The sequence below is a fragment of the Xenopus tropicalis genome, chromosome 6 (assembly GCF_000004195.4).
Source record: "Xenopus tropicalis strain Nigerian chromosome 6, UCB_Xtro_10.0, whole genome shotgun sequence".
Taxonomy (NCBI): Eukaryota; Metazoa; Chordata; class Amphibia; order Anura; family Pipidae; genus Xenopus; species Xenopus tropicalis.
Genome location: NC_030682.2, coordinates 38,802,597 through 38,874,685, shown reverse-complemented (window position 1 = coordinate 38,874,685; position 72,089 = coordinate 38,802,597). Strand labels below are relative to the sequence as shown.

Genomic DNA, 72,089 nt, shown 5'->3' with positions numbered 1-72,089 from the left:
TGTTGGATGGATTATGGAGCACCTAAAAAACAGCCACTAACCTACACATTCCCTAAAGCACTGTGCTGTTACAGCAAATGTAATAAATAAACTGGTATATTTCATCTGACTTGCCAATTGATGCTACCTAGCAATTGCTTAAAGATGCAGTTTGATCAGATGCTTATTTAACTGATTTCTTTTATTTCAGGCAAAAATTGAATGAGCATAAATTGCACTTCAAATCTGCACTTCATTTTGGAATGCAAAGACCTGAAGCTATCCCCTTGAACAAAGAGAATGGCTTGAATTTAGAGAATGGCTGGTTTAAAGCCAAATGCCTGTAGAAGCAAGTATCCGTCTCAGAGTTTAAAGAGTAGGTCTATTTTAAAAAGTCCAAGGCACATTAATTGACTTAAACAAAAGTCCTGCAAAGTATTATTTTGACATACCTGGAAAACAATGCGTTATAATTGTGTCTCAGTGTATCGGTCTTCGATGGTTCCTTGGGCTGAATACTTGGTGAGCAATCTTGTCTGCTAGTGCCTCTGATTGTCCACAACTGACAATTAACATGCCTACAGACAGTCACCATAGTGGCAGTCTATAGTGGCAGAAGTCACCAAGAAGTTCTATGACCATATACTGTAGAAGCAATAGGGGCAAGAGGTGCATTATTTATCATTATACACAAGTTTTAGTGAGTCTTGTGACAGAAATTACATTACTGAGCACCGATTATAACTGACGACATCACCAAGCACTGTTATAAGAAAATAATTTACAGGATATTTGGCTCTTATGAATTATAAAGATATATTACCCAGGATATTCATGGCTGCTGTGTATTATGGAACAGATAAAAGAGATATAAGTAATGTATTTTTAAGGATATATTTTCACATCTACAAGACAGACATGATAACTGAACTACTGCAGAATTCTATCATACTTTCATTGGGGATTTAAATGCCTTATTAACTATCAACTCTTTGTGATTGGGCTTCTTGTTCAGAGATTTTTGTTTATCTACAAAGAAGTGAAAGCAGTATATACTCAGATAAAACTTATACACAAGGAAGGAACATATGGAGTTTCAGTATAGCAGAGCAGGTAGGAAATGCAGGATAGTTCCTGGAGAAAATAATCACTGCATCCTACTGTGAACTGTAGTGAATCTGTAAGGAATAGCTAAATGCTTACTCTATAGTGTAGTTTGGCATGAACAACTTGTAGGTCTAAACTGATATTACTCTTACCTATGGAGTAAACCCTATGGACTATGAAAAGAGAAGAATCCACTAGATGACTTCCTAGAGAACTGATTATTTGGCAACTGATTGTAAAGGTGTCTAGGAAGATTTTTTATATCCATTATTTGTTAAGGTAGTGACTTTGATGGTTTCATTCAAATATGTCTAAAATCCTAAAAAATCCTAAAATGTCTGAAAAGCTTGTCAATGTTTCGGCTCAATGTTTGAGCCAAAACATTGCTTTAGTTGCCATTGTTTCTGGTTATAATCTTCCATTTCAGCTCCCTCAGATCTTCTATAATATTTTACTTCACAGCCAGGAGACAACCTTGCCTACCGCAATTGGGGGTGTTTTATCTTCTGTAGGTTATGTTATTGCATTTACAGGATATTATAATAAAACAGCCTAGGAATGTACCTGCACAATTCAGCAGAAAAATGTATTAAAGGAACAGTAACACCAAAAAATGAAAGTGTATAAAAGTAACTAAAATATAATGTGCTGCTGCCCTGCACTGGTAAAAGTTGTGTGTTTGCTTCAGAAAGTCTACTATAATTTATATAAATAAGCTGCTATGTAGCCATGGAGGCAGCCATTCAAAGGAGAAAAGGCACAGGCACATAGCAGATAACAGATAAAACACCATTGTATTCTACAAAACTTATCTGTTATCTGCTATAGAACCTGTGCCTTTTCTCCTTTTTTCCAGCTTGAATGGCTGCCCCCGTGGCTACACAGCAGCTTATTATATTAATTATAGTAGTGTTGCTGTAGCAAACACACCAGTTTTACCAGTGCAGGGCAACAGTGCATTATATTTTTATTACTTTAAAGCTCTTTCATTTTTTGGTGTTACTGTTCCTTTAATATACAGTGCATGCTCTGTTTGATAGGTTTAATATTGTCTCTTTGATTTTGAATTTGATAATATGGAATTCTTGGCAACTGCATAGATCAGGGGTATTAAACTTAAGGCCTGAACTGAACTCCAAGGGATGAAGGAGTGAAATTCGCTGTATAGTTTCATTTTCTAGATTACTAAACAAGCTTAATTGCATACACTGTTTTGTACAGTTATTTTTTATTGATTATGCCTAAAACCTTGGGAACAGTTTCACATTTATGTGGAACCAGATAAATGATTTAGCAATTGGGGAAACTTTAATGTATCACCAAGGTCAGCCATGCCTACAGTAATATATTTTGTCTAAGGGTTATCTCAAACCTTGATTGAGCATTACAAAACATATTTAAACCATATTTATGAGACTTGGATATCTGGTTGCGTTGCAAGAGGATGAACAATTCTACAAACATCTCAGGGTTACATGATAATATTCATCTCCAGTAAACTGTATATTTACTTGAGTAAGCTGTGTGAGAGTTATTTTCCCAGACATCGTAAATTGTACATTAATAGGACATAAAACTAAGGATACCGACATGCTCACAACCCTAAAAAAATTTAAACGGACACTATGGTATTTTAAAGTGAACTGTATAAGGTCATAGACCAATATCCCCTTTACATGGTGGTCATGTAGATATGCCTTACAGGTTCAAACAAGAGACACAATTAGAGAACTGATTATTTGGCTCCAGGTTGTGATGATGTTTAGGAAGGTTTATTTTGCATCCATTATTGATCAAGGTGCTGGCTTTGTCGATTTCATTCAAACGTACTGACAGATCAGTTTGGTCCACACAGATTTTACTTAGTTTTTGTTACTTATATGATGGCCATCATGGTGTGATGTGCATAGAATTGGCACCTAGTGTGAGAGCTACAGTATTTTACAGTAATAAACAGTTGTTGCTATGGGTGTATATAATATTAGTATGTACCTTTAGTATCAGAGCAGCTCAGCCATGTAACATCCACTCACAAGACTTAAGCTAGTCATACACAGAGTTTAGCCTTTTCCAATGAACTTTCGGATATCAATCATACGTTTAAAGCAACAATCTAAAACTAACATTCAGACTGAAATGGTAGGATAAAGCACTAAAAATACAAATTGGAGGATGTTCTGAATAGTGATGAGGGCATCTGTCCTGTTTCTCTTTGCCAACAAATTCACAGAACTTTTTTGACACGACCGCGCCTTTTCTTGATGCGACCATTACTTTTTTTAATGAGACCGCAACATTTTTTGACACAACTGAAACTTTTTTTGATGCAATCATGAATTTTCCACGGCAAAATTTTGCGCCCACTTCACAGAAAAAATTCACAGATGGCGAAATGCAGAATAATAATAATAATTGGCAGACACCAATTGTATGAAAGTGGTGTCCCAGAAATACATTGTAGGTCCCCCATGGATATCGTCAGACACGCAATACATGCACAGATTTTATCTTTATCCAACTGAAATATTCTAATCTGTCCGATGGACTAAACGACCGATCTCCATAATACGAAAATTATTGGGACGATAATTTGGAGCCCACACATAGCCCGAAAATCGGATAAAACTACGATTCATTCAATTATAACAGTGCATGTATGGCAGATTTAGGACAGCTTAGTTCTGTTTCAGCTCAACAAACTGAGCACAAACTGTTACACAAGACATAAGAAAGCCCCGCACATACCAGTTATGGAAGATGTTAAAGGGGTTGTTGTTACTGTTTGTATATTATATAATGTCTTATTCTTAGAAACGTTTCATACTTAATTTCACATTAGTTCTCATTTTTTTGTAGTATATGAATTATTTGCCTCTTTTGCCTCTTTCCAACCTTCAGCTATGGGTCACAGAAATGGCATCACTAAGCACCGATTATGATGATGACATCAGTAGGCGCTGTTTATAAGGGTATAATTTACAGGATGTTCATAGCTCTTGGGTATTATATAGTAATTACTTATTCAGTAATCCCTAACCAGTGGCTCGTGAGCACTTGATGTTGGTCCCAGTGGCCTCAAAGTTGGTGCTTATTTTTAAACTAAATTTAAATCTAGCTTGGAGGCAAGTTTTGGAAGCATAGAGACACAGTTTTACCCCAAGCAGAGCCTCTTGCAGGCTAGCAGTCCACATGGGACTACCAAATAGCCAATCGAAGTCCTTATTTGGTGAACCCAAAGAACTTTTTTAATGCTTGTGGGGCTCCCCAAAACTTTTTGCATCTGAATGTGACTCACAAGCACAAATGGTTGGGGATCCCTGGCTTATTTGGAACCGTTTCACAAATCCTTTGCAAGAACTCCCTGCCCTGTAATTAAACAGTTGCTAGAAACAGAAAGAACTCTTGTTATAATATTTTCTGGAAACTGCTACTTGTGTGCGTGTGTGTGGTTTATTTCTGCACAAAGGTGTTAAATTCTAAGTTCAGATGTATGCAGGATTTCACATACTGAGACAAACTTTAGGAAGTCCTTTAGAAATTCCTTGAGTAGTGAGAACATGGAACAATGGAAAAGTTCAGACTGTCAGTTAAACATGTATAGTTACATTTATTCAATTTAGATCACTGGAATTGTTTGGGCTTCTGGGAGTATTTATGCATTAAGTGCAAATTCACATTCTTCCAAAAGTGGTCTTTAGGATGGTCATCAACCTTTTATCTGCCTCTTTCCCCCTAAAGTGACGCAGTCCCACAGTTTTGGAACTACTTGTGTAGAAGACCTTATGTATCTGCAAATTTGGTTTTAGTGTTGAAGTAACCTTAGTACTAAGGGTACAAATCCATGTGATGAAACTTTTGCCAAACAATATTAATGGTAGAACACTTGCTTGGCCTTATCAACAAAAAAATTTGGAGCTAAAAATTGTTAGACCTGAAATGCAAAAAGTATGTGAGCCACAGTACTAACTTGTGAGTCTAACTAGCTGGGCATTTACCTATAAGTTGTTAGCCATGGCTAGTGGGTTACTGGGCCACTAAACAGATATAAAGAGTGCCAAACGTTTGGTATGATAGATGTTAGGAGACTGTCTTTATTTGTTAAATTAAATTAATGAAAAATGAAATTAAGTTATTATTCTAATACCCTAATTACTAATACAATAACTGGATTATTCAAAGACTGTTGCTTTCTTACCACGTATTTACTGGGTAAATTACAGTTCTCTGGTGCCAAGTGACTAAAAGGTGGGATGTAGAAAATACCTTTCTTTATTGCATCCATCATTTTTATTGTCATGTTTGAACAAATACCAGTTTACAGTGAAGTCATCCTCAAAAACTGTATTGTGAGCAATGTAATGCAATATACATAAATGGGTGTTTCCTTAGATTCCTATGTGACAGTGAGATTAAGTGCTTAAGGTGTGCCAGTAGACTTTGATCCTCTTTTAAAAAGTCTACATTGTGTTGTCAGCTAACTGTATATACAATTGTCCATTGGGTCCATCACCCTTTCCCTCTTGTTGTGTGCTTCCTTATACTGACCTGATTTACTCTATGCATAAAGTTTGGTGTTTCAAGAAATGCAAGATTAATTTGGAGAATAATAGACAAGGATGAAAGTGTTGAAGAAGTGCGTGGGACTTGCATGTAGAGACATATAACAAAGCCATGCTTTATAAGACTGACTCTCTATAAAGGAAAATATAGTACCATATAGCTGAAGTGAACAACCATGTCAGCCAAGATAAAGCAAACATATGTACTGAATGTCTTTCCCAAAGATGATTAAAGGAGAATGCAAGTCAAAATTTAAAAAGCATACTGCCCAATAGTCCTCCTATTGTTTAGTAAAAACGCCACACCTTTGGCTCACCTAATCAAATATTTACTCAGTCACACTTACTTCACATTTTCTAGAACAGGCAGCCATCTCTAAAAAGGTATTCTCCCTTCCTTTCCCTCCTGGCTTCATACTGCACATGTGTTTCATTCCCTCCCCCCCTCCCCTCTGCCAGATCCGCTTCTGATTGGCTGGTGGGCATGTGTAGCTCAGAACAGGAGACAGGATCAAGTTAGACACATGCTCAGAGAATAGGAAGGCTGCCGCTGGCAGCCTACAGGAAGGGGAGAGAGATTTCAGTGATGTCACTGTAGGCTTCACACTGCTGTAGGCTGCCAGCACCATATCTCAGAGAAGCAAGCAGGGATCTGGGAATTTAGATATGCAGTAAGTTCTTAAAAAGAATGCCTTTAGACTTACTTTTAATTTATATTAACCTTTCCTTGTCCTTTAATGTTTCTTTTCCAAAGCAACATCCTGATATGTAAACAGTAGCTTTAAAAACAATTTGATGCTTTTTATCCAGTGCTTTTTGTGTTCTGATTAAGTGCTTTGGTATAGCAGCATTTCTTACTGCTACTCACCAAGCTGCTAGTTGACTGATTTGTCACCAGCATTAATATTAGACTATACCCCCAAACAATGTAGGTCTCTGCAAAAATATATCACATACTGTATATATATGTAAAGCCCTGCTTCACAGCTTACAGTATATGTAAAGCCCTGCTTCTACTAAATAAATGATTTTCATAAAAATACGTTTTTGTAGAATGTGCCATTGGGTAATTTTATTGGGTAATAAAAAAATTGCTATTTTAAACACAAAGGGCCAACCCCTAGGATCATACAATTCATGGTGTACACAAACAAACCAGGCACATACATACATACATGTTAGGCCCCATCAGCCAATGAATGGACAATGTTCTGTCTTTTACTCCCACAGCTGCATTATTTCTGGTCATGTGATCTCTGAGGGAGCACACAGCCCATCACTAAATGGTGGCTTAAGGGAAAGGGCAATATTTACTGATATATATATATATATATATATATACACAAAGGATGGCACACCGCTAAATAACATACCTCGGGTGCTCGGTAAAGGGTTCCAATAGTATAAAAAAAGACCAGCAACTCCAGGATTTCTTGTGAAAAATCAAAACATATATTCAAAGTAGCATAAACAGCCTATATATATACTACCGTATTTTTCGGACCATAAGACGCACTTTTTTTCCCCCAGAAGTGGGGGGAAAAAGTCCCTGCGTCTTATGGTCCGAATATAGCCTACCGATATACTTTAAAAAAATGTTTTTACTTGCCCGTGTGGTCTCCGCAGGGCCCTCCTCTATTTGCCGGCGCTTAGCTATGGCGCTGTGCGCATGCACAATGACGCGCATGCCCATACGCATGCGCGTCATTGTGCATGCGCGTCATTGTGCATGCGCCAGAGCTAAGCGCCGGTAAATAGAGGAGGGCCCTGCGGAGACCACACGGGCAAGTAAAAACATTTTTTTAAAGTATATCGGTAGGCTATATGCTGGTACAGATGGGGGCAATATGTTGGGTGAAATATGTTGGGTGCTGCTGGTACAGGTGGGTGAAATATGTTGGGTTCTGCTGGTACAGGTGGGGGGCAATATGTTGGGTGCTGCTGGTACAGGTTGGGTTTTAATGCACATAAAATATTTTAGGACACTTTGTTTCAGAATCTTTTTTTCTTCATTTCCCTTCCCAAAAAATTGGTGCGTCTTATGGTCCGGTGCGTCTTATGGTCCGAAAAATACGGTATATATATATCAGAAAATATATATAAGTATATATCAGTATTATATATATTTCCAGTTTTGTAAGATTTTTAAATAGGACACTTAATATGATCTAAACTAGATGTTGGTTAAGTATTTATTCAGTATTCAGTATATACTGGGGGTATAGTTTTCTTTTTAACAAGCTTCTTGGCTTTGGTGTATCCTAATTTGTAGAGACAATTACACCAAGAGCAGCATCCACAGCATTTACAATACAGCCATTATTCTTGCAATTACTGCTTACAAAAGTAATTAATACTGTGCCAAATGTCCCTTCACTTCGGATTCCTTGCTATGTAAGCTAAATTCCTTTCACATGAAACGTGGGAATTTCAATATGCAGCATTTTCAGAAAAATCTGGCTTTTTATTCAGTGTTTATTTTTCTTTAGCATTCCATTGGCTGTTGCTGTTTGTAAATACAAACTTTAAGAGTTATATTAAAAAAAAAAGAAAAGTTAGTCTCTTGACCAGTGGCTGTATATGTGAGAACATTCCTTTATATCTGATATTATTTTAAATTAATAGTATTAGTTCTATAGGGATTTATTGTCCCATTGTGAGAAAAAGAGTTCATCTATTTTGTTTGGCAATGGGAAGGTCAGTTGAGAACTGAATGGTTTAGGTCATACCAGTGCTATTTTCACAAGGATAAAACATACTGCGCTCCTATCTGATCTTTTTGATGTGTTTGTTTATAAGGAAATTCTAATTACACTTGCTGGATACAGGGTGAAGTAAGCAAAATTTCTTGACCCCACTTGTACATATTGGGGGTAAATGTAGATATTATTTTAGAACTGGTATATATAGATATATCTATTTATATCTATATACTACACAAGAACCATGAATATCCTGTAAACTATATCCTCATAAAGCACTCAGTGATGTCATTTGTGGCATAAACTGACTGAAATGTGTGTATTATAATAAATAATGTTACCACGTCATAAAATAATGAGGATATTAGGAGTTGGTGAACCTCTTGGTGACTTACATTTTTACAATAGGGAGTAGTTTATTCCCAATATCTATAGTGTGTATATACATAATATATATAATATATAGACAGACAGACTCTCTTAACAAAAAAACAGTTTTAGGGAAGAATTTTTCACCTGCAACAGTCTTCCTGAGAGGTGAATATTGTTGCAAATCTGATCTACAATTTTGCAGGAAAAAATCTTGTCTTTTCATATGGAAAAAGAACACCTATTAACTTCAATGCATTTGGTGCAAAACAGTGCATTTGGCAATAGAAAAAAATTCAAAGAAAATATTCCAGTTGAAATGTGGAAAGAAACGCCTGTTGACTCCAATTCATTGGGCACAAAAAAAACGCAAACAGGAAAAACCTATTGACTCCTATAAAACATTTCCATTTTTGCTAATTTTTCTGTGGATTCACAAACTTTTTGTCACAGCAAATCAGACACTTGTGAGTAGTCAGCTTACCTGGGTGCATTTAAAAGTTTGTTTATAAGTAATCCTGAGTGCGGTTCTCTGAATTTTACATATTATATAAATATATATATGTATGTTGTATTTTTTGTATACACAAATATTTACTTATGTGTATACAACTCAAGAACTGTCTAGCTGCTAACCATTTACACTGATTTATTTTTACATGTCTAGTAAGAAAATGTTTAAGGGCACCAATTCCCCAGTGTGTCCGTTCAGTTGAAGAATGCATACAAGCTTGTTCTGCCTAATGCACACTGAACTGGGACTGTGGGAAAGTGGCCAAGGCAGAAAATACAAAAAAAAGAAGAGAACTCTAATCATTTATGTTTAAATTTCTTTTTATCTCCCTGGCATGTTTCCAGCATACAGCATAAGGACACTTCCAGATATATTGTTGGTTGTTTAACCATATTTTTTAGGGTATGTGAATATATTTAACTTGCTCTTCATCCCATGCTGAAACACAGCTTACTATCAATTGAAAGAACATGTGGCACTATTCACAAATATGGTAAGTTCAAATAGCTTCACAAAGTCCCAGACTCATAATGGTGCCATGTGCTGATTTTACACAGGCTGTAACCCATGGCAGAATAAGGGCCCTCTTTGTTCTGGAAGCTTGCGACAGTTTCTTATTCTGCTAGACATTAAAAGATTTACCTCAGGTGCCTCCTACTATTTAATTTAATTGCTCATTTACTGTAGTGTTAGATGTTTTCTTTTACTGACACAGAAACACCCTTTATTAGATGCAGGCTGTAGGAAACAATATACCTTTGCCCCTCCTCCCCATCAGGCTTTTTATGATCATATTGGGCAATGCCTAAGCTGAATATGCTGCTCATTTTTTGGAGATGGGGCCGACAGTTAGTAAGTTAACTAGCCACATCCTTAATGTATTTAGGTCATGGCCAGGTGGAATTCCAGACCTTAAAGTCAAGACTTAGGATAAAGCTTGATGCTAAGGAACAGGCCAAGGTCCAACAGCAGGTTTGTTGTCAGATTCAGGCCTAGGTAAGACAATTATTTATAAGAAGCAGGAACAAAGCGAAGGGTTAGAAACCAGTTTATCAGGATTTTGTTTTAGCAAATATTGCACACCTGGGAATCTAAAAGCTAAAGACCTACAATCAGGCATTGTACTTGGGCCTCTGGTGCTCTTTTATTTTGATTTTGGCTTCAAGCTGTAGCACAATGACATCATGCCAGAGATTTGGCTGACAAGTTTATTATATGGAATAATACTGGATAATGCGACAACTGGCTGGAGCTGTTTCTGTGACAAGAATTAGTATCTGACCCTCCCTGCCATAAAGAGTCTAAGTAGCCTTCAGAGTAGATACAATATATAATGTTGCTTACCAGAGAAGACACTCAGAGGTCAGATTGTCTAGCACAGAGGTAAGCAATGTCCTTGGTTATTGGACCCACTCAAGGCCTTAACTTTTAATCTGCACTAACATTCTACAAAACTTGTATTTCTTCTTCTGTATATAGAGAAGCCATCATGGACAAACAATGGAACGTCTCTTTCAACCTGGCTGGGAATATATCTGAAGCATTTTGAAGCATATGAAGCATTTTACAAAATGCGGGTATTGATTTCTGTGGAACTTTAACATCAAATAGAACATGTTTCTCTAGTTTGCTATTTTAGTTCTTAATGGATACTGTCAGTTGTAACCCACATACTGTGTTCTTCAGTTAATTAAACATAAGATTGTTTGAAATATGACAATTGGCCTCATCTATCAAAGCAGTGCAATGTTCAAAGTGCAACCGTTGGACACAAATCACAATTTTTTTTATCCAAAGCTCAACATTTTTGCTCATAAATCCAGAATCATTTCAAGGGTTAACGGCAACCCATGTGCTCTGCTTGTTGTAGCTTGTTGTGGATAGCATGACTTCTACCATCAATGATAAAATGTCTCTGACTCACTTGGCGGCTGGACTATGGACTGAAGCCACTAAGGAAATCCTGGAAATACAGGCAGGTTAAGGCTGCTGGTGATTCCAGGTTTCCCTTTTGTCCAAGCTCCCAATTGTGCATAGTTGATTGGAGTAGGCTGAGTAAGCACATTGTCTCTGGCCAGATGTTTCTAAAGAGCATGTATGGATGTATGTACCCTTGTGAGTTGAGGCTTGCCCAATTTTGAATCCATTAATGCTTTGCACTTGCATTTGTAAATAAGTCTTAATGATTCAGGTGATAACAAGCAGCATTTGGGAAGTACACTTTTTAAATGAGAAGATTTTATACTGTCAAAACCAGCTCTAGAAAGGCATAAAGCAACTATGTTTTCGAGCTAGCGATACTGAGAGCGCTTGCTATCATATTAGTATGGTTGCTTTTCCCTCAGGCAGTTCATCTGACACTCATGACTTTCCAGAAACTATTTAAATTAAAGTTTGGCTTTAGAAGAGATTCTTTTTTAATAAGAACAAGAAACAGCCGGCAATAAATCGTACAATAGGTTTTCCTGTTCACGTTTTATTTAAACCATGTTTCATTTAACTAAAGATAAATTGCATTTTCTTGCACTTAGTAGGCTTTTATGAACCAGTGGTATTCCCTATACTATAAAATATGCTACATTTTCATTTATAACATTTTAGAACTTGCTGTGCTTAATTTAAAGGGACAGAAAGGTCATATATACTACAGCTTATACACCCTGGGGTTTCAGTTACTCTGAGTGGCTTCTCTAGAATGAATGAGCTACTTTCATCTGGGGGATCCTGCCTATGTTCAAACGTGGGACAAGGAAAGTTTGATGTTGCCACCACCATACATCACAGTGGGGATGGTGTTCATGATGGTGAGCTTACACTTTTATTTAACGGTTTCTTTCTTTTTGCCACTCTCCTATAAAGTGTCTGCTGGTGACAGTTTTTGTATGCATAATCTTTCCAATCTCAGTCACTGAGGGTTTTAACTCTTCAGGGTTGTCAAAGGTGTCTTGGTTGTCTTCCTTACTAGTCTATTTTTCCATTGGTTAGTCCTTGGGTCAATGCCTCTATTCACTGGAAAGTGTACTGGCCCCGGATACTATCCCACTGATATCCATGCTGGCATCTTTCCCTGCCCAGAGATCATTTGTGCTATGCCGGACTGTGCACACATGCAGTACAGTAAATAAAGACCTTAAAGTCCCCCCTGGTCAGTGCATTTATCACAAGAGGAGAATTGGCTTAAGGTTTAATATTAGAGATCATAATTACTGTGGGTGCTTAAATAATGGCACCCCCAGTGAATAACACTGTAATTGTCCTTTTATGGAATCTGACATTACAAAATCTCCCATTTGTGTTTCTTCGCGTAAAAATACTGTAATGTCAAAAAGGGCAACCTCTTGTCATATGTTCTTTTCTTGGTATATTCATTAGCCATTATTTACATGTATTCAGCGCAATACCAAGATTATATCATTCACATAAGAAATTTTCAAAGATGTAGCAGCAGATATGGGCTTTGATTCTTAAAGGGATACTGTCATGATTTTGATGGTATATTTTTTATTTCTAAATTACATTGTTTACATAGCCAATAATTTGCTCTACCATTAAAATGTTATTCTTGAACCAACAAATGTATTTTTTTAGTTGTAATATAGGTGTGTAGGCGCCACCTCAGTGCATTTTACATTATGAGTCTGAGCTTTCAGAAGGAGCCAGTGCTACACATTAGAACTGCTTTCAGGTAACCTATTGTTTCTCCAACTCCCATGTAACTGGAGTCCCAAGTCGGACTTGGATTTCTTACTAGTGAGTGCTATTCTGATATCTACTGGGAGCTGCTATCTTGCTTCCTTCCCATTGTTCTACTGATCAGCTGCTGGGAGGGGGTGATATCACTCCAACTTGCAGCTCAGCAGCAAAGTGTGACTGGAGCACAAGTCACATGGTTGTGGCACCCTGGGAAATGAAGACTATGGCTAGCCCCATGTGAAATTTCAAAATTAAAAAACAGATTTCAATGCAGGATTCTGCAGGAGAAGCTCTATTAACTGATGCATTTTCAAAAACATGTTTTCGCATGACAGTATTCCTTTAAAGTTTGTGCGGAATTCAGTGGATTTATTTTTTTGCCTACTATATCCATTTAGGCTATAATTGCACAGTATTCATTTACAGCCCCATATAATATGTAGCTGAATATTCTGAAACATTGTGAATAAGTACAATAAATAAATCCAGCTTTGTAATCACTTCAATGCAGCTTTGGTATCACTTCAATGTTTTCTGGATAAATATTGAACAAAATTTTGCAGCAATGAGAAAAAATATGATGCAAACTGATTTGAAAAACAAAAAGGAGTTAGGAACTGGAAAACACTGGTCACATGGGATTGAACCAAAATAAAGTTTAGCAACAATTACTGTATGCCTGGGTGAAATTATTTGTTAAAATGATAAAGTGACCCACAAAGAAGTCTGAGTTGACCATTAATGAATCAACTAATGAGCCAAAAACTGTCAGTTAAAAAAACTAGTTTATCTCTTAACGTTACCAGGGTGCTATTTACCTTACCCCTGGTATTGTGCCTCCTGAGGCAAAGTTCTAAGATTTCCTCCTGGTTAAAATGCCCCTGATGCAAATTTGGTTTACAGTTTTCATTACATCCGACATAAGTGCTGTAAATAACTGGCGATATAAAATAGCTGTGGAAGAAGAAGAGCAGGAAACTGAAATGAGCAATAAAAGGTGAGAGGGGCACAGAAAATGGAAAAGGGTGGAAGAGGAAAAAGACAGGTAGGTAGGAGGAAAGGAACAACATTGGAACTGGCAAAGAGACAAAAAGATAAAAACAAAAGGGGCAGTAGGCAGTGGGCAGTGGGCAGGGCCCTCTCTACCTGGTGTAAAGGTTATTGGTTGTTTTTCCATATGTAAACTGCATGGCCAGTGTTTACACCCATTGTACAATGATGCACAATATGTTGGCGCTTTATAAATACATATTATTATAAATAATATTGATATCGGTATGGGATCCATTATGGGGAAACCTGTTATTCATAAAGCTGCGAATTACAAGAAGGCCATCTCCCATAGGATCAATTTTAAGCAAATAATACAGAACATTTAAACATATTCCCTTTTTCTCTGTAATATTAGAACAGTGCCTTGTACTTAAACCCACCTAAGATATAATTAACCTATATTGGAGGCAAAATAAACATACTGGGTTAATTTAATGTTTATACGATTGCTAAAACAGACATGAGGTACGGAGACCCAAATTACAGAAAGATCCCTTGTCCAGAAAACATAACCACAAACATTCTGGATAACAGGTCCCATACCTGCACAGTGCAGCTGGATGCCATTTGTGGGTGTAACATGACTGTATAATGCTGCAGCCCATTGCTCTAGGTCTTTTAGGGACTTAGCACCCCCCCCCACCCTGTGTTCCATGTTATTTTAACATATATAGTAAGTCACCCTGGCTTTCTTCCTTCCAGGGAAAAACCCTCATATCCATACATCCCAGTCATGATTTCATTATTTTGAAATTACCACAAAATCCACATTATGCTCTGTCATGCTGAAATAAGGTCATGAAGTTTAAGAAGTAAGCTCTGAGGCTTTGCATACTTCAAACATTAGCTACTGCCCTCAACATTCCGGTTTTACTCACACGCTTATTATGTTCTGCAGCCAGAATAACTTTTCTTGGAAATTCTCACCAACTCCTTCATGCAGTGGTTTATTGATCCAAATAATAATAAAAATCCAAATAATAATATTGTCATGAATGACAAATCCAAATATTTGCTAGTGTGTAGGATGTTGCCTGGCAATGGGATGCTGAGTCTTGTTGGTCAAAGACATTTGAAGGACTGCGGACTGGCCAACCCATTTCTATACATTGTTTAAATAAAGGGTCTGTGGGGTGTGAAGAGGTCACTTATTTCCATCTTAGCCTCATTTTCAGAATAGATATGAGAGACACCTTGGATCTTTACATGCATGATAAAAAAGAACCACTGTGGCCATGCCTCTTACAATGGGGTGGTTTTAGACTAGTCCCCATTATCTTCTCAGGTCACAACCAGTGATGTCCAGCCTGTTCTGTTACATTCTCAACCTGTTTTCTGATGATCCCCACAACACATTACACTGCCAAAATACGGACAACAAGGATATATAATAGAAGGTTTAGCTGGTGTATTTTCTAGCAGTGTCGTTATGCAGACATTCTGGTTTTCATTGCATAATTTAATTTGTTGAAGTACCAAACCGAACATATTGCTTCTCTATCATATATTAATTAATGCAATATACTGTATTTCCATATTACTTGTCTTAATTGATTCACTGTATTATGCCTTGTGTTACTGTACAGTAAAATGGCTTGTGCAGTAATGAGTGAATTATTACATTGTGCTGCAGCTTGGCAAGGGATATGGCCCAGGCAGCAAGGGCCCACCATGTGTTGTGGCAAATACAAAGTGAAGAAGGACTTTACCTGTCCCTTCCACTAACTAACTAATAACTAGTGTACCCCAACCCTCCATGGCCATATGAGGAAAAGAAATAACTGAAACAATAAAGACCACCCCCAATCTTGGGAGGGCAGGAGGGGAACCTTATTTCCTGATAGCTACCAGAAAATGTTGGCAAGTTATGCTGACCTAGCTGTAAGATAGCTGCCTACTCCACCCCCCCCCCCCAACCAAACTCCCCCCTTCAACTCAAATGCACCTATTGGGCTTCTGCATGGGTTGAGCCTGGGTCATGCCACCCCTCCACCAAGCCTTGCTGCTATCCATGGCTTCCTGTACTGAGGGATAAACCCTCTCTATACCAGAAGGAGGCAAGCAAAGCGTTGTATGACATATGTGTAACACATTTGGTAATAAATGGCAATAAGTTTGCCCAGGTGCAGTAACCCATAGCAACCAATAAAATGTTTGCTTTTATACAGGCGACCAGTAAATGCTACCTGCTGATTGGTTGCTATAGGTTATTGCAAACTGGCATTTGCACCACTGTTAGTTGCATTGTTTGTAGTTTTCTCAGTCCAATATACAGCTCCCAGAAAATGCTGGCATTAATAACAATATTTAACCAATTACAGAAACAGAACTTAAAGGGAAAGTATTCCCACCTTTTTAAAATTAGTTCATTCAGTTAGGCTTATGTAAAAATGTTGCAAACACACTTATCGGAACTTCCAGAAATGTAATTTTGTTACACAAACATGCCTGATTCAATGGATTGAAAGGAAATCATGAGTCTGCCTGTGCTTAATGCAATGACCAGATTCCCACTAATCTTAGACCAGTGGTTCCCAACCTTCCTAATGCCGCAACCCTTTAATACAGTTCCTCATGTTTTGGTGACCCCCAACCATAAAATTATTCCCAAGACCATCAGAAATATGTGTTTTCCTGATGGTCTTAGGCGACTCCTGTGAAAGGGTCGTTCGACACCCAAAGGGGTCCCGACCCACAGGTTGAGAACCGCTGTCTTAGACTCACAAGGGGTTATTTACTTATTCTTGGGGTGCGAGCACTAGTGACTGTTGCTGGGACAAGTGGGGGGATTCCTACGTGCCTCCTGCCCCTCTTGGATTGAGATGACAGAATGTTATATGAAAAGTGTAAAAAAAAAATGGGCAATTGTGGATTTCTTTGCACTTTGCACACAGCATTCTGCATTGTAAATGACCTCCCTAGTATTATGAATCCCCACCCACTGTCCAATTGTAAAGTGATGGATTCTGGGACTTGATGTACCTCAGTTTTTCATAGTGGGTGGAATCCATCACTTCTCAATGGGACAAGGTGAGGGAGGGATTGCATCATTGTGAGTCTATGGCAGGTTGGGTAAAAGGATCATACCAGTACCATGGTTTTCTTTTAATCTGTGCAGTTAGGTATTTCTGTGTAAAAAAGACACAGACAGACTATCATGGTTTCATTGTTGGTGTAAAAATATTTTACATTTATATTAATTTCTGGAAGTTCAGATAGTGTGCATAAGCCCAACTAAATCAGCTCAGGCCAAAAAGATGGGGGGGTGGAGAGAGAGTCTATTTCAGTTATAGCCTTTGGAGTGACTGCCACATGTATCTTTGATGGCATTGCTTGGCTGCTGTACAAATCTGCTATCTCCATAAAACGACCCATTATGAATAAAACATTGCTAATGTGGCACCTGCTTCAGTAGTTTTTTTCATCTCTTACATGGACAATTGTATCATACTTTATTTTAGGTATCTGGACTTTGTTACCCAGTGTTCACAATCTCAGTTCATTAAAAAAAAAAAAAAAAAAACCACATGAATGCAACAAAGCAGTTGCAATGCTGTAATGCTCCCCTCTAGTGGCTATCCAGGTATCTGACAGTGACTCGTGTACAGGAGGTTTTCGTAGAATTCTAAATCACATGTAGATTAAACATAAGTGAGACACATCACATAAAGGGCACATCAACCCCACTTTTTTGCATAATTCTAAGCAACTTTCCAATATGTGTATATTAAAAAATTTTAGTGCTTTGAAAGTTGTAAATGTAATTGCAATTGAAAGAAGCATCTGCTGAACTCCTGGTTGTTACTTTTAAACAATGTTGCAAAAGCCAATCTCCTCTGTCAGGTCTGTCTGTCTGCTGCCTTGTGTTACATAGGCCCAGATCCAATTCAGTGAGAAAAAGGTTTATCACATGAAAACTCATGGTCAAGATTCAATTTGAGATGCAATTCAATTCATAAAAACTTATCTGACTGTTTATCATGTACACACTCTATTAAAATCTATGGGAAAAACTAGAATTGATTTAGGAGAAATGTTTTTTCTCCTCGAATTGAATGAGTTTCTATGACATCAAAGAATTTTTGAGTATTTTTTTCCTTATTGATCAAAGTTTCTATCCAATATAAATAAAAAATGTAATGACGTTTTTGTTGTACAGGTATGGGATCCCTTATACGGAAACCCGTTATCCAGAAAGTTCCAAATAACGGGAAGGCCATCTCCCATAGACTCCATTATAAGCAAATAATTCTAATTTTTAAAAATGATTTCCTTTTGCTCTGTAATAATAAAACAGTCTCATGTAATTGATCCCAACTAAGATATAATTAATCTTTATTGGAAGCAAAACAATCCTATTGGGTTTATTTAATGTTTAAATCAGTGCTGTCCAACTTCTACGGTGCCGAGGGCCGGAATTTCTCTAGCATACATGGTGGAGGGCCGCTAATGGAAGCCAGTTTTGACCACTCCCCTTTTTGGAACCATTATTTAAACTTTAAATAATCTTTTAGTAGGCTTAAGGTGTTGAGATCCAAATTACAGAAAGATCCCTTATCCGGGAAACCCCAGGTACCGAGCATTCCGGATAATGAGTTCCATACCTGTACTAGAATAATGGGTGGAGAAGTATGTGAGAGCCATTGGTGTAAAATTGCTTTTCTAGCTGCTGGGGCTAGTCGTTCAGCTAAGGCTTTCTCTGGTTTTGTAGTACAGTGGGTTCTGAGGAAATTTGCTGAAAGTCTAAAGTTTTACCTAACAGATCTTTCCAGTAACTGGCAACTTCCCCCCAAAATTGTTGTACATTTGGACAGGACCAAAGGCAGTGTATGAGATCTGCTCTGGGGTTACCGCATGTTAAACATTTGTCTTAAAGAAACAGTTTGTGCCCCCCCCATGTGCCCCCCCCCCCAAAATGACACCACTTTCAAGCATAAAATGCACAATAAAAATTGTAATGTAACAAACTACTACAAACACTACATTGTGAAATCTGATCCTAATTTTTGCAAAATTTTATTCTGCTTATATTACATCACCCTCAGCATTTTACAGTGTGCATTAGAACATAATATATACAGTTTTTTGCTCTTATTTATGAGGATTTCTTTAGCATTTTTATTTCCATGAAAGGCATTAGTTCCATTTAATCATCTGCTAAATCGCTTACATTATACATAGAAGAATTACATATGTTCTAATTAAGACAAGTGTGAACGGGATTGCTTCTGGAACATTGATCATGTTATGAATAATATATCAAAAATATATTTCATTTGTTTACCACAAAAATAATGAAAGAATGAATGTATAAAATAAATGTACATTCCTCATCTGTCATCCATAATTACTTAAAATAGGAACATATGCTGCGTACATCCCATATCCTCTCAATTAAAATTGGCTTTGCTGCCAATTTTCTCCATGTATTTATTAGAAGGAAAAGCATCCAATGTGTAAGAAATATACAAGTCAGCAAAAAAAAACCTTTTCTGACCTCCTTTCACTTTGTTACATTCCAGTCTCATTATACCAGTTGGTAGCAGATCTTGCTTTTTATAGCATTGACTTTGATCGTTGTCATGGTTTAAATCTTACGTTTCTCATGACACCTTTAAAGTTGCTATTCTCTAGCTCCACCTCTACCTCATACCTTATATCCTCTCTCTGTTGGGAGTTCCTTAGGGCCCTCTACTGTTCTCATTCTATACTACTTCTCAAGGAAAATGTATTTAGTCTTTTGGATTTCAATGTCACCTTTATGCTGATGATCCAAACCTTCCTGTCTACTCCTGAACTTTCTAATTTTGTGCTTTCCTAACTTACAGGTTGCCTTTCTGATATCATCTCCTGGATGTCACAGCACCATCTGAAAGACCCTCTCTTAAATGGAATTCATTAGATTTCAGACATCTTCCCCTGTACCTTAGGTTCAACTAACAGTCAACATCATCTTTCAAGACTGTCTTTTACTGCCCGCACCCAAACTGTTGCCAAATCCTGTTGCTTCCATCTATGCAACATTGCACATGTATGACCTTACCTTAGCTTAGATACAACTAAAATGCTTTGTAACAACTTTTTAGGAAGGGACATTGAGAAGCAGTTGGAAGGTGCTTTCATGAACAGGAAAGTCCCAGCTGGTCCCAGACTTCACTAATGCCCTTTTGGGGCCCCCAGGTTTTCTGCTGGGGAAACCGACAGTAAACTTGAAAACTCCAGAGAATAGTCCAAAATGCACGGTACCGGCAAGGATGAGACAATGTTGTAGTCAGAAAACATGCTAAATGAGCAAGGCAGGCGGCAAGTATTGTAGTTACTCAACAGGCGGGAGTCACACATAAACTTAATGCTTCAGCAGGTTCTGGGAGCAGAAGCCAGATCAGGCAATATTAACACAGAAAAACAACTTCTAAAACTGTAAATTGGAACAAAATTTAAAGTTGGCTCCAGAAAATAACATCACGGTACTGCCATGTAGTGACACAACCCATTCTACTCTACAGCGCTGTGTACATAAGTAGTGCTTTATAAATAAAGATATACATACAGTACATACATACCGTGGGCAATCATGCAGAAAGACGACTTGGTCTCCTGGAACTCCCTACCACAAGCTATTATTCCTTCTTACCCTTCAAATGCTCCCTAAAATCAAATCAAATGCTCCCTTACCTGTTTAGAAAAGTGTATTTAATGCATCCCTGTTGATCATCTTATCATAAATCACTAATTGTTTGCATCTTCCTTATGTTTCAAATGTTCCCTATCAGATAATTCAGTCCCCCATATCACTACTTGTATTGATGTATTAAATATATAATTATGACTTGAGTTGAAGTTGACCCTAAACATTGAAAGCAAATGAATGTTTTCTGTAAAAGATTCATTATGTACAATGCAATTAGGGCATTTTTATTCTACATAACATTCCAACTAGAAAAAAATGTTGGCCACAATTGTCAATTTGTTTGCCGTTGTACATTTTATATCCTCATTTCTGTAGGATAGAGGCAGGTGATAATGTCTGACTGGAAGGATAAATGTGAATCATGACTTGTCTTGGAACACGCCATGTTCAAAATGTCTTCCCCCACAGCAACAAACACAAATACTTTCTCCAATGAATAGCCACATACTCAGATCTCAGAACAGGTTTAGAAATGTAATTTCAGCTAATTATATGCCTTTAAAACATATTTTTATACTTTGGATGATTGCGAAAGAGATGCATATTACGTTTCTGGCACCACTTCTAAGAGTACAGAGGAGAATATCTTTAGAAAAGTGTCCCAGGAGGTAGAACATCACTGTAAAAACAATTCTCCCCCAAAGAACCATTGTGCTAAATGTGTCCTTCATGTGGCAAGTACATTTAGTTCACTTGCCTTGTTCATGCTGTGCCCCTATTGAAGATTTCTGAATAAATCCGTGTGGGTTTTGTGTGAAGGGAAAGAAGTAACTTTGGAACTGAGGAGAAATTTGGTACATTGAGATTAGATTGCTCTACAGTAACAAAAGTGGCATTTACTGGCACCATTTAAGACAAAGAAACCAACTTTAGAACATTATGTAATCTCAACTACTTTTTCCTCCTTTTAACTGGAAAGGAAATATTCTGGGAAAAATCATACTTGGTGGTTTGTACATTGCTAGGGCCACATTGAATGGGCCACAAATGAAACTAGCAGGAATGTCAGGTTGCACAGGAGTGTGCCCAACATGCTTACAATAATGGAGCAATTATTTATATTATCTGATGAAATTGTGCTGCCAAAATAGGGTATTTCATTATTTCAGCAATTTTTAGATTTCATTGTCAATTTTAAACTGGCACCTAGAGCAGAAATAAATGGAAAAGTTATTTTCCCACTGATCTCTGACGGCACGTTTTCACTGATAGCAGGAAGCTAGAGCAATACAGACTTATGGGGGCAAATTTATCAAAATGTGAGATTAGAGCTTAATACATAAAAACTCAACCATGTTCTATTCATTCCTATGGGATTTTTAGAAGCATATTTATCAATGGGTGAAAGTTAGAACTCACCATTTGATAATTATGCTTCTAAAAATCCCATAGGAATATATAGGACATTGGTAAGTTTTTATGTATTGAGCTCTAAAATTTTGATAAATCCGCACCCCATGGTGTTCCTTAACTAGAGTATTTGGTTACATAAATACAAGATTACAACAACATAAATCCAAAAATACAATTTTGCCTAATAAAAGAAAATGTAATGCTAATTATGTTCCCAGTATACATTCACTTGGGTTGCTGGTTTTGACCCCGACAGCCCTGTTTTTGGATGGACTGTCAGGGTCAAACCTCAAAAACTCACTAATATTGACACGGTAATCTGTAATCACTGATCGCCGTGTCATAGCCCAGTCCCCATGATGTCACGGCCCCACTTCTTCCCCGCCCCACAACATCACAGCCCTGCCCCTTTCCCCATGACTTCATTCCCCTGCCTGGATAAGAAAGCTGACAGAGGTGGCAACCTGGTTGAGATTTTGTGTGGATTTGCATCATATAACTATGTTTTTGACAGTGACAAAAATATTTGACCAGTGAAAAACCACTAAAACCTGCAACCTGCACCTTCATATAAAAGCAATAGGTTTTTACAGCTGACCACAATATTGAGATGCTTGTGTGAATGTGAATTTTAATCTTTAAAATAAAGCCCATGAAGTTACAAAGGTGTAATTGTTTTTTGCTAGCTATTGCTGTTTGGACTCACCTGGAAGCAATGTTAACAAAAATTTATTTTGTTCATCAAAAGGAAATAATAAGATGTAAGTGTATAAGTAAGTGTATGTGAAAGTTCAGCTCAGTGCCTATTTGAAAGCCAGTGCTATACGATCCCATACTCTTCCTAAGAAGAGAGGGACAAGCAGTGCTGAGCTTTGGGCTCATTGTGCCCAAGGCAGGACCCGCTGCTCTGCTCACCTCCGTCCCACTCATCACCTCTCCTGCTCCTCCCTCTGCTGCAATAAAATTCCACATATCGCCCCCCACACTGCCCTCCTACCCATACTACACAACAAGCAGGGGGACAGGTGGCAGGAGTGAGCAAGTGGGGTGGGGGAGGAGCAGGATGAGGCACTGATGACCCAGGCTGGCATGAGAGGAGCTAAAGAAGGGCCAGAGAAGGCAAGCAGGAGAGGTGCCAAGCACTCCCCACTGACCCCGAGTCAGATTTAGTGCAAGGTGCAAAGGCCGAACAGCCACAGATGCTTAATGGATGGGGCGAGATTTGTTGTTTTGTTTCTTAATATACTTCTATTGAGCTCTTGTTATATGTTGTACGAGCAGATCCATTATATGAAAATAAGCAAATGGCAATATATGAGCAGGAGTTTGCAACCGATGCCAGCCCCATCTGTTTTCCCATGCCCTTTCCTTTTCCTTCAGCACTTTGCGCTCCCTCTGAGCCCTCTTGTTTCCGTGAACAGTAACCCCAATACCCATAGTGCAATCAAACAGGAGAGCTTTAAAAACCACTAAATAGAAGACCAGATCCTAATGCCCTTCCAATACCACTGTCCAAGACCTAAGTTAATCAAGGCTAATTTATTCTTTAAAAATCATGCACTAAATATAAATCTAAATCTGCAGGCTAAGTGATTTTTGTCTTTTTTTGTCTTTGTACTATAACGTTAACATAAAGATTTTTTCCGCAAAGCTTTACCATAATTTATCCTGAACACAGGTATCTGATATCTCTGTTCTTTGTTTTGTTGGAAGAGATAAGTTCTCAAGGTGCTTCAGTAAACTGATTCATCACTATTTCTGCTGATGCCACTTTCTATTAATATACAGTTTGCTGTTTTCATTTGTACTGGCCTTGAAGACATAACAAAATATTGCAATATGTGGCAGGCTATGACTTTGGGCATTAAAGGAGAAAAATGTTGCATGCAGACATTTTTCTGACCATTTTTCCAAATTAATTCTACACTAGACATTTTGTTCGCTGTGAAATTTTATTTCAAAGCAATGAAACTCAAAATCCATTTATTTAACGTAGCATTATTTTATGAAAGAAGTTTTAAAGCAGAACTACCTTTCATGCATTGTTAATATTCCTTCCTGCACCTTCCTCCTCCTGAACCTCACCAGAGGCACTCATGAAAACAGCCCTGCTCTCTTGTACTTATTTTAAAATGCAACTATGCATGAAGATTGGTGGCCACCATGTTTGGTCATTTCTTATTCACTCTGGGAACTGGTGCATCAGGTAAAAGTTCCAAAACATACATACATTTGGCTACCTTGACCTAAACGCTGATCAGAAACATGCACAATGGAAGCCTTTCTTGTCCTAGCTTTATAGGCATTATAGGCCAGCTCTTCCTCCCACATCAAAAAGCAGAATAAATCAATCTGACTTTGATCAACCAGTTTGGAAAACATTAATATGACTGATCAATATCTATATTGATTATGTCAAGGGGAGGAAAAATGCCATACTATGGGATTTGATCTTACACCACTTATTCTGAGATAGGACCCTTTTAGTATTTTGAATCCAGAGTTGTTGTACTATTATGTCACACGTGTGTCAGCATGAAAGACAATCACTGACATCATATCATATCATTTGGGGTGGTTTAAAGATTTCCTCTTATACCTGCAACAACAAAAAAATAAAAGTTCCACCAGCACACCTTTACCTCCTCCAGTAATTAGTACTCAGTGCACAGCCCAGAGAGTCGGCACTCCCAGCACAGTCCAGCAAAAAATAGACCGGCCAATTTTTTGCCCTCTTATACCTGACCAGCATCTGAGACTTCTTTGTAAATGCCCCAAAGATTCTCCCATCACCTTTCAATCAGTTGAAGAGGTATGATTATTACGAAAGCTGAAAACATCTGAATCTTTATTGTCTTCAGTTCAAAACTTAATTTGTATACATTTTACTATCGTGAATCTCAAAAGTTTTGTTCTGACCTTAGATTGTAACTTGTTTCAATTCTTAAATATTTATACCCTATAGAAAATATTTAGCACATCATTAATTTATTTACTTTTACCCTTAACTGTTTTAGTTTTCCCCCCTCATCCCATCTGGTAACTATTTATACACTGTATCCAGGAGTGTTATGTCCTATCCATCCTCAGAATATGCCATGTCCACGCTGGGTGCACTGGAGATTTCAATAACCTTTAAAATAAACATATGCTAACTAATTATGTTTGCAAGTATGGTACTAAAACAAACAGGAACAACATGGAAAAAACGGATTTTTAGCAGCAAACTGTTTGTTTAACTGTTTCTTATTACTATTAAAAGGAGATATCTTTACTTGACTCCTCATTTCATATACTCACCCATGTTTCAAAATTCCAAGTATTCTGTATATATGCTCCAATGTTTCCAAAGATGCCCAGGACTCACAACAGACAGGGAAAACTGCCTTGTTCAAAGGTTGTAGATTGATGTGATTGAGAATATCAACAACTGCAAATCCAATGCTGCTCAGTGACAGTAGTCACAAACCGGATGTGTCTCTAATTCACCATATGATCACACAGATACATTTCTGCTGACTCTGCTGTAGTTACCACGTGTGGTTTAGGTGAGGTATTATGAATTATGTTTTAGTGTGTGTGTATCACTCAAGTAGAAGGAAAAGATACAATAATTATACATAAGTACTGATCACATCATGGTTATTAGAATGTTTAACTAGTTATGTAAAGAAATTATCTGGAGAATAATAACTTAATGAGCTGCAACAAGATTATACAGCATAGAAAGTTGAATTAATTTGTGTTTGTTTGTGTTTTGCTGGAGGCATTGGAGGCCTATTAAAATTCAGATTTTAATTTTTCTCTTTTTTTCTAATTCAAATAAACCTTGCCAAACTCAATTTTGTGCTTTAAAACACTTGAATTGAAAAAACTCAATCAACTGAATCGATAAAAAAATTAAGTGCTGCAAATTTGCATTATACTCATCATTTTCAATGGGTCTGCAAACCAAAAATGTGAAAAACTCCAATCTCTTACATTTTCTTAGGCCACGTCCCATTGACTTTTATATGAATTTGTTTTACAAACAAGATTTTTGAGTTTTTCTGTGATCTTGTTTTTTTAATTCTCTCAAAAAAACTTGATTGTGGTGGAAAAAAAGCAATTGCAAAACAAATTCAGCAATTTATGTGAATCCCAGCAAAACGAACACAAAAATTAATATATCTGCACTTTTGCATTCTCACAACAGTATCCCTTTAAAAAAGGCATTATTGACCGAGATGCAAGTAATAATTACCAACAGAATAAGCTGAAATAACCCAGTTCAATTTTGAGAAAAAAATGTAATTACAAAACTTTCTAAAAATTTTCAAACATTTCAATAGAGAATAACAGATTTTAGAATTCAAAAGTTTATTAGTAAATATCAATTACAAAAACAAGTTCCTACACTATAATCATTTGTGCCTGGTTTAGGCAGGTAAATCGTTTTTGAAAAAAGAATGCGAAACCCCTAAAATATGCAAAAAAAAAAATGAAAATTTTTAAATGGAACAATACAATACATACTAAGGGCTTATTTACAAATTCAGGGTCAGAATGCAAAGTACCAAAAACAGTGGCACGTCATGATGTTTTTCACGTGTTCCGGCCAGGAGTGCCCACAGGTCCAGGTCTGGACCTAAGATTTCCCAGTAAATACAGCACTGCCTGCTTTTTGCAGTGCTGCATTGATGCCGAGCAGGCTGAGGAAGGCACGTAGACATCACTCTCGCCCAAACTTGTGCATCATTCTGGTGCAAGTTGCAGATGGCGCCTATGCTACAAACATAAGTGCTGAATGAGTGAAAATTAAGAGGTGCTGGGTAGTGACGAGCGAGTCCCATTTCACTTCCCCGAAAAATTTGCAAAACTGGGAAAAACTCTCTAAATTTTTTATTTGAGAGACATGTAATAACACTTGGAAAACATAATATTCAGGCAAAAAAACCTAAAGTTCTTCATTTTTGATAACTAGTGGGGAATATAATAAAAGAGCATGAATTTAATATCTTTCCACCTCTGTAACATGCGTATATGCTTATGCCAGTAACATCGCTTAGTTTTTGTTTTCTATATTTAAGTGTACTATGTTCACTGCTTGCCTCTTTTTTTATATAATGATTTTGATAATAAGTAGCAACAAATAGTAAGTCGGTTGAGTCGCTGATTTGTAAAATTTGCTTTTAAAAAGAGTGTCCATAAATTCATATTTTGTGTGTCATTTACAACAATCAAAACCTTCTAAATCCTTCTCCTTTATGCACTATAAAACGTGACACACAGCTATGACTTGATTAACTTCCCGGCACCTCCTTCAACCGAAACTTGTCCTTTGGTTTCAGGTGTAATCTCAGGTGCCATGCACAGGATCCTGGGTAGTGAGTACTTTTAGCCTGCAGTCAGTTTATTGTTCAGCACTAAAGGACTTCAACTCCCAGGAAACACTGCACATTGGTATGTCAAGGCACAAGGAAGGGCTAAGGGAGTAAGGTGTGTCTGAGTTTGTTCAGTCTTGCTTAGCAAGGTAATCATTACCCACAGCAGACTTTTCGCTGTATTAGGTAAACAACAGAGAGTAAGACAGCGTGCAAAAGAAATGCAGAGACACCTGCACCTGACCTGAAGCTGTTTTGCCCAAAACGTAAGCTTTTCTAGCATTTTTCTTTCATCAAATTTGAATGGAAAGATCTTCTTTCTCACTAGTGGAATGTCCTTCAACCTACTAATTCGTTAGATAAATGTAAAAGGGTCTTTTTATGAATTCTCAAGGGTTGGCCCAGCGCGTATTACTAAACGATACTAAAAGGTTTTCCTTTGGATTCAGTCAAAATCATACTTTCTAAAATGTTCATGATTTTATACTTATATTTAATACAAAAAGTGCAATTTAGAACAAAAGCTGGGAGTATAGTTACAAGTATGGGACCTGTTAGCCACAATGCTTGGGGTTTTGGAGTTTTCCCCTATGAGGGGTCTTTCTGTAATTTGAATCTCTATACCTTAAGGATACTTAAAAATCATTTACAGTAAACATTACATACACTCAATAGGTCTGTTTTATCTCCAATAAGGATTAATTATATCTTAGTTGGGATTGAGTACAAGGTACTGTTTTATCATTATTATAAAGAAAAAGGAAATCATTTTTTAAAACTTGAATTATTTGATTGTCCATGGGAGACGGCCTTTCCGTAATTTGTCACTTTCTGGATAATAGGTTTCTGGATAACGGATTCTATACCTGTACTATTCTGATTATAGCTGACTGATGGTTCTGCCCTCAGAGTTTGATAAATGTTTGACATTTGGTTATGTTATCTGTATTGCAGTATTTAATGCATATTTGTTTGAGTGTAATTACAGGAGCACAGGAGTTACTGCTTACATATTTTATTATTATATTATTACCATATTTCATCATCTTATTGTGATTATAAGGGAAATACTAGGATAACAGCTGAGGCTTTTATGTAGCATGTATTATTATGTTAAAGGTATTCAGCCAACACTTGCTGAAAAGTGCCAAATACTGCCTTAGGTGGCTCCCATTCCTTTGAATAAGGAAAATAAGAAACCTCCAGTATAGGTGGCTTCCAGACCCAGAATGTTACTTTGAGTGATTTCTGAAATTATAAGTGTTTCTCAATGGAATGGGTGCCTGGAAGAAGTTTTGTGGCATTTTTTGGTCTACGTGCCCTTGAGTCATAGCCATGTTCACGTGTTATCAAAGAAAAGGCATTTGACACTGTCTTTTATTCAGAATCTCTACCATAAAGCAAGACAGTGCTGTTTGCCAGCAAGGAAATAGGAACTTATGACTTATGATGTACTGGGAAATGTACAGATAACTTTTCTAGCAGTAAAATAAAAAAGGTCTTTTTCTGAACTTACACATATTAGGCTTTGTTTTCAAGGGAAAATAAATTATTCGTATTCTGTGAATATCGGCCCTTTATCATCACACATACAAGCCTCAAAATGGTCAAAAGAATGGCTTATTTCTGAGAGCCTTGAACCTTTGTACACTGCACTGAGGAAGCCTTACTAAAAAAAAAAAATGCAAAATGCTAAATTTTTTAATGCAAAAAAGCATGCGATAAGCGTTATTTACCGAATTCGAATCCGAATTGGAAAAATTCCAATTGGAAAACGAACATTTTGCGTCTTTTTCGTATTTTTTGCGATTTTTTCGGCGCCTTACGATTCACTCGTATCTTGTCGCGACTTTTTCGTATTGAGCGCTCGTAAGCGGCGGCCGAAACTTTCAGACTTAGCATGATTTTGGAAGCCTCCCATAGGACTCAATGGCACCCTGCAGCTCCAACCTGGCCCAAGAAAAGTCTCCCATAGGACTCAATGGCACTCTGCAGCTCCAACCTGGCCCAAGAAAAGTCACGATACTGAAGCTTGAATGAATCCGAACGCTACGAAAAAAATCGCAACATTTTGCGCAACTTTCGGAATAGCTACGAAAAAGGCGCGACTTTTCGCGCAAGTTTTAACGCTACGAAAAAATCGCCAGATTTTGTGCAACATTCGGATGGCAACGAAAAAGTTGCGATAATTTTCCGAAAAAATCGCAATCGGATGCATTCGGCCGGTTCGTGAGTAAGTAAATGGGCCCCTAAGTGTTCATGAAAAACCCATTTGTGATTTTTTTCAACATACAGAAAATGATATAAATGTAACAGTCCTTCATATTTATTTTGTGATTTTCATGTACCTGCCTCCAAGTGTCCATTGTTTTGTTGTCTGAATTTGGGTCCTTAGAAATTTGTCTCTGTGATTTGTGCAAGTTACCCATAGGCTTCCACTGGAACAGAACTCTGAGCTGCTGAATTGGTTGAGCAACAAAACCTAAAATAAAGAATTAGAAAAGCATTAGAATAATAGCAAGAATAAACATTTTATCAACACAGACAAAAAAAAAACCATGAGACATTTTTCCCCATGAAGTGGTTTTCATAGTACAAGGTTGGGATCTGTTATCCAGAATGCTTGGGACCTGGGGTTTTCCAGACAATGTATATTTCTGTAATTTGGATCTCCGTACCTTAGGAATCATTTAAACATGAAATAAACCCAATAGGATTGTTTTGCCACCAATATGGATTCATGCAGCTTAGTTACCGTCAAGTACAAGCTACTGTTTTATTATTACAGAGAAAAAGGACATTTTAAAATTAGAATCATTTGCATTTTGCATAATTTAAAATAGACTATAGTAGATGGCCTTCCCATAATTCAGAGCTTTCTTGATAATGGGTTTACAGATAAGAGATACTATATGTGTATTAATGAAGCATGCACTTATTATAACTTCATGTAATGCTGCATTTTTGTACATTTAAGTAAAACACTGCACATGACTAATGTAGCATCGAGCCTGTTGTACCCCCATACCCTCCCCCCTGTTCCCACAATAATAACGGAAAAACTTAAGAAAGGAGAGAAGGCCACAGTTGTTTATTGACAAATTATTTAACATAAATCAGCAAATATATATATATATAAACAACCAAACTTGTTGTATTAAACCGTTTGTAAATCCAAACATTAAACAGCAGTAAAATGACCTTTATCCTCCAAAGAGGACGGAATCTAAGTACAGGCCCGGAGCCTGTGTCCTGTCTCTTGTCCAAATCCTATTCTAGCATTATCCATCTCCCCAAGGACCCTGGGCCTACCCAGTTACCTACTAGCCTTACCATCTGCACCTTTTTTAATTACCTCTGGGGCTCAAAGTCGACCCCACACTGTGACTATCGGGGGGTCCTGCTTTAATCCCCTGCCCTGAGAACATCTAGCCAACTGGGATCTGCCTGGGGGAAGGAAGGGGGTTGTCTTCCTAGCATAGTCATGCCCTTCTTCCCTTCCTTTTACTAGGGTCAATGGGCTCCAGGAATAAGATTTGTAACCTGTAATTCCTGGGATCTGGAACCCCAGTAGGATGGTTTTGCAAACATCAAGGGTTTATGCCACCTTAGAGTATATAAAGTATAGGGTCTTATTGGAAATAAATTAAAGCAAATCGGTGAAAAAAGATTTTCTTTAAGAAAATACTCAATTGTGGAGCTTTCTGGATAATAGGCTTCTTGTATGATATATCCCTTGTGTGTAAATTCGGCTGCTTAACCCAGTCAATTTAACATAAAATGATACTTAATAATCTGAATGATTGGGTCTATTTTTTAAGTTAGCATTTGCACAAACTTTTGTCTTTGTATATTATATGCAAAAATAACTCCCTAGACAATGCTATTTCATATTTATTATTTTAGGAAATATGGGAGAATTTACACATTTATCTTTCCCTAATGTGTTTATTCCTACATTTGTCTTTGCACCTGTGTGGGTATCAATAGTATGGAGTGGAACCTTTTTAATTAAATTATTCTAACTGAAATACAGACAGACTCATCTGCTATCTCACTATAATCTTGTCCTGTGTGAGGCCTTATATATTACCTGGATCCTTCTGTCTCCATAATTAAAGACCTAAACCACCTACTTGATCTTTCCCTCACAGTTGGAAACTTCTTCTCCCAATTAAACTACTTGTATATCACTAGTATAGACCCCTACAGACTCACCTTTAATCTTTGCACCTTAACCAGTGTGGCTAGTGTGTGACCAAATGACCTGCTTGGCCTACACATATGGAATCATTAACCTCCCATCAGCACAGGAAATATTATCTAAATAGCGCCATTGTCTCCCACAGACTTTCTAGAGCAAGTGAATACTCACACAAGGCATACCAGCAGTGTTATATTTTGCCTTTTGTTTTAATGTAAATACATGTTTCCCTATTTTTTAAAAGTATGTTAGGCACAAACCCTATTTATTCAGCTAAAAAAAGAAAAGAGGTGTATACTGTCCCTTTAAGAAACAATAAAGTAGGGAGGGCCCAGCTAACTAGAGGTTACAATCAAAAAGGGAAAAGAAGCCAGACATTAGGAATACCATAAGCTGTTGCCATCTCAACATTTTGGTACTCAAACTGCCACCACAGCACTTTTTTAAATAAAATGACATAAGTATAGTGTGTAAAAGTTAAAATGAAAGTAAAAAGTACTAATAAAAACGGGATGGGAATCTCTTCATTGTCTGACAATTCTAATTGACTTTAATTGAACCTTGTAGAGTGTTTTTTTGGTGACTTTCAAAGATCTTTTCTTCATTAAATACAGACTATGTATGGCTGTTAAGAATATTCGCTGTGTTTTTTTCTCAAATCTTCTGATAGATCGGCCCTTTAGGGGGCTACTTACTAACCACTGGATTTTTTCTTTTTGATTCAGATTTTTAGTGCTAAAAGTCACAGAAGAAAAAAGCCACAATCTTTCCAAGATTTACTATATGTCTAGATCATGTAGAATTCAATAGCAGTCCCTTACATGGAGGATCTTTCTTTTGCTTCAAAATTTTAGAGGTTTTGGATTTTTGACAATGCGACAATTCGTAAAAGTTGCAGTTTTCATACAACAAATAAAAAAAATTCTGAATTTTCACAATTTTCTGCGACTTTTTCTCGCAGACTTTTTCATTTCATATTTTTTAGTAAATGACGGAAAGTTAGAGTTTTAGTAAATCTGCCCCTTAGTGTTTCTTATTGTAGAACTCTACGCCCTCACTGATTTCCATGGATACATTATGGATCAGGTCTTGGTCACTTGTTATTTGATCTTTACACCTTTTCACAATGGCTATATATTTGGTTAGCTCGCTTACTTACCCCAGCTATGAAAATGTATTTTTATATAAGACCAAAATTGCAATCCCTCTGATCAGTGCATGATGATTTGTATTACATGCTCCTCAGGGCAGATCTTTGTTGGATGCGGTACAACAACCACATCATTTAGAACAAACAGAAGCATTCTGTTGGGTCTTTAGCTGCCCTTTAATGAGTCAAAAAGTATCGAATAATCAGTATACACTGTACTGTTAAGGGGAAGTAAAAAAGTTGCCATCTCCAGCATTTATTAAAATGCATATGTTGATCACATTGCTTGTATTTAACAATAATTTTCTGTCTCCTTTTAATTTTTCAACTGTGTGTTACAGTGGAATCTTCCTACAAAACAACCTTGCAGAACAGCAGACTGGGGTGGGGGGAAGTATTTTTAGCAGCAGTAATCTTATGCATTATATTGTACAATGTTTCTAACACCTGTGTTTTATAAAAGCATTTAAATTATAAAAGAAATAGACTAATATTACAGTGAAAGGCCGAAGACACTCAAAATAGCTTTACTTTTCCTTGTGAGCCATTATACACAGTGTTGTGGTCTATGACTCAAGAGGGTTCCATGCGGTGCCATTGTTATGTGGAAGGAGAGAACTTTTTCATTTTGTTGAAAAACTGACAGCTTTATACAAATGTACCACAAATACGTACACATTCATTTTTTTAGATCCTCTCAAGGGAGGATTTTTGAACATTAAAGACCTTGCTTTGTGGGAAGATAAATGAAAGTCACATTTAAGCAGTCGGCTACTGAGTAATACAATTTAAGGGCTGAAGGGAGAACAGAAACCTTTAAAAAGGAAGATCAAATTTACTAACCCCGACAGCAAAACCCTGTGTGGGAATAAGATACAGCAGAGCAGAATAAACATAAAGGAAGCACTCTGAATACCATTTTGGCACTGTCAAAAGCTTACTGACTTTGCACTAAAGTATCCACAGTCCTATCCTGGCTCCTTTTTTGTATCTTGAAGATGTTGTATTGATTTTTATTCATAGTGGGAACCTGACATATCTCAATGGGCTTTACAAGACTGGTCATTATCACTTCATAACTTAAAAAGCAAAAGTTTAAAAAAAATCACACGTTGCGTGTTTGTGACAAATGCTTGTTCCCAAATTCAAAGAGTACGAAGAACAAACAGGATTGAGCTGGAAGTTGCATGGTCTTTCATGTTATCAACTGCAAATGTAGAGAACTGAATTTGCACGGAGTTGGCTTAGTAAAACTGCACCAGTGCAGCTATCAATAGCTACCAATAAGCAGTAAGTTGTGATTAGACATTTATGTTAATAATGTTAATTAAAAACCTGATTGACTTCTGTGGGTACTCTGCTTCTGCAATGTAGGTCCTACATTAGTGACCTCAGTAACCCCGGGTCTAAACTCTGGAATAAGGAACTGATTACAAGTAGCACAAAAGCACGAAAAGTCAGAGGGCAGGTATGCAAAGGAGGTTTCATAATATTTTAGAAAAAATAGGGAGAATCAGTCAAGCAGAATTAAGCCACAATTACAGCCGGCCTTACTAGCACTTTGACATTAGTCAGTAAGGCGTTTATTGCAGGCTAAGACTGTGTTTTATTTTTGTAAAATATTGCGCAAATGAAAGTTGCCTGAGGGCAGTCTAGCTTGAACAATGGAGGGAGGTGCTGGCTGGAGACAGAGGGATACATTAGCTTTTACCTATTACAAGAGCCTGAAGGCAGCTCTGACTGCTAGGAATAGGTGAACGAAATAGGAGTGGCTCAGGGCAGTTGTTCATGGGCTGAATGGTGATTGGGAGGCAAGCCTGTTAGGAGATGTTTTTTGTCTTTGTAGGGAACATTGATGAGAAGGTGCGGGGGTCACCTTCACTCTATACAACCTTGATAAACTATGCAGTTGCTCCTGACTAAGTAAGACAGATTTTTGTGATAAAGAAATCTTCCCCACAATCCTTGACTGATTCAAGGCATACAAAGTACAGTACTTTTTCTGATACTAGCTGTCTCATTCTATTGACTGAAGACTAATTGATGGCTTACTCATGAAGACTTCTTAGAAAAGTCTTCCAACTACAACAAATGGCAATACAGAATCAAATTGGCTTATTTAATTTCCTAAACATTTTTACAAGGTGCAGGTGCGTGCCTACAAATAAAATCTGCCGGAGATGGCAGTGGGCACAGTAAGGTCGCAGGTGGGTAGGGCGAAAGGAAGAGCTCAGCCCAACGCTGCCCCTGACCCACAAATGTTGTCAGACATGCCTACCTGACCCATGGGTAAACCTGCTGGTCCCATGGTTTTTACTAACCTGGAATATTTTTTTGGGGAGGCTACCATCTGACCATAAAATATTCCTGATGATAAATACCGCTACGCAAATGGAAGCAAAAGAATTAGAAGTTTGGGGAGGCACAACATTTTTAATTAAAAACAGAATCAGAATTGTGGGGAAGACAGCAGTTGGGGAAAACATTTTAGAACAGTGTTCCATAGTTGATTATGTTGTTATTTAATTCAGAAACATCCCCCAAAAGCAAATTTATTAGTAAATATGACTACTCAAAAAAATTAATTCTATAAGTAACACCAAGAAAAGGGTGTCTTAAAATGAAATAAAATAACTGGAAAACAAAGATATGCACTGTTAAATACATTGGCAGTAATATATCATAAGCTCTGTTGGTTTCTTATTCCTCTGCATTTATTACTGTTGGCTATTTTGTTTATTTATTGCGTACATAAAAGTTTCCTAATCCCACAACTGCACTATTATAGTGGTTTTGGCACCTTCTATGCGGGCACTGAGATTTTTATGTAATTACTATACCATAGTTACTGCTTGTAATCTGGTAGAATGCTCTCAACTTTGTCTAATATATCAAGTGAGCCACAAAAATATTATTTCTAATAGTGCTGCTCCTTCATAGACTACAGTTTTATTTTACTAAAACAACACACACCTATAAACACAAGTTGTTTACTGATGCATGAATGCTTGTTGCTTGGTCGTGCAGCATATAGCTAACTTGCACTTTTCTGGGTAGAGTTCCCAAAGGAGTTGCAACGTTGCCATTATGAGGCCACATTTGCTGGGATAATAACTGAAAGTGTTTTTGTTCAGAAGGGACCATTTAACACTAAAAAAGTAAGTGTATGGAAACACATACAACACACATTAATTTTACCTCTAAACTTTCGCAACCATTACAACAGGAGTGGCCACACTCTTTGCGGTCACGATCGACGTACGCATTCATGCAGGACTTCTGCATCCCCGGCTTGATCGCGGTCCACCAGAAATCCACGGGGGATCGACTGAGGGACCGCGATCAACGTATTGGCCACCCCTGCATTACAACTTGCTCTATATAGATTTATACACCCACTACTATGCAATGTGTAGGAAATAATGTAACCCTATTGAAAAATTCGTAAAGGTGTTCTATGATCTTTAGAGCTAGTTTGTGGTAATCTTGTTTGGTTTGAAATATATTTTACAAGGGCAGAATACAAATTACAGGTCTTTGTGCTTAGGATAGTAGAAGATAAGTAATAGTCCCTTGACTTGTTTGGCTGTCTCTCTCTCTGTTCCTTTTGAGTGCTTTGATGCATATCTTCTTATTTTTCAGTAATCTCTCATAGAAGCTGCTTTTTATAGAAATGCTTTCACATATTATTTCAGGGTTGTTTATGGCAAAAAAACAACCTAATCCATCCAGTTCATTCATTAAATGCTTACTTGTTTGCTTTTGTGTAAGTGCCTGAAATGTAAATATAACTATGTTTAAATGCCTGTCCTGTGTTAGTTAGTTCCATGGTTATTCTGTGTACCTATGCGATATCCTGGAACCAAGTTCTTCCTTATGTTACTCCTTTGAGTTTTCTGCCCTAAAGGATCATATTTTATTCCCTAGTTGTAACCATCTTCTGCTTCAGCAAATTGCTTCCATCCTAAACTCTAACAATTCTTTTAATACACATAAATATTACTATTCTATCAAATCTGTAACTGTTCTGTTCTAAACAAAGTATGTTAATTGTTGAACTTTTGCTTATGTTTTGTTATTTTGATAATGCCCAATGTAAATTGCCCTCTAGTGAACTGTTTCTGTTTTATTTATGTATTTTTTCAGCCAAGACATCTGAAAGAAATACAGTATTCAAGGTTCCATAACATTGGCCTGTACTGTGGACATATAATATAACACTTCCCTGAAATATGAACTGTTATTTGTCTTGCTGTTTCCATCATTTTTCTACATGCTGTAGCTTCCTTACTATGAAATCTTCTTAAATGATTCCTATATGCCTTCCGGCTGTCATTAAATGCCTATTCATTCTGTATTCTGCATTTAGCTTTTTGTACCCTAATATTTTATTGTGGGATCTAAACTTCAATTCAACATGTGTCCATACCACTATATTCTCCAAATGTAATTTTATAGTACCATCTCTGTTGCAGATCTCTGTGTTCTCTGTAAAATAATAAAAAAAAACTTACACAACTTATGTTGTGTAGGAGGGAGGGATTTGGAGTATTTTTCTGGATGTTCAGTAATTGGCCAGGGGTGTCAGGATCCCTTTTAAAAGTAAAGTCACCACATGTTCTGCCTCTTTTGTTCCCCACTTGCTGGAGAAAGTGATGTGCTGTAGGGCCTGAGGCCCTCAGGCAGGCTTTTGCAATGCCAGGGTCAAGTGTTTTTGCTTTCTGGGTCCTGTTTGCGAGAACCTATGGACACCCTATGGACATTTTTGCACTTATTTAGGATTGCTTGGACTTTAAAGACTTTATGTGGGACTATGAATAAATTAATTGGACGGAAGCAGTGGAGAAGGTCTTAGAATCCAACACTGAATCTAAACCCTGTTTGTTGTGGCAGTGGGTAGGCCTCAGTATGTGAGATGAGTGCTAGAAAGTTTTGTAATAACTTGCTCTAGGAGTGAGAGGCAGGATCTGGGTAGTTGGTAGAGCAGCCAGAGGCTCCAATGAGGAGACCAGAAAGGATAGTATCCTGTAGTGTCGCCCACCAGTATAGTGATTTACACAGTTAGGCTTAGGAATAGGAGAATCCTGGAGTAAGGGACTTCACCTAGATCTGTGTGCGACCTAAGGAGGTGATGTGGACACCACAGCTGAGATTCACAAAAAGTACCATCAAAGGGATGAAAGTGTGAGCATTTATGAAATGATCGATGTTCATACTAGGGCCAAGTTATTTGAATGTTCAAATTATATGTGTAAATAGTGTGGTTAACACTTTCTCTACAAGTACAGCGAGGGAAAGAGTCACATGTAACCCGTGCAGGTTTTGCAGAGTGGAGGTACCCCAAGTCCTAAACAGTGTGCCATTTGGGTACCATTCAAATACATTTAGAATATATATACATAGTAAATTGGGTTGAAAAAAGACATACGTCCATCAAGTTCAACCATAATGCCTATATATAACCTGCCTAACTTCTAGTTGATCCAGAGGAAGGCAAAAAACCCCATCTGAAGCCTCTCTAATTTGCCGCAGAGGGGAAAAAATTCCTTCCTGACTCCAAGATGGCAATCGGACCAATCCCTGGATCAACTTGTACTGAGAGCTATCTCCCATAACCCTGTATTTCCTCACTTGTTAAGAATCCATCCAGCCCCTTCTTAAAGCTATATAATGTATCAGCCAGCACGACTGATTCGGGGAGGGAATTCCAGAACCTCACAGCTCTCACTGTAAAAAATCCTTTCCGAATATTTAAATGGAACCTCCCTTCTTCTAAACGGAGTGGGTGCCCTCGTGTCCGTTGGAAGGACCTACTGGTAAATAAAACATTAGAAAGGTTATTATATGATCCCCTTATATATTTATACATAGTTATCATGTCACCTCTTAACCCTTTCCCTGCCAAAGACGTAGGTACTACGTCGTTTTAAAAAAAGCAGTTGTATGCCACCGACGTAGTACCTACGTTTTTGGTACTAGTGTAATTCTCTCTGCACCGGCGGCAAAAGCCACCGGTGCAGAGAGTCAGCTGTGCCCCCAACCCCCTCGGCAAGGAGCCAAGGGGGCTGGCAAGTTGGTCCAGCGATGCGATCGCATCGCTGGACCTAGCTACAAGCAGCAGACCGATCGCACGCTGTCTGCTGCTTGTACTGTCTGTGCCTCTGCTCTCTGCTCCTGCTAGCTCCGCCCCCGCACTTCCTGTGCTGCGAGGACTGCAGAGGGGACTGCCTGCCTGTGATCCCTGAGACCTTCTGCTGGTAAGTGCTCTTTATTTACCTTATACACACACTTACACACATTTACAGGCATTTACACACATTTACACACACATCTACACACAATTTAGCATACTTTTTTTTTTTTTTTTTGTCCAATTTTGCACACTCTAGCACACTTTAGCACACTTATATACACACTTACACACTATCAGATAAATTTTAGATGTGTGCACACATGTATACACAATTTTTTGTGTATACAAATTTTTTTTTTTTTTTACTTTTTTTTTACCCCTTTGTCTTTAGTTTTTTTCCCTAAAAATTTTATTTTGACAGCCTGACTATTGGATCTATTATTCTAACCACTAATTACACTGTCATGTGACTTATTTTGTTGTGTCATCGATTTACACAATTTTTGTGGTTTTGTTGCATTTTTATCCCTCTAGAAGTGTTCCTAATCTGTTTTTAGCGTAGCTTTGCCATGCGGTACTTTGGTGTAGAAAAATAACTTTACTTATTTTGAATTCCTCAGAATGTGTACTTTCCAAAAATATATGGGTTTCTGGGGGTCCCTGTGTAGTTTGGGGGTGTTACACATAATACGCTGTCAGGGGGCTCTGTGTGCAAAAACTGAGCTGACAGGCGAGAAATCCTTATGCGCTATTTTCATTTTGGGGTCAGTACATACCGCAGACTTTGATATATCTATGCATATTGGGCATCAAACTGTTCAGTAGGCCTCTGGTGTTCCTATTTGGGGTGTGTTGCCTTTGTACGCAAGAAATTGTGTGAGAAAAATGCGGCAAACTGCAACATTTTTATGCGATTTTCTCAAATGTCATAAAAACCACTAACTTTAGGAAAGCTTTGCAGATTGGTAATTTGGTGTAGAAAGGACTCTTTACCCTTGTTGGATTTGTCAGAATGTGTACTTTCCAAAAATATATGGTTTTCTGGGGGTCCCTGTGTAGTTTGGGGGTCTTACTGCATATAATAGGCTGTCAGGGGGCTCTGTGTGCAAAAACTAAGCTGGCAGGCGAGAAATCCTTATGCGCTATTTTCATTTTGGGGTCAGTACATACCGCAGACTTTGGTATATCTATGCATATTGGGCATCAAACTGTTCAGTAGGCCTCTGGTGTTTCTATTTGGGGTGTGTTGCCTTTGTACGCAAGAAATTGTGCGAGATAAATGCGGCAAACTGCAACATTTTATGCGATTTTCTCAAATGTCATAAAAACCACTAACTTTAGGAAAGTTTTGCAGATGGGTACTTTGGTGTAGAAAGGACTCTTTACCCTTGTTGGATTTGTCAGAATGTGTACTTTCCAAAAATATATGGTTTTCTGGGGGTCCCTGTGTAGTTTGGGGGTCTTACTGCATATAATAGGTTGTCAGGGGGCTCTGTGTGCAAAAACTGAGCTGGCAGGCGAGAAATCCTTATGCGCTATTTTCATTTTGGGGTCAGTACATACCGCAGACTTTGGTATATCTATGCATATTGGGCATCAAACTGTTCAGTAGGCCTCTGGTGTTCCTATTTGGGGTGTGTTGCCTTTGTACGCAAGAAATTGTGCGAGATAAATGCGGCAAACTGCAACATTTTATGCGATTTTCTCAAATGACATAAAAACCACTAACTTTAGGAAAGTTTTGCAGATGGGTACTTTGGTGTAGAAAGGACTCTTTACCCTTGTTGGATTTGTCAGAATGTGTACTTTCCAAAAATATATGGTTTTCTGGGGGTCCCTGTGTAGTTTGGGGGTCTTACTGCATATAATAGGCTGTCAGGGGGCTCTGTGTGCAAAAACTGAGCTGGCAGGCGAGAAATCCTTATGCGCTATTTTAATTTTGGGGTCAGTACATACCGCAGACTTTGGTATATCTATGCATATTGGGCATCAAACTGTTCAGTAGACCTTAGGTGTTCCTATTTGGGGTGATTTGCCATTGTATGCAAGAAATTGTGTGAGATAAATGTGGCAAACTGCAATATTTTTATGTGATTTTCTGAAATGTCATAAAAACCACTAGCTTTAGGAAAGCTTTGAAGATTGGTACTTTGGTGTAGAAAGGACTCTTTTCCCTTGTTGGATTTGTCAGAATGTGTACTTTCCAAAAATATAGGGTTTTTAGGGGTCACCCTACATTTCTGCAGCTTCCACCCCTAATAAAACTGCCATGTGTTTATGAATTAGGTAAAGATAAGCCATGAAATTAGTGTACACAAGGTATATTTGGGGGTCTCTAAGTGCCATGTGCTTTGATAAACCTATGTACAGTGGGCATCAAACTGTTCAGTAGACCTCTGGGGTTCATATTTAGGGTGTTTTATTTTGGTACCTAATGACCTGTAGAAAATAAGATGCTGTATAGTGGACGTTTTGAGGTGATTTTTGGAAATGCCATAAAAATCATCAAACTTAGGAAAGCTTTATGGCTTGGTACTTTGGAGTAGAAAGACATGGGTACCCATTTTAGATTCGGGGGGATGTGTACTTTCCAAAAATATATGACTTTCTGGAGTGAATGTACTTTTTACTAGCATTATCCCACATATAATGATGTAAATGTATTGATTTTGCAGAAGCTGAAATGACAGAAATGATAGATCATATGGGGATATGTTCTCATTGGGGCCCCTACATGCCACATACTTAGGTAAACCTATACATATTGGGCCTCAAACTCTTCAGTAGGCCCCTGGCTTTCATATTTAGGGTGTTTTATCTTGGTACCTAATTCTATGTGGGAAATAAGGTGCTGGAAACTGGAAGCTTTGAGTGGATTTTTGGAAATGTTATCAAAATTGCCAACTTTAGGAAAGCTTTGCGGCTTGGTACTTTGGAGTAGAAAGACATGGGTACCCATTTTAGATTCGGGGGAATGTGTACTTTCCAAAAATATATGGCTTTCTGGGGTGAATGTACTTTTTACTAGCTTTATCCCACATATAATGATGTAAATGTTGATTTTGCAGAAGCTGAAATGACAGAAATTACAGTACATATGGGTATATGTTCACATTGGGGCCCCTACATGCCACATACTTAGGTAAACCTATACATATTGGGCATCAAACTGTTCAGTAGGCCTCTGGGGTTCATATTTAGGGTGTTTTGTCTTTGTACCTAATAACCTGTAGAAAATAAGATGCTGCATAGTGGAAGTTTTGAGGTGATTTTTGGAAATGCCATAAAAATCGTCAAACTTAGGAAAGCTTTATGGCTTGGTACTGTGGAATAGAAAGACATGGGTACCCATTTTAGATTCGGGGGAATGCGTACTTTCCAAAAATATATGACTTTCTGGGGTGAATGTAATTTTTACTAGCTTTATCCCACATGTAATGATGTAAATGTTGATTTTGCAGAAGCTGAAATGACAGAAATTACAGTACATATTGGTATATGTTCACATTGGGGCCCCTACATGCCACATACTTAGGTAAACCTATACATATTGGGCATCAAACTGTTCAGTAGGCCTCTGGGGTTCATATTTAGGGTGTTTTGTCTTTGTACCTAATAACCTGTAGAAAATAAGATGCTGCATAGTGGAAGTTTTGAGGTGATTTTTAGAAATGCCATAAAAATCGTCAAACTTAGGAAAGCTTTATGGCTTGGTACTGTGGAGTAGAAAGACATGGGTACCCATTTTAGATTCGGGGGAATGTGTACTTTCCAAAAATATATGGCTTTCTGGGGTGAATGTACTTTTTACTAGCTTTATCCCGCATGTAATGATGTAAATGTTGATTTTGCAGAAGCTGAAATGACAGAAATGACAGTACATATGGGTATATGTTCACATTGGGGCCCCTACATGCCACATTCTTAGGTAAACCTATACATATTGGGCATCAAACTGTTCAGTAGACCACTGGGGTTCATATTTAGGGTGTTTTATCTTGGTATCTAATGACCTGTAGAAAATAAGATGCTGTATAGTGGAAGTTTTGAGGTGATTTTTGGAAATGCCATAAAAATCGTCAAACTTAGGAAAGCTTTATGGCTTGGTACTTTGGAGTAGAAAGACATGGGTACCCATTTTAGATTTGGGGGAATGTGTACTTTCCAAAAATATATGATTTTCTGGGGTGAATGTACTTTTTACTAGCTTTATCCCACATATAATGATGTAAATGTGTTGATTTTGCAGAAGCTGAAATGACAGAAATGATAGATCATATGGGGGTATGTTCTCATTGGGTCCCCTACATGCCACATACTTAGGTAAACCTATACATATTGGGCCTCAAACTGTTCAGTGGGCCCCTGGCGTTCATATTTAGGGTGTTTTATCTTGGTACCTAATGCTATGTGGGAGATAAGATGCTGAAAACTGGAAGCTTTGAGTGGATTTTTGGAAATTTTATCAAAATTGCCAACTTTAGGAAAGCTTTATGGCTTGGTACTGTGGAGTAGAAAGACATGGGTACCCATTTTAGATTCGGGGGAATGTGTACTTTCCAAAAATATATGACTTTCTGGGGTGAATGTACTCTTTACTAGGTTTATCCCACATCTAATGATGTAAATGTTGATTTTGCAGAAGCTGAAATGACAGAAATGACAGTACATATGGGTGTATGTTCACATTGGGGCCCCTACATGCCACATACTTAGCCAAACCTATACATATTGGGCATCAAACTGTTCAGTGGACCCCTGGTGTTCATATTTAGGGTGTTTTATTTGGTTACTTTATGACCTTTAGGAGTTAAGATACTATAGACTGGAAGCTTTGAAGCGATATTAAAAAAAATTTACAAATTTTGATAAAAACCAATAACTTTAGGAAAGCATTGCGACTTGATAGTTTGGAGTAGACAGACAGTTGTGCCTATTCTGGATTCCCCAGAATCTCTTCTTTCTAAAAATGTAAAATTTTCTGGGATAAACTTTCTGTTAGTGGAAATTTTGGCCTTGAAATCTAAAGTATGCAGCTTTCTGGAGCAGTGCTTTGGAAATTTGGTAGTGTACTGCTGGGAGTTTTTGACCTATACAAGTGAGAAATCTACATAAAACTATATATATTTGGTATTGGCACGTTCAGGAGACATGGGACTTTCCAAATCAGTTGTAATTCCATGCATAAACTAATTTTTGTTTCTGGTGCATGTGTTTATATTATGGAAAATATGATTTTTTTTTCATTTTTTAGACATTTAGAAGCCTATATCTTGTTACAGAATTGGAATTACACAAAAATTCTACCATATTTTAAAAGCTTAGGTTGTTCTGAAAAAAACAATATATAGTTTTCCTGGGTAAACTAAAAGTCCCCCCAAGGAAAGGCCCCTAAAGTGAAACAGTGCAAAATGTTCAAAAACTGTCTGGCAGTAGAAGTTCCGCTTTGTCCAAAACGGCTGGCAGTGAAAGGGTTAAGCGTCTCTTCTCCAGTGTAAACAGACCCAACTTGGCCAGTCTTTCTTCATAACTGAGACTTTCCATGCCCTTTACCAGCTTAGTTGCCCTTCTCTGGACCCTCTCTAACTCAATAATGTCCCGTTTGAGCACTGGAGACCATAGTATAATAGTATTATACTATTAAAAAGAACATGACCCTGAAGCTCACAGCTTGTTGCCTGTCCTTCCAGTGAGTTTATACCTATGTCATTAATTATAAGTCCAATTGTGAATCATGTAGCTTCTGAATTCACTTACTGTTGTTTAAAGTTTTGTACTCAAGGAATGTTTTGTTTCCTTTCTAAATGTACAGTATGTAATTTTATCTGTGTTTTCACTTAAGTATATTTTATTGACATTCCAGTCTTATTTCTCCTAGCCAATAAACTGAGCACCTTCTGTACAGGTGTACATGCCTTAAAGCAGACCTGTCACCTTAAGAAATAATTCCAAAATGTTTTCTATTGTGGTTTTCAAGCAAAATAAACTTTACTTACACTATATAAATTATTTTAATCTTAGTTTCTTCAGCCTTGGAATTCACAATTGCAGCAAGCAGGCAGGGGCCATTTTGTGGACACTGTTATCAAAGCAGGCATTGCATTCTGCCAATATCTTGTTTCTGTGCCAGTATGGAGGGACCTAATACCCATATCCATGCACTGGTTACAAAATTACATGGTGAGGAGGGAGGGGGAATGTGAGGGGCACAGCAACATCTAAGAAGTTCTGAATTGAAAGTGAAAGTAACTGTCTGCCCCACCTCTATGCCTAAGGCAGTTGGGATTTTTAAATGCTTTTATAATAGGTATGGATGTGGTAATAAAAAAATGATTTTGGGTTTCTTGTTTAATTTGAAAGGGGCTTTTATTATACAGCTTTTTATATCTGGGTGACAGGTCCACTTTAACAGAGCCCTTGTCTTAACAGAACATTACAAAAGTCACACAATATTTTTATGCAGTAGGATATGAAGCTCTATACAAATTTTGTAATATAGATAACTGCACATTGGAAGGACAAACATTCTAATAAATAAGTATAATGGCCAAGTGTGGTACTGAGCTGATCCCTGTGAACTAAATCATTATCACTCATGAGGATGTCCTTTTGAAACCAGGATCTGGGTGTTTCTGGAAAAGAAGTGCAGAGTGTAGTTGTATAGTAGGAAGCCAAGTGTTTCTTTATGATTAGTTTTCTATTGGGTTTAGCAGAGAAATAAATGTTTTGAAAGAGTTCAGGGATGATACTCACAACAGATGCCAACCCCAGCTTATATAGTGTGCAAGCTCAGGTTAGTATGCCGAATGTACGGTAAGAGGGACAAGGTTCTTTGGGACCTGATATAATCCCATGATACAGCAAGGAAAGCCCCATCTTGTAGGAAAAAAGTTTGGTAACCTACAGATAAATAAGTTGCAGTGAAGGACTTTCTATTAAAAAGCTTAAAATGTACACCAGGGGGACATTTACTAAAGGTCATATTTTTTAATCCATTATATTTTTTGTACAAAAAATGTTTTTGCTGCAGCAAAAATACTTTTTTTTGCCATTTATTATGTAACAAAACTGCAACAAATCTGAAGGAAAGAAGATGCCATCTAAAGGCTTTCACAGTCATGCAGAAGTCAAGGGCAGGTGGAAGATTTTTCTTTGCTTTGTGGTTTTAGAGGTTTTTTTACACGAGTTGTGCGACAGTACTAATATTCGCGTTTCTTGTGTTTTTTCCATGTTTTTTGTTTGTGTATAAGCGAATAAATCACTTGGCATTGGTGGTGTTAGAAAAAGATAGTTTAGTCGTGGTTACAAAAACCTCTAAAACTACGAAAATGAGAATGTTGATAAATGGGTCTCCAAGGGTTATATGGGGTTATGTAATAAAAGACACTAAAGGGAAGATTCATCAAAGTACGAGTTAAAATGGGTAAAATTTGGATTAGATACGATAATTTCTAATGATCGGAAATGTCACAAAAATGCTTACGAAAAAAACGTAATAGTCACGATAATATCATATTGGCAAAAAAAGTCACAAAATTTTGATATCCGAACGATTGTAAACGGCAGCAAAAACCTTTCTGACTTTGATCCTTCTGTGCATGATTTTGGAAGCCTCCCATAGGACTCAATGGCACTCTGCAGCTCCAACCTGGCCCTGATGCGGAAATTTTGTCGCAAAGTACGAAAAAGTAGCGAAAATTAACAAAAAAATCGACGAAAATACGCAAAGTACGAAAACTTAGAAATAATACAAATTTATGGTATTCAGAATCAATCGTACTTTGATAAATGGGTCAGTTTGCCAGTAACCCATAGCAACCAATCAGCAGGTAGCATTTACTGCTCACTTGTTCAAAACAAACATCTTATTGGTTGCTATAGGTTACTGCTTCTGGGCAAGCTTAGTGCCTTTTATTACATGGGGGGGTAGTGTGCTACACTAAACATTCAAATGTAGACATTGTAATGTTTCCTTTTTACCACTAATGTAATTGATTTTGTGCTACTTATACAATAAGACTCATACAACATTTTTCTCTGTGGATTTAGTTCTTTAAGTACTTTTTATGAATTATTAATAACTAAAGGAAAAGGCATTCCACTTTACTAAATGCTTTGATAAACATCATGTGCCTAAGGGTTTACTGACATTCAAGCATAATTTTGGTGAATACAAAATAGGCTGCATGCACTGTGCATGTTAAGATTATAGCACAAATATGTTTATTAATATCTGGTTCATAACTCGGCAAAATGTGCATAAGGTTTAAAGTGTTAATGGGTTTTTTTTCAATTATCATCACGGGTATGAATATCAAAGTCCCTTAGTACTACCAGCTGTATTCAAGTGAAAGCAACTAATAAGTAGGAATTCCACCAGGGCTCCTTTAGTTTAATATATAAAAAGCATTATTATAAAGTGCAGCTGCTTCCTGTATAGATCATCCTTGGTGACCTGAAATCTACAACCAGACATAAGGAATCATTCCCAAACTGTCATGTTTTCCGCAACTTATGGGGCACTAAGGTGCACAAATCTGCCCCCCTTGGTTATGTAGGAAAAAAACCAATGCAGATACAAGCTATACAGAATAGTTATTTATTAAAGAATGGGTTTATTGCACCCTGTCCATAGGTTGTACCCAAAGGTGCAGAAGGGAGAGCAAAGAGTTTTGCCTTTTTGTGAATACAGTGCTGCCTGTGCTTAGCAGTGGTGTGTGCAAAGCTGGTGGGTGGTGGGCTGAACATGGTTGTACTACTTGGGCGTCCCCCTAACTTGCGCAGCATTGATATGTGCAAGCTAAGGAGTGCCATCAGGCACAGTGGCTGAAGATCCATATACCTACAGCCTACCTATGCCAGGTGTTATGGGCAGGGCTGCTTTGTGCAGTATGGTGCAAGTTACAGACTGTAGACCGCTTCAGTTTCAGCTGGTTAAGTGCAAGGGCCCTATGGAGCACACATTTGTGCTGTGCTTTATAAAACATTTCTCCAGTAAAAATTACTAGAATGTACAGATAGGGTCAGACTGGGGGGTGCAGGGCCCACCTGGGCTGCTTCCCCCACCAGCCTCATCCACCGCACCCCCCACAGGGCCCCCCACTGCGCCCCCCCAACTCCCCTCATTCACATTGTAGCCTTATTCTGACGTATGCATTTGCTTTCATTGTTTCCTTTTAATGCATAACATGTTGTGCTGTAAATATAAATTAAATTCTTTTCTCAAAAATATTTTTTTTTTTACTTTTGTGTAACTGATCAGCAAACTGGGTGCAGCCAAACATGTATCTGATCATATAGAGTATAAAACTGGTACAACGTGATTTTTTCCCCTTTGTTTCTGACTCTTACATGATCGCTAAAGGGAGTGTTACACTGTAAACATGCAAAGCATCATCTGCAGATGCTAGGGGTGGAGCTTTCAGTATGATGCGTACAGTGGCATTTTAAGACAATATTACAACCGTTCTTTTTTCGGTTTTGGGAATAATTTAATATTCCCAATATTTTTGTTTCTTAGCTCCCCAGGGGGATGTTTTTCTTTGCAGATCTTGACTTTAGCAACTGAACTATAATTGGTTTCTTGGGCCATGGTGGCCCTAATAACCTAGCAGTGGTTTGTAAGACAAAGAACCGAATAGCAAGATAAGTCATATTAATAACATCTATAAATTTCTCTTCTTTAAAACAAACATAAAAAACTCCCTAACTTGAGATCACTTGTAGACTGTCCTAGAAGTTTGCCTTATACCTAAAAGTTATTCTGTGCTGATCTTTTGCTTCTACCTATGGTTGTCAGGCACACAGCACTGACCCTTACTGACTGGACAGTGGTTTTAATGTCAGAATAAAACCAAATAGGAAAGGGGCTAAATAATAATTAATAAGCATGACTTCCAAATGCATTTTCTTAATTGTTTTAATTAAAAAAAAGAGTATAGTTTTTTTTTTTTTTTTGAAAGCTCATTTCTTACACTTGATCCCACCACTTTAGGTTTTTTTGAGTAACTCTGGTTATGATTCTGTATAATGAACTTGCTCTCTAAGGCTGGGGCCACATGGATGCATGGTCACCTAGCATGACCCTGATGACTGGGGACCTGAGCTCCCATGACGCCATAGCTAATGTCACTGACGTGAGTCATAGGTCAGGGCTGTAGATCAAGACACCGCATGTGCCTGCAGCAATCCCCAGTGAGTGTTAATGGCTGCAACCTTTAAAGAATGGTGGTAAATGACATTGTGTCAAATTCTCTGATTTGGCCCCAGGCTTTTTATAAGACACTGGAAGCAACTAGGGGAATGGACGGACATGTTATACAGACCTGATTATGTGTCCTTAAACTAAATAAACCAGTTCTAGGGGAAGGGAGCTGGAAGTAAGGGAGATATAAAATAATGTTACATTGGCACATTGCACAAGACCTTATTGTACCAGCCATTTTTACTCAGCACACGAACACTGCTAGTTTTCCATCACCAGTGCAAGGATGAAAAGAAAGGATCTGCTAATAAACATTGACATTTCAATTAAGTTATTTATCAGGGAAGGAGAAATAGTAATAAAAGGAAGTGAATCAAAAGCACAGTATTGATACACAGAACTGGAAAATCTCTGGAAAATGATGATTATACACAGAGGCAATATAAACTGCATTATGGCGTACTTGCTTAAACGGTATTATAATTATTTATTGCACATAACTGCATGCAAGGTACCATTATGTGACTGCAATAATTGCTGATCTTTTATAACATGCCTAAACAATCTAAAATGGCTTTTAGCACCAAAGTAGGCCCTTTTCCAATAAACATATGTCTGTTGTCATTTTTGTTACCCATTTTGGATTTACACTGGATTTTAAATTGCATCTTGTTTTCAAATTAAAGTTAAACCCACTTCCTTAGTATTTTAGTGGCATCTTCTGATTAGCCCATAGAGTTATGCCTCACAGTACAGTACTGAAGTAAGTAATTTATAGTCACAATCAAATTTCTAGTGATTTTGCGGCAGGTCACACTGGTGGATTTACATTCACAGAGGCTTCAGATTTAAAATCAGTGGTGCAGTAGTTATACAAATACTCTACTGTTATAAGTAAATAGAGAGTAAGAGAAGTGAGATAACAAGAAATATGTGTTTAATGTGTAATTTCCTATTCTTATAATATTTCTTTTAGAAGATGTCAAAAGGTCGATTAAATTCTTACCGTGCTGCTGGAATCTCAAGGAGTAAATCAGAAGGGACATTGATTGACTTTGATGATCCAAAATTTCCAACTAATAATGCAGGTAAGGTTTAAAAGATTATTCTGTTTGACACTGATGCTTTAGCTCTTTATTTTAAAAAGAAATATTTCTAACAATTAAAGTTATGCAGTAACTTGAACAAAGTTTGGCTAGAAAAAAATGTATAGCTACAGATCAAATGCTTACTTTCATCATTTTGATAGCACCAGACTCTAGTTGCTGATTGGTTACTGAGGCTTTCAGCCTGCCAACCATAGGCCTTTTAGTTTGACATCAGTGGTGGGTATGCTTTTGGATGGGGTTATAAGAGATATGACATTTACATGCATCGCAAATAAGACTATACCTTCTACTTTATCCCAAAATGATATAATGAATCCTTATTGGAGCCAAAACAATCCTATCAGGTTTAATTACTGTTTACATAATTTTTTTAGTAGACTTACAGTATGGAGATCGGACTTACAGAAAGGTCCCTTATCCAGAAAACCCCAAGTCCCCAGTGTCACAATAGTATTGTTACCAGCACAGTTTTATAGGCAATAGATTTGTCAGAAATTAAATTAAGGAATATTGGCCTGGAACATAATATTTGTAATTGGATAGAGAACTGGCTGAAGGATAGATTACAAAGAGTGGCGGTAAATGCAACATTATCTAATTGGACCTTTGCTTTTTAATTTATTAATGGCATTGTAATGACTATCTCTGATTTAGCTAATGATACAAAAAGTAGTCATTCTATAAGTTCCATGCAGGATGCTGCCACTTTGCAGAGGATTTTCACTGAATTGTGAAACTGGGTAAGACACTGGCAAATGAGGTTTAGTGTTGATAAGTGCAAGGTTATTCACTAAGGCAGAAATACTATAAATGCAAGTTATACATTAAATGGTAGTTTGTTGTGGACTTCATTAATTGAAAAGGATTTCAGAATTTTTGTGGATAACAAGCTGTATAACTAGGCAGTCTCATTCAGTGGGTACTAAAGCGAATAAAATACCGTTTAGCATAAAAAAGGCATTAACTAAGGGATAAAAACAATAATACTTTTGCTTCTTTTTAGTCCCTGCTAAGGCCTCACCTTAGCAGTGCAGTTTGGGGCTCCAGTCTTTAGGAAAGATATTAACAAGAGCGCAGAGACATTCAACTAAACTAGTAAAAGATATGGAACAGTTAAACTATGAGGAAAGACTGTCAAGATTGCCGTTTTTTTTTCTGGAGAAAGAGGAATTGGGAGGAAACATGATTCATTTTCAAGTACATTACAGGACAAAACAGACAGATAGTGGACATCTCTCTTCACATAGAAAAGAATCAGATTCCACCCCTTTAGACTTGGGGAACTGAACTTTAATTTTAAGCAGAGAAAAAGGTTCTAAAAGAGATTCAGAGGTTTATGTACAATTCTATTGTACAACCTGTTTCTTATCTTGAAAATAATACTCTTAAATGACATCTTTTCCATGCAGAGAGAAATGAATAACTTCTTGATTCACTTGATAATAGGTTTCATATTGTTTTACTGCTACTATTTGTAGACTGTTATAAATTGCTATTTAATACCTTGTCCTGTTCATCACTATCTTGTGAAATATCTAAATGCCTGTGTTCAAATTTTAATAAAAACAATTGAAAAAGAAAGAAAAGAAAAAGGTTCTTTACAGTGAGGGTAGTGAGGTTGGGGAATGCCCTTACTAGTGATGCTGTGATAGCAGATTCTGTTAATGCCTTTAAAAGGGGCTTGGGTAACCTCTTGGACAATTATTATATCCAAGGCTATTGTGATCTAAAGTTAGTTTAGTACAGATATGTGTATATACAGTATATATATGTGAGTGATTGATATTGAGTATTGATATTTCTGAATATGTATATATATATATATATATATATATATATATATATATATATATATATATATATATATATATATAAACAAAAGTACAAAAACCCCATGCTTTATATTGTATGCCTATTCTACTTTGTTATTAATAATTCAAAATTCTGCTTGATCATTTGTGAGACATCTTTAAAATAGCATTTGGCTAACTAATGGAGGTCCTATTGCACAATTAAGTTTGCTTGACCTCCAAGTCAGATTCTAGCCCAACTCCATTGGGACTTCCTGAAGGTTACCCACACATAATAAAAATGACCATATTTCTTGACCAAATCATTCTGTGTAATGTGATTGTATTAAAGTTTCATGGTGTTCAGCTTTTCATAAAAATACAGAGGGCGGAGCAGTATTTGCCTTTGCTTAGATGGACTTTTCTGTTGACCCTGTCATCGTCTAGTATTTAATGTTTATAATGTCCCAGTATATTGACAGATTTAAGCAATTTTTTTTTTTATTTAAAATTTTATTTTAAAATCTGACTCAAGATCTTACTCAAGATCTAAGATATCATTTTAAAAAGGATATTGATATAATTCTAACTCAGTAAAGTTAACTATATTTATACAGAAGTATTTTTAATTAAATAATACAAAACATTGCACTATATAAATATTTTTCTGGTAATTCTCAGTAAGCGATAGTGGCTCAGCATAAATCCCACAAATCTATAAACAGAGAGCACCGCTATGAAGCAATGCCAAAGGAAATAATTATAGAGTAATAGAGTTTCAACATAAAAATGATTCATTTACAAAGGAAAAAACATCTATTCCGAAGGAGTGGTTTCCCAACTTCCCTTATAATTGTGTACGTAAAAATCGTGGTGTAAATAAATTAAACCATTTGTGTTCATTCATAGCTATAATAATATTTAGAACAGCAAATAAGTGTTCTCTAAATCCATTTTTTATCTTGAAGGGGGCTTTCAATATTATCCAGGAGTGGAAATAAGCATTCTTCCCAAATCTCCCCCCAGCCATTGCTCCAGACCTCCCTGGGAGATTAGCTCCAGAATTTGGGAATAATTGGTTTATACCATGGTGACAATACGGGGCCCATTTACTAATCATCAATTTTTTTTAAACTCTAATCAAATTTGCAAAAAGTCACAGAGAAAAAACACAGTAACTTTTCCGAGATTTACTGTGCATCTAAATGGCTAAAAATACGCCAGGTTAAACTTGCTGAGTTCATGTAGAAGTAAATGGGAAAGGTCCCTTCCCTTTCCTTTAAGCTCTTTCTTTTGTCTCAAAACTTTAGAGATTTCACTGTGTTTTGTCCGAAAACTGTTGCAGCCACAATTCGATAACACTTGGATTTTTGCGTCAACAATTTGAAAAAGTCGTGTTTTTTTTCTGTGCAAAGCCAGAAAAGTACTCTAATCTAAAATATGTTTTTTTTTTATAGACAAAATGTAATTAGTATTGGCATCGGGAAGGAACCCATTTTTAGAATCATACATTATGAAACAAACCTATTGTAACATGAGATCCGTTATCCGGAAACCCGTTATCCAGAAAGTTCCGAATTGCGGAAAGCCCGTCTCCCATAGACTTCTTTATAAGCAAATAATTCTCATTTTTGAAAATGATTTCCTTTTTCTCTGTAATAATAAAACAGTACCTTGTACTTATATATATTAAAACTTATTGGAGGCAAAACAATCCTGTTGGGTTTATTCAATATTTAAATGATTTATTAGCAGACTTAAGGTATGGAGATCCAAATTACAGAAAGATCCCTTATCCGGAAAACCCCAGGTCCTGAGCATTATGGATAACAGGTCCTATACCTGTACTATATTTTATCTTTGTTTTAATGTGCACTTACAATGTAATTTTTCAGGATACCAACTCCCAGTGTTAAATAATAGTTTTAATTCCACAAGTTGGTGGTGGAATTAAAATACTGTTTCAGTATAACACAAATTTTTACAATCAATAGGTGACTGGCCAGTCTAGCAGTTCATACATATTATAAAATATAATTCATACGACCACTCAAAATTTAAAAATATCCACTAAAATTCATAAAAAAAATCAGAATCCCTCAGCAAGAAATTGGGCATTTAAATATTTCCTAAAAACAATAAGCAGTTGCAGTTGTTAAAAGTGTTAGTGCAGTCAGCAGCCACAATTATTCACAATACCAGTGAAAACAGCAGCCTCAGTTCTTTATAATGCCAGTGCAGTCAAGCAACTGTGAGTTACAGTTCAGCAACCTCTCGTTACTTGCGTGGTATCTTAATTGTGGCAATAATTAATAAAAAACTGATGGAAAGTGTAAACTCTATCAATTTACCACAGTTTTATTCTGTGTTGTTCATAGTGCCAGCGCACTCAGCAGCCACAATTATTTAAAATACTGATGCAAACGGCAGCCACAGTTTGTTTAAAAGTGCCAATGCAGTCACGTAGGTGCCAGTTACAGTTCAGCAACCTCTCTGATAAACTGTGTGATATCATTGTTATTGATTCTCAGGAATTGGTTCCTTTTCTGAATTCTGAATTTTTTAAAATTAATTTTAGTAATCTTATGAATTATAGTTTATGTGTTTATAATGTGTATAAATTGGTAGACTGGCCAGATACCTACTGATTGTACAATTTGAATGTTGAATAAACAGTATTATAATGCTACATAATCTATTTATATTTGTTGCATCTATGCAACAATGTAATTTATGTTGGAAAAATCCCCTGGTTCACTTATACTTTAGTATAAATTCTGGTAGAGCCGCACAGGGATTGGATAGGTGAAGTTTAAACTTTCTTTCCAGCCCATCCAATCAACATGCGGCTTTACTTGGATTTAGAGGAAAGTTGCAGGCACCCGAGCTCTCATACTCACTTCTGAAGTCTGCAGTTAATCAAGTAATAAGACTCAAAAGCCCACAATGGCAGGACTGGGGTGTAGGGCCAACAAAGGCCGGGGCCCATCGGGTTTATTCCTGGTGTCCTTCCAGCTTAGTCTGACACTGATTCCAACCTTTAGGGCCTTGCTACATGTCTTTGACTTTTCTGTTACAGGTATAAGACTTGTTATTCAGAATTCTCCAGATAAGGGATCTTTCTGTAATTTGGGTCTCCATACTTCAAGTCTGCTAAAAAAAAAAATCATGCAAACATTAAATAAGCCCAATAGGATTATTTATATCTTAGTTGGGATCAATTACAAGGTACTGTGTTATTATTACACAGAAAAAGGAAAATGAAAAAGGATTTCATTCAGAGATCAGAGATGGCTATTCCCTAATTTGGAGCTTTCTGGGTAATTGGTTTATAGATAATGCATCCTATACCTGTATTATTAATGTTCATTAATATACATTGTCATGTGTTTGTGTTGTTACTAGTTTCTTTTTTTGTCTTTTAGATACCATTAGTAAGGAGATAGACCTACTTATCGACTGGCAAAATGTATTTCAAGATCATTCAAAAAATTCCTCAAAGCCTATCAATCCTTTCTGGAATGGATTATCTGAATCCAACCCTTTTCTCGATGATGTTGTTCAAGCTAACACTGTTTCCAAGAGCAACACACATACATCTATCTTGAAAGAGGATCCATTTCTGTTTTTCACAGGACCAGAAGTTAGAAACTCAGTAGCCTCTTCAGGAGATGAGCTTGATATTAATAACCTATTAAGGAAGGCTGCTTCACGCAAAGGTGCAAGATCTAAGAGTGTTTCTGATTTGAGCCTTTTAGATTACAAGGAATCTGATGTTTCTGCTAGTTCAAGTCAGATTCTGGCTCCTGATTTAGACTGGCTTCAGAATGATCGTGAGGCTTATAAAATGGCATGGCTGAGCCATAGGCAGCTGACACGATCTTGTCTTGATTTGGATATTATGAGTCAAAGTCCAGGCTGGGCACAAACACAAGCCACTGATATGCACACACTTTGCAAAATAGACCACCAAGGAGGAGCTGTGCAGCTTCCTGGCTCTAATATAACAATACATGTTCCTGAAGGTCATGTGGCTCCTGGGGAATATCAAGACATCTCTTTAAAAGCACTTTTAGATCCACCATCATCACTTAACAATAATGTCTCAACTACCGTAAGCCCTGTTCTAGAGATTATATTAAGCAACATGAACACGTCAGAAGTTCTCTTGCTGGAAATGAAAATTGCAGCTGAGGTTAAGAAAGATCCTTACAGCCAAGTAATGACTGAAGTTGCTACATTTTATAGCTACAACAAAGAAGGACCCTATGAAAAGCTCCCTGGCGGATATATTTACAAGGACACTTTACAAATCAAATTGCCCACTCTTAGCCGCATTACATACATTGTAACAGCTGCACAAGCCAAATCCATTCAGCCCCCAGCAACCAGTATTTATGATTGCATTCATAAGAGTATAACAGTGGCAGTATTTGGGCCAAAACATATTCATCCAGCTTTCACTACGGTTTTAGCTGTGATAGGGCACAATTATATTCCTGAAATTCTCACAATAGACGACATAAAAAAACGGGGGAAAAATATGCCACCAGTTGTCTTTCAGCTCTGGGGGAAACATCAATTAGTTCTGGATCAGATTCAAGATATGTCGTTCTATTTTGTTCCAAATAACTCGAGCTTTGAAGTAAAAGCAGCAGATAACCAAAACCAAATCAAACAGCAACAGCTGAAAATAGGTAAAATGATCCGGATACAGTTTCCATTTTCACTTAGGGGTAGTGGTGAAATTAGTTCCTTTAATTTCAGGGTTCAGATTAAGGAAAGGGAAAACAGCTCGCTGGTAACAGAATTTGATGTACAAACGCCTGATCACGCACCAAAAATACAATGTTCAGCCAGTAGTCAAACTCGCTTACAGAAAAGGAAAGAGATTATTTCGGCTCCTCCGCCCCAAACAAGCACTATTAGTTACCCTAAATTTCAGGATAAGCCTCTGAAGATAAACAGCTATGCAGTGACTTTAAAAACTGTTTTGCGCCAACAAAAAATGGACTACCTGCTTGAATACTTTAAAGGAGACACAATTGCACTTCTTGGGGAAGATAAAGTAAAAGCCATTGGTCAGACCAAAATAAAAGAATGGTATGTTGGAGTCCTGAGAGGAAAGGTTGGGCTTGTGCACTGCAAAAATGTCAAAATTATCTCCAAAGAGCAAGTTATTGATTTCTCAGACTCACAGTTCACAACCAAGATGCTTTTGGAACAAATTACTCTGCCATTTAAGAAACTTACCTACATTTATTCTTCGGTGCTCTCGCTTGTTTCTGAAAAAGTTACTGACTGGAGATGTCTAGCCGATGTGCTAGGATATTCACATTTATCATTAGAGGACCTCTGTCATGGACATACGGAAAAGAATTCAGAGAGAGTCTCGTCTGTTGTCAAAAAGTTGAAAGAGGACTGCCATGCTGATTCAAAAAAGAGAAAATTCCACTATGAACTAATTATGGTAAGTCCAGTGCCAGTAATGGAACTAATGTTCAGTTATGGGATCTGTTATCCAGAATGCTTGGCAACTGACTTTTCTGGGTAAGGATCCTTCTCTAATGTGGAGCACAACTTAGACTAGTAAAAGGCTAGTAAAAAAACAACTTTTAAAAACAAAAACAAACCAATAGCACAGTTTTGCCATCAAAGTGTATATACATGACACTGTAATTAAAAAAAAATAAAAATAAGTACAATGTTGTAAATAGGACTCTATAGAAATTGCATTCCCATATTTTGGACTGTTCTGGATACTGGGTTTCTGTATAATAAATCCCATACCTTTTTTGAATATTAAATAAAAATAAATTCATTGAATGAAATAAACTGAATTAGATCTAAACAATCCTGTAAAAAATATTCTAAATGCCACAGGAATTTAGTCTTGCTCAATCACCGATCAAAAGAGAAAAAGAGAAATTAGAATTGGTGCTTGTCTATTTTACAATCTATGGCACTTAAAAAAGTTAAAGCATATTTACCTTTTCATCAGACAACAAAAAATGGCTAGCTCAAAGGAACCACAAAAATACAAACAAAAAATCTTGCGTCATCTCCGTTACCTTAAATGCTTAATGCCCCTGGGGCTTTCTGATTGAGAAAGATTTTTTTCTTATTTTTGTGGCAGTTGTGGAGTCTTTCAGTGCCCATCTACTCATTTTTCATTGTTTGATGGATATCCATTCCTTACGCTGAGGGTCTGGGACTGGTTCATGTGGGCCACTATCATGATCTGGTGAAACATATTGACTTAAGGTTTATCCAGATAGCTCCAAATTATAGGAAGGCCATCTCCCACATATTAAGGAAATTCTATTTTTTAAAAACTATTTCCTTTTTCTCTGTAATAATAAAACTGTACCTTGTATTTGATCCCAACTAAGATATAATTAATCCTGATTGGGGGCAGAACAATCCTATTGGATTTATTTAATGTTCATATGATTTTTTTGTCAGACTTAAATTATGATGAGTCAAATTATAGAAAAACCCTTTATCCGGAACCCCTGGTTCCAAGCATTCTGAATAAAAGGTCCTATAACTGTATATATCTATATATTTAAAAACATTTGTGTTTGCATGGTCCTTTCTGTATTAAGCTTTAGAGTCCAACAGAATGATAAAATGCATTAAGGAAGTTTTCTGTTTGCTCTCAAATAAAGTTTAATTATTATAGGAAGTTAATTTATATGATGAATCAGAATGATTTATTAAGGGATTTTATGATATTTTGATGTCCTTATAGAACTGGATTTTCGATCAATTCTAAAATACTGTAATGTTTTGCTAACCTGCTAATCTGTCATGTGAAATTCTATGTACAGGGACTGCTGAAGATGGATTGCCAAGGACTGGTGGCTCGTTTAACACAAGACACAGTTATTTTGACAGCTGCTGTTCAGTTAGGTATTCGCTGGCGAGAACTTGCTGAAAAGCTTGCAAGACTTACTAAGCAACAAATGGAGGCCTATGAAATCCCTCATTATGGGAGATCTGGGGAAGTCAGTGTACAGGTAATGTGAATTAAAGAGGATAGAGAAGAAATCTTTCTTATGAAGGTTATATTACTTTTAACAACATTAATTGCAGCACATAAAATTCACACAATTTATGATATGGGTGTAAGCTTATGGTAACATAGGTACTTGTACTACCATAAAATACACCAACTTTACCCAGTATGAGATTATTTCTCTCAAGCGTGAGCCCTCGAATATATTGGTCAAGGTGTTGTGCAACTGTAACTCACAATAATGATGGGCACCAGTGGTTCTTGAACTTAAAAGGAACTTATTTATTTAACAGATCCACATAGGGGTAGTAACATACAACAGTGCAGGTCTCTTGCATATCACAGGTCAGGCTTACTGTATACTCACAATACTTGGTCACAATGACTATTCCCGCAGAGCACAATGGCTTACTCCCAGCTGTCAGCTCATACTCCTCCTCACTGGAACCAAACCCTAATACTATCAAGACCTAGGGCACTAGCTACCCATAACTATCTATCACACCTAGGGGCACATTTACTAATCCACGAATCCGAATCACGAATGGGAAAAAATCGTATTGGAAACGAAAATTTCGGAAGATCGCAAATATCACGAAAATGCTTACGAAAAAATTGTATTAGTCACGATAATATCGTATTGGCAATTCGAAAGTCACGAAATTTTCGTACCGAACAATTGTAAACAGCGGTAAAACCTTTCCGATTTTTTCGTGCAAACGTCCGAAAAAGTTGTGCAGTGTGCGAAAAAGTTGTGCGGTGTACGAAAAAGTCGTGCGCCGTACGAAAAAGTCATGCGGACGCCCAAAAAGAATCGCCGAAAATACACTCGGAGCATCCGCATGAACGCTCGAGCGTTCGTGCTTTTGTAAATGTGCCCTCTAGTGTGACCTATAACAGAACTTTCCTGACCTGTCTGGGCCTACCTTACACCCATGTTCCCAGGGGCGGGCCAAGCCGACCGGGCACCCTAGGCAACCGGGTCGGCCACCTCGCCCCTGCACCTTCCGCCCCCCCTCGCGTTTCAGCGAGCATCCGGGGGAGGGGGGCAGTGGCTACGCGATAGTTCATTGCCCCCACCGCGTATTGACAAGCGGCGGGGGCAATGAAAAACGAGCTAGGGGTAGGCAGGAGAGGTTCCTGCCTGGCGCCCCCCAGTGTTTGCGCCCTAGGCAGCTGCCTCTTCTGCCTACCCCTAGTTCCGGCCCTGCATGTTCCACTTATTCTCTTCCCTGCTCAGGCAGAGATCTCTAACAAAATGTCTTCCTTCCACATGGCTGCTAAGCTACAGTGCCACCTTATGGCCAAACTTTAGAACTGCGAAGGTCATACTATGACCCAGGAAAAGGGAATTACTTCCAATTATATTGAGGACCCTCTATGGCAGTCCAAATAACTAGGTGATTGCCAGTGTCTTATGGCAGTTTAATGTACATTTGAGGTTTAAAGGAAATTATGTTTTAGAAACTGTATCTAATTGTATGTTCTTAACTTTTGTGGCAGATGATGTGGAAGCCTGCTTTTGACTTTCTGTACACATGGGCTGCTCACTATGGAGAGAGTTACAGAGATGTGTTGCAAGACTTGCACTGTGCATTGGACAAGATGAAATACCCAGAAACCAGACACTGGAGGGAATTAACTGGAACACTAATTTTTGTGAACTGCCTCGAGATACTACGAACAACAGCTTTTTCCAAATTCCAAGACTAAAGGGCCCAATGTTTGGGCAGGGAATTCTACATGTTTCCTGAAAGGTTCCCAGACATTCAAACTCTCTGATAAATATTAACCAATTTCAATATTTGGAATTGTCCAAGCCTGCAGTATTCATTAATACAGACCAGCCAAAGCAATGACTAGGCAAGAATGCCAAATATCACAGAAGGCAATGGGTAATGATCATTTTTCATAAATGATATTTGTATTTCATATTCAAAAAATATTGATATTCATGAATATTTGACAAATATGCTTTCTGGGAAGATCAAGCACTATTAGATCTAATGTGATTTAATCAGCATGATCAATCCCTACATCTTAATGGACTTTTCACAAATCAGCACCTGAATGTCAAGTGCCCTCAACTTTCTATTTTTATCAGAAATGTTTAATTTATGGTGGGATGTCTTCCTTGGCAGCCAAAGTTACTTTTGAAAACCAAGCACTAGAAATTACTTTCTATTAAATTGCTGTGAGGCTTTTTTTTTTATGCCTTCTGGCAGTAACTTATTACTTAACCGCTATTAATGAAATTAACAACAACCCTGGGACTGCTGTCTTGGCAAGCAAAATGGTGTTCAGCTCTTGCTCAGCTCTTGCACAAAGGGACAAATTCATTTTTATCATCTATTTTTAATATTTGGCAATGATAAAATCTGGAAACTCACACAGGGGTGGAAAAAAGGGGGTAGAAAAAAAACTAATTGCTAGGGATGGTTTTATCCATCAAAGAAATCATGCTATGTTAAATAACTGTGGGGTATTCATTTGGACATTGGGTCCTATTAAAAAACTTAGTCCAGAAGCAAAAGTATGTTGGGATGAAAAAAACAAAAAAAAAATACATTTTCTGCATGCACTTGTATAAATATATTCAATAAATATATAACAGTATGTCCAAAAAGGTATGGAGAGTAAGTGCAAAGAATGTATTGAATCTCTGTCTGTAAAACTGTAAATGTTAAGTGTTGAGCATAAGGATTTGCAGTAGATCAGGGATAGGAAGGTGTCGGTACTCTAGGGGGCTGATTTACTAACCCACGAATCCGACCCGAATTGGAAAAGTTCCGACTTGAAAACGAACATTTTGCGACTTTTTCGTATGTTTTGCGATTTTTTCGGATTCTGTACGAATTTTTCGTTACCAATACGATTTTTGCGTAAAAACGCGAGTTGTTCGTATCCATTACGAAAGTTGCGTAAAAAGTTGCGCATTTTGCATAGCGTTAAAACTTACGCGAAAAGTTGCGCATTTTTCGTAGCGTTAAAACTTAACGCTACGAAAAATGCGCAACTTTTCGCGTAAGTTTTAACGCTACGCAAAATGCGCAACTTTTTACGCAACTTTCGGAATGGATAGGAAAACTCGCGTTTTTACGCAAAAATCGTATTGGATCCGAAAAATTCGTAAAGAATCCGAAAAAATCGCAAAACATACGAAAAAATCGCAAAGTACCGATCATTACGAAAAAAACGCAATCGGACTCCATTCGACCCGTTCGTGGGTAAGTAAATCAGCCCCAAGGGGTCAGATTGATCAATTTTTGTATATTTGTTATATTTATTAAGTGAAAAAAATGTGAATGTAAGACTTCAGCATCAAAAAGCTTGCATGTAGGTCATGTAGAAGTCAGTGGGAGGTGTCCTAGTTAAAATTGTACCTATTTAGTCAATTTAAGTTTTTTTTATTTTTTTTGAGCTTTGTTACTCATTAAAAATGATGTGAAAATTACAATTATAAAGTATAAAAGTGTTTTATGGGTTTATTCAAATGGGTTTTTTATTCAGAATTTTTAATAAATAAGGTAATATTTGCTTTTTGCAGTTTTCAAAGTAGGAACAGGTAGCTCTCAAGAAGGACTCAATAGAACTTTGTTGCCAAGATAATAATATATCCCATGACACTCTTTTCTATCTTAATTAGTAATTCTAGTGCATTGACTAAAAATATATATTAGAACTTGTTTAATGTATAGTAGGTAAGACATTATAAGCTGATCTTTTTTATCCATTGTGACTGAAGATATTGTGTGCAATGATATTCTGATAATCGAAGTGCCACCTGCTCTGAATCCACCAGTGTAGCATACAAATGAATTAATGTGCCAACACCGTAGATTCTGTGCTTCAGTGGTTCCATTTTAATCTTTGCTGCATGTTTACTGGCAACGTGGCATGGCAAGATCAAAAGACCCTGACACATAAAGGGTTAATGTTCTGTATACACTGCCAGGGCCATCACTGGAAAATGGTGGGCCCACATTTATAACTTTAAGCTCAACTGTCTCAAACCGTGCACACCAAATAAAGTGCCACAGATTTTGTACAACTGTATTACACAACTCTATTATGCAATGCTTGTCTCCTGTTGATGTTAGTATGTATGTTTTATGTTTGTTTGTAAAATTTAAATATCATGTACTGTTTCTGCAACCTTTGAATATGACATGACCTACCTATTGTACCCCAGCCTGACAGGAGCTTGTGCAGGACAAATCTTTTTTTGTCTTTATACTTGTAGCTTAAGTGGTCCGGAGGCATGATATTGTATATCAAGAAGGGAATTTAGGGCTGTTGCTTAAAAGCCACAGTTTAATATTTCCCTTATTTTTTCGATACCATGCAAATCTATACTGCCAAACCTAGAACATGGAAATAAAAGATAATGAACAAACAGTAAAACGGGAAACTTACAGCGTAAATTCCAGTTGTATCTAAAGTCCCTATGTGTGCCTAATGGACACCAGCCCCATTGTCCATGCTGAAAATGAGACATGAGCAAACATGCTTGGGCATGTGGTGGCATTTAATTAGAGGGCTGCTAATATGAATATATCTTAGATATATCTAATATTTAATATTGTTCTATGCAAGTGTTTTGATCTTGTCTTGCACATTCTGCTTAAGCAATGTTTTGTATCATTCCCCTAATACTTTTTATTCCTGAAAGTCAAAACTCTGGGCTCACAGTCATGCTTTACCAAATCCCGTAAGCAGTGGGATGTAAGATCAGATCAGATTGGGTGTCTTGGGTTAATAACTTGACAGGTCAACTGAAATATGGTCAGAAGCTAAAGAACTGTTTGTAGAAGACACCAGGCATTGGAAAGGCAGTCAAATTCCCCTAAACTTGATTATTGTCTTTATATGAATCTAGTTCTTTCATGTGCCACCTTCTATACTGAGCACAGGGATTTTTAGATTCTGAGCTTAGAAAATTTATTAAAATATTATTCAATTTATTATTAAGGGTTAAAAGGAGAATTATTACTCAGAATTACTATGTGACACTATGGGGCACATTTACTAATACACGAATGTCCAAAAAGCATCCGAATGCGTTTTTTTCGAAATGATCCGTACTTTGCGACTTTTTCGCGGATTGACGCGACTTTTTCGAGCTCTCAATACGAAAGTTGCGATAATTTGCGAAAGTCGTAATGGCTATGAAAAAGTCGCGACAATTCACGAAACTTATAATGGCAATGAAAAAGTCGCGACAATTCTCGAAAGTCATAATGGCAATGAAAAAGTTGCGACAATTCTCGAAAGTCATAATGGCAATGAAAAAGTCGTGACAATTCGCGCAAGTCATACCGGTTACGAAAAATTCGCGACAATTTACGGGAAAGTCGTAACGGCGCCGAAAAAATCGCAAAAAATACGAAAAGTCGCAAAATGTTGGTTTTCCAATCGGAATTTTTCCAATTCGGATTCGGGTTCGTGGATTAGTAAATCAGCCCCTAAAACTGACCTTCACAAGTGCCTCCTACATACCTCTGTCCTTTGGGAAGGAGTAAATCTCAGCCATCAGTATTGTTACAAGTTGTATTTAATAATAATGCAGTTGAAAATAATGTTACTATGTACCTACACTATCTTGCATATGGTGCATGCTGGGGTGGTGTGTTTTTCATGCTGTAACTCCATCTTTGTTTATATCAGACCACTTTTATTCTCAGTGTGAACATTTTACAACACATTTATAATACAGGCTGCAGCAATACAGGTATGGGACCTGTTATCCAGAGTGCTCAGGACCTTGGGGTTTCTGGATAAGGGGTTATTCCATAGTTTGGATCTCCATAATTTAAGTCTACAAAAAATCATTTAAACATTAAATAAACCCAATAGGATTGTTTTGCTTCCAATAAGGATTAATTATATCTTAGTTGGGATCAAGTACCAAGTACTGCTTTATTATTACAGAGAAAAAGGAAATCATTTTTAAAAACCTTTATTATTCGATTACAATAGAGTCTATGGGAAATGGCCTTCCCATAATTTGGAGCTTTCTGGATAATGGGTTTCCGTATAACGGATCCCATACCTGTATACAGTTACAGTAAGTGCCACTTATATAAAGACGCATGAGGAAGGAGGTCCCTCGGTTACTACTAAACTTTTTCTGAATATTTTCCGATACCCGTCCGATGACAATACATTGCCCATATATTTTAAATGGTTAATTGTCCTGGCTGTTACATGCTACCTCTACAAAACTGCATCTGTGACTTCATTCAGCTATAGTCTTTTTTTACAGGTATAGGATCTGTTTTCTATTATGCTTAAAACCAGGGGGTTTCTGTAACTTGGATCACTATTCCTTATGTCTGCTAATAATCAATTAAACATGAAGTAACACCAATAGGATTGTTTTGCCACTACAGATTCATGCAGCTTAGTGTATATATATATATAAATGTAAAATTATTTCTCCCTGCTGCCAATAAGGCAGCAATTCACTTTATAGTTACAGAAATCCAAATGTTGCAAAGTTTTACATGACAATATTACAAATGTTGTAATAATCCAAATGTTGACAATAATCCAAATGTTGCAAAGTTTTACATGACAATATGTATATATGTTTAACAAAAAATGTTCTGCTGTTGCATTTTTCATGGTCACTAAGGGCTCATTAACTGTTTTTATGCTGGTTGTCATTACATTCATTCGGATCTGACTGCAGGGGCAAATGCCTTTCTTAGTCTGAGTCATATTGCATGTCACTGCATAGTCTGAACTTGCTTCAAAATTCAATAGTCACATTTTGAAGTGCATTGATCCATGCAGTCGCATCTGACTGACACTAATAACAACCACAGCTTAAATGCTGGTCTGAATGAGCCATCAATACAATGGAGTCTATTTCCTTTCTATTTGCTTGAAACAGAACATAATGAATGCTCCATGTGCCAAACCAATGTATGTAAATTGCTAGGTCTGCATTTCTTTCTAGATAGGGCCGTTTCCTACAAAAAGAAAATGTTTTTGGTACAACCTTTTTTTTTTCATTTAATATTTGAAAACATAAAATATCTTAAGTAGTCTTTTCCTTTGTCCTTGTATTACAGTTCTGTTATTTAATTTAAATGCTTCTGTAACATACTTGTCTTGTATATATGTACATTAATGTGTTGTTAAATGGGGTTATTTACCTCCATTAATAATGAGGGTTATATTTATATCAAATGTGCTATAATGACTATACATTTACAAAACTGGTTTCTGTTAAATTTTAATAAAGTTTATACCAAAATACATTGCAACCTCTTATTTCTGAAAGTGTATATATATATATATATATTTCTTTTTTTCCCCAGTGAAAGCTGAAAGGTGCACACCGTATAGGTGGATGGCAAATTTTAGATTATTACGGCCTTTTACTTGCACCCCTTCACATCTTAACCTTCCCACTCCTCCCTATAGAACACTGACAGTGTTGTTGTAATGTACGGTCTTAAACTTAAATTTAGCAAGTTAAGCTAAATTTACAAAGAACGTAGGTTTCGGAAGGCTTTGCGTCCTCACATTCTTTTTCTCAGACCCAAAGACACCCAAAGACAAAAATCTCACTGGTGGGCCCCCAAAGCTGCCCCAATATATTTATAAAAGGACTACCCTCAAGCAGGAGAATTTAAATATATAGGTAGGAAATAAAAAATAGCCTACACTTTGTGAAGCAGACCGAGATCGAGGCATGCTGCCTTGGACCAACAGTGTTGTAAGCAGATATATCCACAAAAAATGGTTATGTAGAGCTCTTCCAGCTAATTAAAATGAGGGGTCTGACATTTCTAAGCATTGCTTCAGTCAAAAGTTCAAGCTAGTGATGAACGAATCTGTCCTGTTTCGCTTCGCCATAAAATTTGCGTAACAGCAGAAAATTTGTGAAACTGCAAAAAATTTGTGAAACGCATTTGTTGCACAATTGTTTTTGTCGCCCATGGCTTTTTTGGTCTTGCTCAGCCTTGCTGTTTGATTTTCTTCTCCATTCTCTCCATGTAGATTAGTGTTCTGACTTATTATAAACATAGCAAAGAGGAGAAAATGGCACATAGTAGGAGATGTAGGAAGGAGACAATGACAGATAATGAGAAGGGAACAGGAAAAGAAGGGAAGGGGAAATGAGACAAAGGCAAATCGGGAGATTGGTGAAATAGGAACTGTATATGGGGAAATGAGGATAGCATGGTACCTTACTAGAGGAAGGACACACAAATAAATAAGGAAATTAAAAAAAAAAGGGGATTATGTATTTAAAGGCACTAAGTTTGCTCAGGAGCAGTAACCCATAACAACCAATCAACAGGTAGCATTTACTGGTCACATTATTTAAAGCAAACATCTTATTGGTTGCTATGAGTTTCTGCACCTGGGCAAACTTTTATTACATATGGAGGTAAGAATGGAGAAGCAAGGTGGCAGAGTGTGAGAAAGGCTGAAAGGAAAAAAAAGGAGATAAAAGAGGAAATTATAATTCAACCTAAAAATGCGCAGGAAAAGCAAAAGAAAATGTGAAAGGACCAGAAACATAGGAGGCTGAAGGGCAAAGATTTTAAAAATGTACTTATATTGTGTGGTTTGCCTGGGGCACCTAGGCCCGACACTGGGTAAGCCAAGGGTAAAGGGTGGTTGAAGTAACTGTTACTTTACTTATACAGGGTTACAACCAATTGTTTCATATGTATTAATATGGTTAATTGATAAATACTCAAGCTGTGGCCTATGTCAGAGTGTTATTATTGGGCATTGTTTTTATTGGGCTAGGGGTTAACAGCATGAATCGGATTACAGTCTGTAAGCTATTTAATTAAGTCTGTAGCGTATCTAATGTAATAGTGATAAATCGGCCCCTAAATAAAGTATTTTATTTCCTTTTAATAGTCGCTGTTCCTGTTTAAGAACAATTGGTACCCATAATTAGGGCAATGACACACAGAGCTACTTGTCGCAGCTACAAAATAGACAATACTGATAATTGTCTCTACATGTCTACAGCAGGGTATTTTCTGGCATTTTGTAGCTGCGACAAGTAGCACCATGTGTCATAGCCCTTATTGGGAGTCTGTGTGTGAGCATTACATTTCAGCTTGAAAACCTTTTATTCCCAATACTATAACAAGAACCCAGCTGACCCATGTAACTGTGCTTCCTTGAGATCAGCAGGAGCTACATAAAATAACTTTGCCTTTACAAGTGGCATTGTATAACTGGAAATGATGTGTTGTTTTGGTTTTAATGAATAATATGTAACTTTTACCACATTTTGAATTACTTATGGTATTATTGATTGTAATATTTCTTAATCATAGATGTATTTTGTACTGTATGTTTTCCAGGCAACCAATGTATAATAAATGGAATCACTTGTACTAAAACAAAATCAATTTCCTCCAGTCTGGTGTTGTTGCTGTGGGTAATATCTCCTAGATAATTACTAGCAATTAAGAGGGCCAAGGTTCAATACTAGTTTACCTTGTCAAGTGACTTTAACTAGTAGCTCGTCATAGGGGTAGAATTTACCCAGGTCTGGTATCCTATAGTAGCAATCAGCATTCTGCTTTTACTGGTCTCCTCCTGCATATTAAAAATAAATTATTTGAATTGGATTAAAAGCCACGTAACTCTTATTACTACCTTCCCATTTGTGCCTGTGAATTATACTCTTACTTAGATGGCAGATTCAAGATGAGCACCTTTGAATACCCTTAGGCTCTGACTTTTCTGCTACAGCCCTCCACCAACCCAATAAATAAGGACTGTCTATCACATCTTACATCAGCCCCTTTGGCATTTGCCAAAACCCACAGATTGCTGGTCTGGGCCTGGGTACATTATTATTATTATTATTATTATTACCATTTATTTTTGTTTTGTCCTTTGCCAAAGTGCGCTGCTTAGTAATAATAATATACTATGCAGTGGTGCAATCTAATTAGGCAGATGAAAGGCTTATGATTTACTGTATGAATCCTTTGTGTATATACAATATAAATGACCCATTACCTGTCTTAGAAAATATCCATTAGTCTATATAAACAAATAGAATCGGTTAACATGTGCTTACACAGTGAAAATAGCTTCTTGCAGCCCCAGGTGCGCGCTGTACCCACTGCCCGGGCAGATAAATTCAAGAATGAAGAAAACAGCAGCACTCCGGTTGTTTTGAAAAATGTGAATCTTTACTAAGTGCCAAAGGCAACGTTTCGGGCTTCACTCCAGCCCTTTATCAAGCTTGATAAAGGGCTGGAGTGAAGCCCGAAACATTGCCTTTGGCACTTAGTAAAGATTCACATTTTTCAAAACAACCGGAGTGCTGCTGTTTTCTTCATTCTTGCATTAGTCTATATAAAATATGTGGCTTTTGCTATTAATATATATTTTTTCAACTTCTTCCATCCTTTTTTACAAGAAATCATTTGTGAACATTTATACGATAACATGACCCATTTAGAGTATATTTATAACCTGACATATGACAACTTACTGACTTACTGTTTATTCATGTTCAAAAAATGGCTTTAGGGTGAAAACATTAAAATAGACAGTGACTCAGTTTGGGCAGTTGCACAGATGAAACTAGAGGAAGACAAAAAGTTACCCAAAAACTCAATGGAATTTGGAAGTACAGTATTTTTTAAGAAATGGACTTTAATGGACTTTAATGGAAAATTAGCAATTAGTGTGCCTAAATGCTTCATACAGTGTGCCATGGTTCTCAATCTATTTACTGTTTGTTTTGATATGTTAGATACATTCTTTTTTTCTGAGAAGAGACCTTTTTTGTCACAATTATTGTTGTTGATCCAACGACTGCAATCGATAAATGCTAAGACCTGCTTGTTTGGAAAGGTCACTAAATGAGAAGATCTTTGGTTTGATCTTTCCTAGCAGGCTCACTGATATCTAGCAAAAAACAAAGAAAGAGCCAGCACTTCACAATGGAACTGCAGTCAGATACTCAACTGTTGAGTGCTTATATCATGTCTACCACTAGGTGGGGCATGGGAGCATGTTTAGCAATGCAGATGCCAGCGAGCTGTTAATTTGTTACCTGCCCATTGTTCTGCTGACTGGCTAAAAAGGAGAAAGGGGGGTTGATATTCCAACTTACAGTGTAGCAGTAAAGAGTGGCTAAAGTTTATCAGAGCAAGTCACATGGCTAGGGGAAATTAAGAACATGTCTAGCCCCACATCACATTTCTAGAAAAATAGATTTCAATGCAAGATTCTGTTGGAGCAATGCTATTAAAACATGTTTTCCCGTGACAGAATCCCTTTAAGCTTATGGCACACAAAACAAACAAAAAAAAAAAATATATATATATATATATAGAGAGAGAGAGAGAGAGAGAAGCCTCTTATCTTTCTTTGAACAAATTACCCTGTTTGTAGGGGAGGGAGAAGGGGAAACTACATTTCCAATAGTGCTTTATAATGGCAAAATCCTAAAAAAACCTTGTAATTTTGTATTTTTCAATACAGAATATGTCCAACTTCTTGTGCTCAATGTTAGAAAAGTAGTATATAGTATCTTACTACAAAATCAATACCACTACAACAGAAGCACTTCCGATATGGATTCCAAACCATATTCTTTCGCTCTTGAAATCCTCATACAAGTTTGAATGGCAGCAGTCTTCCATAAAATATTTGGGCATTCATGTAAGTTTCTCTGAAAAAAACTTGTTTAAAGAAAATTTAGCTCCTATGCTTTCAAAATTTCAAAAACTCACTCAGGATTGGATGTACAAAGATATTTCATGGCTAGGTCGTATAGCAGCAATTAAATGTAATCTGTTACCAAAAATTCTATATTTGTTTAGAACCATTCCAATCAACATACCTGATAAATTTTTCACCTCACTACAAGGTCTAGTATCCAAATTTATCTGGCAAAAACGGAGACCCAGAATAGCATACAATACTATGACAAATGCCAAAAACAAAGGGGGCTTAGCACTCCCTAACTTCAAAAAGTACTACCAGGCCTGTCACCTTAACCTCTTACAACGATTCTTTGACACGGATAACCCACCACAATGGGTATTCCAAGAAGCCTCAGTAATACCCACCACAGAGATCCCAATCACATCTATAATATGGATCCCCCCTCAATTACGTAAAGGACAAAAAACCTACTTACCTGCGACAGCAGCTACACTTAAAATTTGGGACTCTATAATACACAGTGATAACCTCAAGAATGGTCTCTACTCTCATTTTCCTATAACTGGGTTTCAAAAAACAATAGATAACCTGAACTTAATTGCATGGACACAAGCAAATATCACTACTTTCACGGATTTGTTTCAAAAACTAATTTTTCAACCTTTTACCTACCTGAGGAACAAATTCAAAGTACCAAATTCAACCTTCTTTGCCTACTTACAATTATCCAGCTATCTGAGAACTAACTCACTGCAGAAACTAAAAATCTTATCAACAGAACAAAACCGGCTCTACACTTTATTACAACAATCCTCAAAAATCTCACAGTATTATGCTCGACTGTTAGATCTACCTACTCAAGAAACGACTCCTCACATGAAAAAATGGGAAGCTGATATCAACATCACGATTGACTCTATTGATTGGAATAATGCCTTCTCTACGCTTTTCTCATCAATTAGCTCAATCCGCCTTCTCGAGTCAAGTATAAAACTAATGTACAGATGGTACATGACTCCAGCAAAAATTTATAGAATCTTTCCAGCCACTTCATCCAACAAATGCTGGAGAAACTGCAACCAAACTGGTTCCTTCATTCACATATGGTGGGAATGTCCTAAGATATCTCAATTTTGGCTCTCAATATTCCCTATATTAACGGACTTATCGCAAATTAATATTCCAATATCCCCAAGAAAAGTAGTATATAGGTGTATACTCCTTCTTTAAGACTGCCCATGCAGCTATGTATCATAGTTTCATTGATAAAGCCTTGATAAGAGTTATGTAGTTAGGGTTCCAGTATGGAAACTACAGTTTAAAGCATAATTTCTGGACTAATATCTAGTAGTGTTGCAGGTATGCCTCTTACCATTACATAAGCAAACTGAAGTATCTAGCAGGCTCATAACTTAC

At 37.1% G+C, this 72,089-nt stretch overlaps 1 protein-coding gene across 1 annotated transcript; it reads left to right on the top strand.

The window, feature by feature from the left end:
- The first annotated feature begins 27,502 nt into the window (after window positions 1-27,502).
- macc1 (MET transcriptional regulator MACC1) lies at window positions 27,503-61,206 on the top strand. The gene is made up of 5 exons (XM_002933299.5): window positions 27,503-27,649; window positions 50,051-50,162; window positions 55,399-57,443; window positions 58,807-58,995; window positions 60,498-61,206. Exons 2-5 carry the CDS (start codon window positions 50,054-50,056, stop codon window positions 60,705-60,707), a joined length of 2,553 nt encoding a protein of 850 aa, XP_002933345.1. The 5' UTR covers window positions 27,503-27,649; window positions 50,051-50,053; the 3' UTR covers window positions 60,708-61,206.
- Window positions 61,207-72,089: the final 10,883 nt, after the last annotated feature.

Bases quoted from the DNA above. Each gene is read 5' to 3' on its own strand.
- macc1 (XM_002933299.5), top strand. From the start codon at position 50,054: ATGTCAAAAGGTCGATTAAATTCTTACCGTGCTGCTGGAATCTCAAGG. The intron at 50,163-55,398 runs GTAAGGTTTAAA...TTTGTCTTTTAG, and splicing joins ATTTCCAACTAATAATGCAG to ATACCATTAGTAAGGAGATA. The intron at 58,996-60,497 runs GTAATGTGAATT...CTTTTGTGGCAG, and splicing joins CTGGGGAAGTCAGTGTACAG to ATGATGTGGAAGCCTGCTTT.